General features: G+C 43.9%; 2 protein-coding genes across 2 annotated transcripts in view; one reads left to right on the top strand and one right to left on the bottom strand.

Moving 5' to 3' along the window:
• Positions 1–1159, top strand: part of kcnk13a (potassium channel, subfamily K, member 13a) — a 15028-nt gene extending 13869 nt beyond the window's left edge. The window contains exon 4 of the mRNA XM_064926904.1: positions 333–1159. Coding sequence (XP_064782976.1) covers positions 333–494 — 162 coding nt within the window. The 3' untranslated portion in view covers positions 495–1159. The remainder of the gene's footprint in view (positions 1–332) is intronic.
• A 3777-nt stretch (positions 1160–4936) lies between these two features.
• On the bottom strand, positions 4937–42350 carry LOC135507859 (intersectin-2-like). Its single transcript, XM_064927581.1, has 39 exons — positions 42146–42350; positions 33320–33394; positions 31597–31689; positions 31434–31497; positions 31151–31329; positions 30754–31068; positions 30442–30472; positions 30148–30290; positions 27782–27845; positions 27508–27645; positions 26927–27015; positions 26443–26705; positions 26203–26352; positions 23507–23647; positions 23302–23389; positions 22918–23057; positions 21763–21902; positions 19494–20245; positions 19160–19284; positions 18815–19041; positions 18555–18648; positions 16926–17122; positions 16683–16738; positions 16427–16593; positions 16293–16338; positions 16057–16178; positions 15864–15960; positions 15540–15734; positions 12177–12298; positions 11988–12094; positions 11683–11866; positions 11349–11447; positions 10984–11151; positions 10689–10901; positions 10351–10469; positions 10150–10232; positions 9965–10048; positions 7960–8133; positions 4937–7700 (listed from the first exon to the last, which is right to left on the bottom strand). The coding sequence occupies exons 2-39, from the start codon at positions 33324–33326 to the stop codon at positions 7543–7545; spliced, it is 5634 nt and encodes a 1877-aa protein (XP_064783653.1). The 5' UTR covers positions 33327–33394; positions 42146–42350; the 3' UTR covers positions 4937–7542.
• Positions 42351–66164: the final 23814 nt, after the last annotated feature.

Here is a 66164-nt window from a genome sequence, read left to right on the forward strand (position 1 = left end):
TAACACTTAAAGGTACACTCAGTGAGATGAAGTTGCATGCACGAAGTAAACACAATGACCTTTAAATGGCAACCGGGCTACAACACAGATCTCCTGTGCTACGGATTGAACCGAGCCCTAAGAAGCGTTGAAGCGCGAGGCTAAACTTCTTTTGCCACGATGTAGCAGCATAAAGCGCACATCTGCACGTGCTCTGTGTGACAATGTGTGAAAGCAAAGTCTTGCCTGCAGGCATGCTTTAAATCTTGTTATGAACATGTAGGAGCCTTTATAACGTATTATCTTTTGTCTAGTTATGAAAGTATCATGTGAACCTCTCCTCACCTCTCCAGGTGAACCTGGACCTGATGCAGAAGCAGCTGTCGGAGGCAGCAACCAATGGGATCCCTCGGCCTTCCGTCTCCAACCAAAACAGACAGAATGGTTTCTCTGGGGGAGTAGGGGCACTGGGCATCATGAACAACAGGCTGGCTGAGACCAGTGTGGATAGATGACTGAATATTACAGTCATTATTTAGGCTTTACTGCACACCATACAGAGAATGATCAAAACAGATACTACATCTCTCAAAACCATGTGATTCGAGAGACAAAGTGGACAGCAGGTGCTCACTGAAGGAGGGATTCCCAAGAACTGGTTTGGGTCAGGTCCAAAAGTTTTACATAGGTCACAGTTGGAAAAGGTTTTGGAATGGAACCATTTGCTGTAGCCCATTGAACGTGGTCCATAGAGACACTGTACACTGTAGAGAAAACAACTACAATGAGAATATCAGAAAACATCCTATGGAGCCTCAAAGAGCAGACCTCATCAGAGCTTTTACATAGCATGAGAATGACTCATCGTTTATCAGCAATGTGTGGCACTCTTCGTTATGCATGGCAGCCATTTTGTCCCAGAATGTTCAGTGACCGTGACCCATCAGCCATTGTGGTGGAGATGTTAGGGCTTATGATGCCAAACGGTCTTGTCCACGATCATGTTTGCCTTTCCCTTATTGACACGTGTACAGTATTTGTTATTGACAGCTATGGTGTTGTTTTGTAGGAGACAGATCATGCTTTTATGCTTGAATAGGTGCTCAGAAATTGAAATCAATTGTCAAATTCATAAAGATCTTGATTGAGGAACTCCCCTTCACTCTGCCATAAAAAAATCATCAAGATATCACACTATATTGTAAATACTGTTCCAAAAATGTTATAAACTACAAGGAAAACACTGTACTGATCCATTTGATTGATTCTAAAAGTGCTAGCTGTCATTTATCTGTAACAGAGTAGTACTTCTTCTTCTCTTTGTTTTTTAAGAAAAAGAAAAATTGAAAGACTGAAATCTATTACTTGAAATTGCACATACTAATTTCAAACTTACCCTGCACTCCTTTTAATAGAGTTAAAACGGAGACATTTGCAATGTTTCAGGAAAAACTGAAATCAATTAAAGTATGCAGGAATAAATACAATTTACTTATAAATTCTGTTCATATCTCAGCGCTCCACTTCTCGTCTTTTGAAGGTAGAACTTAATGTACATGTGGCTCTGAATTGCTAATCGGGCAGCTGTTTTTTGTAGCTGGATACCTGATGTATGTGTGGGTGGTCTGGAACATGGAGTCACCACACACCTGAATAATGGATGATGCAGGACATCAAAAGACCTTTTCTTTTTTCTATTTTCCTCTCTCCCATTGATCTTCTTCAAATTTCTGTCGGGGAAGTTTGACACTTTAAATCAGGGGACTCCCGAGTCACGACAACGCAGGGTTGAGTGCAGGGTTTGGAGCCTTGTTTTACATAAAAAGCAACCTCAGAAAGCGTTTATAATATCGTCTTTCCATCTCTCTCGCTGTTACAGTCCCCGTGCGCTACTTGAAACGATGCAAGAAATCCCTGACAGTGTGTTGAAATAATGTGAACAGATCAATGTGTTAGGAGTTTATGAGAATGAAAGGGATTGTATGTGGAGATAGACATTTGAATTGACTGGCTCTTTGCGTGGTTCAACGTCATTTTAGGTTAGGATCATATTGCACATTATGTCAGCAGTGTAGGCCTCTTCTGGAGGGGCTTGCATCCTTCTGGCAATGCATTATCATCTGCCACTGCTATAATTAAAGGTTTCTATTATTATATATTATGTAACAGGACATTGTTTCTTACGATTGGTCAGTTGGCACTTCACTGGAGGCAGAGAAAAACATTGAACAGGCTTATGTTGCCCCTGTCAAACAATTCACTCTACTAATACACAAAGATTAATGCTTTAAAATGTATCATACCCAAATTAACACCAGGGATAAACTGTTTCTCTCAAGCCCTCAAACTTTTCAAAAATGTTTGTCTGGAAAAAGTGTATTTTCTCAACAGGATAGACCTGAGTGAAAGCGGCTGGAACATACAGTACCAGTCAAAAGTTTTAGAAAGACCTACTCATTCAAGGGTTTTTCTTTATTTTGACTATTTTCTACATTGTAGAATAATAGTGAAGACATCAAAACCATGCAATAACACATATGGAATCATGTAGTTACCAAAAAAGTATTATATTTTATATTTGAGGTTCTTCAAAAAGTAGCCACCTTTTGCCTTGATGACAGCTTTGGACCCTCTTGGCATTCTCTCAACCAGCTTCACTTGGAATGCATTTCATTAACAGATGTGCCTTGTTAAAAGTTAATTTGTGGAATTTATTTCCTTCTTAATGTGTTTGAGCCAATCAGTTGTGTACAAGGTAGGGGTGGCACACATTAGATAGCCCTAATTTGGTAAAAGACCCAACTCCATATTATGGAAGGAACAGCTCAAATAAGCAAAGAGAGTTACCAGCCTCAGAAATTACAGCCCAAATAAATGCTTCACGGAGTTCAAGTAACAGACACATCTCAACATTAACTGTACAGAGAAGACTGCGTGAAGCAGGCCTTCATGGTCGAATTGCTGCAAAGAAACCACTACTAAAGGACACCAATAATAAGAAGAGACTTGCTTGGGCCAATAAATACAAGCAATGGACATTAGAGACCAGTGGAAATCTGTCCTTTGGTCTTTTGAGTCCAAATTTGAGATTTTTGGTTCCAATTGCCGTGTCTTTGTGAGACGCAGAGTAGATAAACGGATGATCTCTGCATGTGTATTTCCCACCATGAAGCATAGAAGTGGTGGTGTGATGGTGCTTTGCTGGTGAAACTGTCAGTGATTTATTTAGAATTCAAAGCACACTTAACCAGCATGGCTACCACAGCATTCTGCAGTGATACGCCATCCCATCCAGTTTGCACATAGTGGGACAATCATTCATTTTTCAACAGGACAATGACCCAACACACCTCCAGGCTGTGTAATAGCTATTTGACCAAGAAGGAGAGTGATGGAGGGCTGCATCAGATGACCTGGCCTCCACAATCACTCGACCTCAACCCAGTTGGACCGCAGAGTAAAGGAAAAGCAGCCAACAAGTGCTCAGCATATGTGGGAACTCATTCAAGACTGTTGGAAAAGCATTACAGTTGAGGCTGGTTGAGAGAATGCCAACAGTGTGTAAAGCTGTCATCAAGGAAAAGGGTGGCTACTTTGAAGAATCTATTTTGATTTGTTTAACACATTTTTTAGTTACTACATGATTCCATGTGTGTTATTTCATAGTTGTGATGTCTTCACTATTCTACAATGTAGAAAATAGTAAAAATAAAAACCCTTGAATGAGTAGATGTGTCCAAACATTTGACTGGTACTGTAATACAACATACACATTCAGACGTGAAAAACAATGCTTTATGTTGCCATGGCAACCACACAGAGTAGACAATAGAGATCAATTATAGTACTGGTATCTTTGTGCAGGCACTAACTCCGCCATGTTTTGTTGAACAAAGCCAATGGGGAAAATTTGTTTTGGGATAAAAGCAAAAAAATAAGGCCTGTGGTAAACACAGGCTTCGGAGATCTTATACATTTTGTTCTATGAGGTAATCTTCATCAGCTAACCTCACTTCTTGTGAATTTTTAAGGATTTAAGGCTTTATGATTCATCAAGGTCATGTTAACTGATATTATCTCATAGAACAAAATGTGTAAGATCTCATAAGCCTGTTAACCTTGGCCAAGATTCAATCTGGTCAAGCTTTAACTGCGACCACAGACACCCGCAAGGCTGATGTTTTGGCGGTGTCCGAAACAGAAATGCATTGGAGCCATCAAATCGGTGAGCAGCTGTTCTTGCAATCCTTGTCAGGAAGCCACACCTGCCCCACTAGCATTACAAGTTCAGAACAGGAAAGTGTAGGTGATATAGAGATAATTGCCATCAAAAATCATTAAACAAAATAAGGATCTCTCTCATCCTAATTGAGGTGAAGATTACATCTCACATCCCAGTGTTCAAACTTGTAAACAAGGCTGCATGGGATTTCTGTTAATGCAACTCCGTGCAGCCAATGGCAATGTCCGCTTTAGGTATAATGGCAGGGGCCGCTTTTTATTTTTATTTTATACCTTTATTTAACTAGACAAATTTGTATTTTCAATGATGGCCTAGGAACAGTGGGTTAACTGCCTTGTTCAGGGGCAGAACGACAGATTTGTACCTTGTCAGCTCGGGGACTTGAACTTGCAACCTTTCGGTTACTAGTCCAATGCTCTAACCACTAGGCTACCCTGCCGCCCCACTTGTGGATTTGACAGCGCTAAAGCAGTTCCAACTCAGACACCCATCAAAACAACCGCTATGCGGATGTTGACTAAAGCGGATCTGATTGGACAGAGACCTTTTTTTCTGCATTTATTCCAAAATCCAATTCTTTCCAAATTCACTTTGCCCATAGGAATAACTGAACGAACTGGAGGTAAATCATTTCTGTTTTTAGGACTACAAGCTGGTGAGGTCTATACAAACCAATGACTATAGGGGCAATCTCAGTTTAGATATCTTGGACAGTTTGTTTTCAATACCTTTTATTATCGTTAAAAGAGCCATGATTCAGTGAGTGCCATGCTGTGCCCATTGTGAACACACTGCATGTTAGGTAGCAATGTAGAATCCACACTGTTAGCACTGTAATCATTACATAGAATCATTGACACAAAAAACATGATTTAAAGTTAAACCTCAAATGAATAAAACCCAATAGAAGACTTGTGCAGCTCAAATTATACTGAACAAAAATATAAACACAACATGTAAAGTTTTGGTCCCATGTTTCATGAGCTGAAATAAAAGATCCCAGGAATGTTCCATATGTACAAAAAGCTTATTTCTTTCAAATGTGGTGCACACATTTGTTTACATCCCTGTTTGAGCATTTCTCCTTTGCCAAGATAATCCATCCACCTGACAGGTGTGGCATATCAAGAAGCTAATTAAACAGCATGATCATTACACAGGTGCACCTTGTGCTGGGGACAATAAAAGGCCACTCTAAAATGTGCCGTTTTGTCACACATGCAGACTGCAGGAATGTCCACCAGAGCTGTTGTCAGAGAATTTAAAGTAAATTTCTCTACCATAAACCGCCTCCAACTTAGTTTTAGAGAATTTTACAGTATGTCCAACTGGCCTCACAGTCCACGTGTAACCATGCCAGCCCAGCACCTCCACATCCGGCTTCTTCACATGCGGGATCGTCTGAGACCAGCCACCCAGACAGCTGATGAAACTGAAGAGTATTTCTGTCTGTAATAAAGCCCTTTTGTGGGGGAAACCTCATTCTTATTGGCTGGGCCTGGCTCCCCAATGGGTGGGCCTATTTCCTCCCAGGCCCACCCACGGCTGCGCCCCTGCCCAGTTTTGTGAAATCCATGGATTAGGGCCTAAAGACTTGATTAAATTGATTGATTTCCTTATATGAACTGTAACTCAGTAAAATCACTGAAATTGTTTGTTTACATTTTTGTTCAGTATAAAATTAGGAGAAAAGGCAGCGAGAGTCTGATAGATCGGTACTTTACTTGGCTGTCCAGCTAATCACTTCCTGTCTTACAAACTTAAGACTTACATAATATAGTTCAAATGGGATGTTATCCTTCAAAGACTATTCTTGGAAATCCTTTGTAAAATATGAAAGGCTACTGAAAGATAGACACTGAATACAATGCTTTGATGATCAAAATCTCTGGATAGTTGCATAAATTACAATCAATAAGAGCCGCTCTGGCTCACCAGTCATCTGCAGCCACACCACTTAATGGTTATAGAGCCACTGGAGGCATCTGGGCCCATATTCACTGAGTATCCCAGAGTAGGAGTGCTGATCTAGCCTGGGTGTCAGTCTGTTTCTGATCTCTTGCCTACTCCTAACTGAATTATCATGCAGAACATGTTTGGATTGACAATGGAGTAGGCAAAAGCACAAACAGATCTGGGACCAGGCTAGTGCTAATCTAGGATCAGGTCCCCTCTATCCATATCATCTTATTCATTATGATCTAAAAGGAAAAACTGATCCTATGTCTGCACTCCTACTCTGAACCTCTGTGAATATGGGCCCGGGAGTGTAAGAAACATAAAGAGACTTTTCCCTTTTAGGATTTGAGGCAACTAAACCACAATTAAAGAACAAGACCTCCAACATTTATAAGAGATCAAAGACAAAATAAACTATTCCATTGAAACACCCATATATTGGAGAGGGAGCACATGGCAGAAGTATGTTGTCTAGTATAACAAGCATTAAAGGGAGTCAGACAGACCGATCGTTTTAAAACTCAGTCAGATCTCAGTGTCGCCACAGTATCTTAAAAATCCTCTGCACATGTATCTTTAATGTTACTATACTAATAAGAGAGAAAAATGAACGGATTGAGACAAAATAAAAGAAGCAGGTTTTGATACAGTAATATAGACTGGCAGCAAAAAGAAGAAGACTTCAATCCTGAGATTAGTCTCATGTCCAGTGGTAAACTATCGTGGCAAGAAGGACCACACTTTTCCAACCGCTCTCCATTTGACCTCATATTACTTTCCCAAACAAAATCTTAGCTTTAACAAATATTTACTGTGGAGTTAAAGACTATCTGTAATGAAATAAATACAGTTTCAACAACGACTGGCCTGGGTTGAGTTTACAACAAGCATACTTGGCAGAGTGAGAGTCAGTAGCAGAGGAGTGCATAGGCCATAAGTGTTTGTGCTGGTTCAAGAAGAACCACTACTGCTAGAAGCTGCTCCTAAACACAGATCTAGGATCAGCTTTACACTAACCCAACCCTGCCTACCCCCAGTCAAACCTCAAAGGCTAGAAACTGTCTTCAGATCAGTGCTTAGGACTGAACGTCTGATCTCCGATGAGGGAGGGAGGATTCCCATTAGCTCATCGGGTGGTTAGTGTTACCCATGACAGCTCCAGGTAAAAGTTAGCCCTGGCTTAACCACAGAACTAGGATCCGGCAACCCCAAACTTAACCATTAGGACCAGCAGTTACATACAATTTCTACCGAGGCCCTCCAGCCTGGCGGCAGACCAGGATGTCCTTATTTTGGCGTCCTTCGTTTGGAAGAGTTGCAGGACGTCTTTATTTGGACGTCCAGTGTTGGCCCAGAGGTCCTTATTTGGATGCTCTGTTTTGAAAGAGCTGCAGGTCGAGGCGGACCCACACCTCTCCAGTGGGGACCTCGTGGAGGAGCAGACGGCGCGTCGCTGGACCCTTGTTCTCCAACTCCTTCTTTATGGTTGCCACGGGAACCTCCGTGCGACCCAGGAAGTCTGGGAAACGGCAGAGAGGAGAGACTAGTTAGCAGTCCGACACATTATACATAGAGGTTGCGTTCCAGGCCGACTACATTGCAGACGCTGCGATACATAAACCGTACTACACCAACTGCACAGTCGGGCATGCGATTGCTCTACCATTTGACGTGGTGAGCTGATATGTTCAACAACTATTTGAGAACTGGCACGCGTCTGATTTTAGTCTGCCTGGCCAGCGTGGCCAGAATGTCTGGATTTGTGTGTGCGTGCTGACCGTCAGGGGAGAACTGGTCCCTCTCGAAGATGGTGATGCAAAGGACATCCTGGTACAAATCTCTGATGTTGAACTGACAGTTGAAGTTCCACTTGGGGTTGACCGTGTCACTGAGGGTCCTAGAGGTGTAGATCTGAGCCCCCATGGTTACCTCGCAATAAGGGTTACTCTTACCTGGGAGAGGAAGAGGAGGAGCGGGATGACAAGGAGAGAGGAAGAGGAGGGAAAGGTTTTAATACATACCAGTGCTCAAGACACGAATACAGTCTGTACATGTGCCATGTTTACGTTTATAAACTGGGTGGTTCGAGCCCTGAATGCTGATTGGCTGACAGCCGTGGTATATCAGACCGTATATCATGGGTATGATGAAACATGTATTTTTACTGCTTTAATTACAATGGTAACCAGTTAATAATAGCAATAATGCATTTATGGTATATGCCCCCCCCGGGCTTTACTGCTTAAGTGACCCTTCCTCATTGTAATAAGTGGTAGTAGTTCATGCCTGCTGTGTAGGTAAACTACAGTGGCAAGAAAAAGTATATATGAACCCTTTGGAATTACCTGGATTTCTGCATAAACAGGTCATCAAATTTGATCTGATCTTCATCTAAGTCACAACAATAGGCAGACTCAGTGTGCTTAAACCAATAACACACAAATTATTGTATTCTTCTTGTTGATATCGAATACATAATTTAAACATTCAGAGTGTAGGTTGGAAAAAGTATGTATGTGAACCTCTAGGCTAATGACTTCTCCAAAAGCTAATTGGAGTCAGCTAACCTGTCCAATCAATGAGACGAAATTGGAGATGTTGGTTAGAGCTGCCTTGCCCTATAAAAAACACTCACAAAATGTGAGTTTGCTATTCACAAGAAGCATTGCCTGATGTGAACCATGCCTCAAACAAGAGATCTCAGAAGACCTAAGATTAAGAATTGTTGACTTGTATAAAGCTGGAAAGGGTTACAAAAGTCTATGTTCATCAGTCCACGGTAAGACAAATTGTCTATAAATGGAGACATTTCAGCACTGTTGCTACTCTCCCTAGGAGTGGCTGTCCTGCAAAGATGACTGCAAGAGCACAGCACAGAATGCTCAATGAGGTTAAGAAGAATCCTAGAGTGTCAGCTAAAGACTTACAGAAATCTCTGGAACATACTAACATCTCTGTTCACGAGTGTACGATATGTAAAACACTAAACAAGATTGGTGATCATGGGAAAACACCATGGAAAAAGCCACTGCTGTCCAAAAAAAACATTGCTGTTTGTTTGAAGTTCACAAAAGAGCACCTGGATGTTCCGCAGCAGAACTGGAAAAATATTCTGTGGACAGATTAAACTGAAGTTGAGTTGTTTGCAAGGAACACAACACTATGTGTGGAGAAAAAAGGCACAGCAGACCAGCATCAAAACCCCATCCCCACTGTAAATTATGGTGGAGGGAGTATCATGGTTTGGGGCTGCTTTGCTGCCTCAGGGCCTAGACAGCATGCTACCATCGACAGAAAAATGATTTCCCAAGTTTATCAAGACATTTTGCAGGAGAATGTCAGGCTATCTGTTCGCCAATTGAAGCTCAATAGAAGTCGGGTGATGCAACAGGACCACAACCCAAAACACAGAAGTAAATCAACAACAGAATGGCTTCAACAGAAGAAAATACACCTTCTGGAGCAGCCCAGTCAAGAGTCCTGACCTCAACCTGATTGAGATGCTGAGGTATGACCTCAAGAAAGCAGTTCACACCAGACATCCCAAGAATATTTCTGTACTGAAACAGTTTTGTAAAGAGGAATGGTCCAGCCTGCACTGTGAATGTTTACACAGTGTGTTCAATAAAGATATGAAAACATAATTCTTTGACTGTATGTCTATTGTTGTGACCTAGAAGTCCGACCAAATTTGGTGACCAATTTATGTAGAAATCCAGTTATTTCCAAAGGGTTCACATACTTTTTCTTGCCACTGTATGTATGAATGTTTATAAAACTCACCGTTGGATTTGCAGGACTTGAGTTCAGTGGCCTCCAGGATGGTGACTAACAGCCGGCCGATTCCACTGGCCTTCAGGGAACGAGCTGCGCACACACACACGAGAATAGTCACACCACTACTAGGACTCCTGCTTTAACTATTGGAGAGTGTGTGTGTGAGAGAGAGAGAAAAACAGAAAACTGACCTTGGTATGCCTTCTCTCTCTTTTTCTTATCGGTCTCTAAGAAGTCCTCTGAGGCAGATTTAATCTTCTGCACCCAGGCCGTCCTGCAGAACGAAAAGTACACACCCACACACACGACATGAGCAAGGGTAATGGAATGCGAGTGGAGTCCCTGCATATTAGTGTGTGTGCACCTGCATTTGTGTTTGTGCCTGTGCGTACCTCTCGTTGATGTTCTCGGTTTTGAGGCTGTAGACTCGGTCGATGTGGGAGATGTGGAAGAAGGGCTCTTCACTGGAGGGGTCAGGCAACTTCACCAGAACCTCGTTGAGGAACACCGGCTACAGGAGGAAACATAACACTTCATAAGGCTGTCATAACCGTGCCATAATACATGTCATAACCATTGAGAAACTGGATACGGGGATGTTCTCAATTTGAACGGGCTCCGATGAGTGATGCTTTTCAAATAGGAAGTGCCCTTTCTTTTCCTTGTCAAAATGAGCCATTTGGAATAAATGCCAGCGTGTGCGAGCACGTCCATGCCGTTTGTTTCTCACCGGTTTATACATCTTGAGCTGTGTGTTGTTCTTGGTGCTGAAGAGCTTGTCCGGTCCTGAGGAGCTGAACTGTTTGGCAGCGTGGGTGAGCAGCAGGAAGTCGTTAAAGAGGAAAGCCCATAGCTCCTTATTGCTCTTAATCTTATACACCTTCCCACTGTGGAGCAGCTTACGGGGCCCCAGGCAGTTAGTCAGAGAGTTAAACACCAAGTTCTGCGAGGGATAGAGAGGGAGGGTTACAGATGTTTGAGATGCTGCGTGTGTGTGTATATACGTTGTGCGCGTCTGTGTCTACCTCTGTGACTCCCTCGCACTGTACATGTGACTGTATCCACTCCAGCCTGTCAGAATTCTCTTTCTCCCTGACTCCCTCGTTGACCTGAGAACAGAGCTCCTCAGCCCGCTCCAGAGCCTCTCTCAAAGGCCTGCGGTCTGCATGGTCCTCCTGGGTACTCTCCAGGATCTGAGACAACCAATAGACAGGGGTTACATACACACACACACCAATCTTTTTACATCAGCAGTTGTCACAAAGTGCTTTCCAAAGAGCAAACACAGATGGAAAATACACACAGGTTAAAAGTACACACACACACACACTCACATGACTTATACACACAGGTACTATACACGCAGACAAAGACGCACGCGCACACTTACGTTTTTGATGTGTAGAGGGTAGCGTGTTATCCTCTGCATGGGCTTCAGCAGGAAGCTGGATAAGGGCATGCCTTTACAGCGGTAGTCTGTGGCGATTTTCTGATGGAGAAAAAACAATATTTAATATGAACACACAACCTTCCATGTATAATCAGCTCTCTCCAGTTGGTATGCATCAGAAATGTTCACGTTCTCCTCTTCCACTCACCGCACGTTCTCCTGTTGTATTCTACCTCCCGCCCCTTCTTCTTCCAACTTAAATGGATCGTCTCTTCATTAATTTCCTCTCTCTATGTTCTTTCATGCTCCCTCCCTCCCAGTCTCCCCCTCTCACCTTGAGGAAGTCTTTAAAGTCCTGTTGGTTGTCAGTCCTACTCTGTAGCAGAGAAGCTCCGTTGAGTTGACAGGAGCAGAACCGGATGTAAGGCTGGAGGTGAGCCAGCTCGGACGCCAAGATGTCCCCGATCACCTGGACAGGCATGTTCTCACCCCCCGTCTTCTTACGCACACGCAGAGCCCTACGAGCACACACACACACACACACACATTTAAACACAAACACCACATGTTCTTACCATCTGGCCCGAGACACTCATACTGGTGAACACACACCTAAACCCACTCCACGTCAATACCTACTTTAGCAGTTTGGTGTTGCAGGCGATGAGCTCCTTCCAGTTGACAAAGATCATGGCCATCTCTGCCTCTGTCAGACGGCCCGACTCAGACATGGGCTTATGGAACACCTGAACACACGGAGTAGAGTACATAAGTGTGCTTGCTGTGTGTGTGTGCGCACCGATTCTAGCGTCTGTGTTGGTGTGTTACCTCCATGACTATCTGGAGGTCCTCCACATATCTCTCCTCTGTCTGGAGGAGCTCGTGGATGTAGCCCTGTCTCTTCCTCTCCTGGGGACTCATAGAGTCTAGACTGTTCAGGTCAGCACACCCTGAGAGAGAGCGAGAGAACAAGAGAGCGAGAGAGAGAGCAAGTGAGAGGAGGGAATCATACAGATGCAGGATCTTAATTTGATCACTTTTTTGTTGCTGCAAATTTTGTTGTTGCAGGATTATTTTGCTAAGATAATAATGGTCAAATTAGGATCCTACGTCTGTATATACTCAGAACAGTAACGCACAGTCACATTTGTATACACTCTGAAAACACACACACTCCCCTAAACCCATCAATCGATAGTCTGTCTCAGAACCAACCACACACATTCACCCAAAGCAAGGGCACTCTTACCTTGTGCAGAGTGCCCATTCTGACAGCCGTGGAGTCCCATACAGGTGGTCTCCTTCTCTTTCCCAGTATCCCTCCCCTCTTCTGTCTTATCCCAGAGCCTTAGAAACTGCAGCTTGTCTTCACTGTGTAAACTCATGCTCTCTCTGCTGTCTCTCTCTGCCCAGGTAGACTATGAGACCCTCTCACTTTAGCCAAACCTCTAACTGGTGTTCTCCTCTCTCCCTCACCTTGTCCTCTCTATCCCTCCTGTCCTCTCTATCCCTCCTGCCCTCTCATCCAGAGACACTAAGCCCATAGCAAGACAAGCAGCTAAATCTGTTGTACCAAAATAGGAGAAGGACTGTGTGTACTTCCAGATGACCAAGATAACGGTCACCCTGCCTTGGGAAGACACCAGGTAAATAAAACGGTAACCAGAGATCAGAATATCTAGATACTGTGTTCCAGTTCTGAAACTGTGGGTGTTTATTTCAGATAGCAATGATGTTGTGTTGACTGTAAACACACACTGATCTCTTCCACAGACAAATGGTCATACCGTTAGTGCTGTCCTAACATTCACACCCAGGGATGACGACACACATTTCAAAAGCAGCCTTTAATTTCACCATGGATTCAGATTAGCCCAAACCGGGCGGCAGATGGCGCCATTATTCCTTTGTCATTGGTGTCCAACTGGACTCTATGCAGCCGGCTCCACACTACCGGTTGGGCAAGACTCAGATAGAAGCAAAGACAGAGGTACATTTTCAAAAATCGTCTCACTGTGTTATGTGGAACAAGCCCCTTAGCAGAAGAGAGTAGGAGGAGCTGTAGTAGGATGCAGAGAAAGAGCAATCCAACCCCTGGACAGTGCTTGGTTGTCCAACAACATCCATTAGTTTGCATAGATTAGTTTCCTTTTCAGTGTTACAGCAGCTAGCTACTTCACTCTAGCTTGATCATGCACTAAAACGGAAATAGGCACAGCAGAGAAACAGCATCAGTAATCAGAATAATATAGTCAACGCCAGAGGAATTAAGGTGTGATTCTAACTAGTTGTTTGTTCTGCTCTTGAACACTGCAAAGCTCAAAGAGTTGATTCAAAGAGCTATGAATCATCACAATCAGGTACGGCTTTCGAAAAACACACAGTGGCCCGAGCAAATTAATTGTTAGAATTCAGTCAATGATGAATCGTTCCAGTTAAATCAGAGGGGACTCCTTTTTGATTGTCACAAATCCTCTAACAAATACAGTGTGGCCAACGCAAACGACTCATCATTATTGAATCAGTAAGGAATCAGTGAGTTCTTTGCGAGCTGAACTTCCTTAAATGATAAATAAAATAAAAATGGGGCTAATAAAATTATCTGTCACTCCTTCTAAGAGAAAATGGGAGGAAAGGAGGGGGCAGGTGAAGGGGGACAGCCACAGAGAGAGACCCACTAGATCAACATTAGAGTCAATACACTTCAGGGTCACCAAACACCAAAACATTTTCCTAATATAGAAAACCGTTTAGGAATGTGCATGTTTGTTTCAACTTGCATACGTTTTTCTTTAGATTCAGCCAGGGGTCCTACATCAAGTCAGAAAAGTCATTGGATGCATTAAGGACAGCAGGGATACAGACAGACGGGTCAAATCTCAGCTCTTGGTTCCGTCCCAGGTTAAAAAAAGCCAGTTGGTGGGAGTTGAAAAAAGCAGAAAAGAAAGGGACAAATGCTCCAGGTAGCTTCCCCGAACCACAGATCTAGGATCAGGTTACCTAACGTTAATGCTAACTCTGATCATTAGGGCAGCGTTGCCCAAACTCAGTCCTGGGTACCCCAAGGAGTGGTCATTAGGGGTTTTGCCCTAGCACTGATTCAAATGATCATCAAACATCATCAAACTTGACTGTTTGATTCAGCTGTGTATTACTAGGACAAAAACGAGCACCCCTTGGGTCACCAGGACAGAGTTTTGGGCAACGCTGCACTAAGGGAGGACAACCTATCAGACCCTGTATCAGTGGTAGAATAGGTAGAAGTTAAACCCACTGGCACAGATGTTATTTCATTCCCCTCGTGGTTAAAGTGACAGAGCAAGATTATGGCAATTACAGCATTTTTCTACTTACCAAATGACAGATTAAGTCATGGATGATTGCACCTTCAAACTGCATGCAGACTTAAAAATGGTTTCCACAAGTTCATCTGACTCTGGGTAAGTAAGAAAACGGCTTCATTTCCAGTATTTTGCACTATCCCTTTAACAAGTTAGCATTATGGGCTGGCTAGTCTGACCCTAGATTTGTGTTCAAGGATAACGTCAACCTACTCCAAACAGACACAGGCAGAAGGTCAGAGGTTAGAGGTCAGAGAGGTATGACCAGACAGGGGTCAGAGGTTAGTAAAGGGGCGGGGCCTCCAACAGTCAAGAGCGTGATAGTGGGTCTCAGACGGAGAGGAGGAGAAGGAGACACTACAACCCTACAGAGAGAAAGAGATGAAGAGGGGAGAGAAAAGAGGAAGGGAGGGAAAGAGGGAGAGAAGTGAAAGGAAAACATGAGTGAGAAGAATGGATGGATTGATGAACAGGTGACAATTAGAAGAAATGGTAGAAAGGAATCAACCGGGAAAGATTTCGCCGAAGAGTATAAATAACACTGTTGCTAAACTCTTACCCAGGGTTTCCCAAAGTTGATGCACGTTTTGGTTTTTGCCCTGGCGATACCCAGCTGATTCAAATAACCAACTCATTATCAAGCTTTGATTATTTGAATCAGTTGTGTAGTTGGGGGGGGGGGGGTAAACTTTAGACTAGTCTGACTCACCATGCTAACTGGCTCTACTAACATTTTACATACCATCTTACCTGTCATGTGTACTGGTAGGCATCTATCTGCCCACCATGTCATGTGAACACTTAAATTGAGAAACTTTGGAAAAGCACATCAAAAAAGTGATGTACTCACATTGCTGGCTGGGGTCGGTGTCGGCAGTGGTCACCTTGACGTAATTAGTTGGGAACAGACCAGTGACCCCGTTGACCTCCCCTTTCCACCAATCGGGGTCGTTCTTGTCGAACACACTGATCAGTTGACCCTTGGAGAAGCTCATTTCGTCCTCGTTGGCTGCCTTGTAGTCGTACATGGCAATGACCTGACACACTGGAGGAGAGGGAGAAAGAGGAGAGCAATGTGTGAGAGGGCATAGGAGTTCCAAATAAAGGATAGCCGGTCTTCTTCACCCATTACCTACTAAAGACGTGTGTTTCCTGAGATCGGTGTGTGTTTTACCTGGTAGAGGTGCTGGCGTGGACTTGCCGCTGTTGGATCCCAGCATTTTGACGTGCGAGGCAGGAAACCAACCCTTCTGACGCTTCTTTCCCCGCGCCTTAGAGATGAATCAATCAACAATTTAAAGCAAATTGTATCGATCAAAATCATATTGCCTGATTTCATTCTAGTCTAAACCAGTCAGTCAGCCAACCTGCAGTTCTCCGAGCCACCAGCCGGTGGGGTTCTTGCTGAGGATGAGGATAAGCTGTCCTGGCGCCAGGCTGAGCTGCTCTGTCCCCGTGGCCGTGTATGTTGTGCTCACCTGGGCTATCTCTGCATGCGCACAATTAGGGAGTTCCATCAGATTTAGAGGAACGTTGAGAGGGAAAAAGGAGCAGCCAGGCTGTACTTTCCCAGCATGAGAATAATGTAGTGTGATGTCCTTACCTGGTTTCTTCCCAGGCTGACCTGACTTTCCAGAGTTGCTGGATGTCTGAAAGAACAAGTTACCGTACTTAGGTCTTAAGTGCAAGCCGGGTACAAGTTGCAGTACACTGTGCGTGTGTTTGCATGCGTCTTACGTCTGTCTCTTTGGGTTTGACGTAGTTAGAGGGGAACACCCCGGTGCGGTCTCCGATGCCTCCGCTCCACCACTCTCCCTCTCTCTGGGTCACCAGGATGACATCACCCTCCCTAAATGTCAGGTCGCCAGGCTCTGGGCTCTCATAGGTGTACAGTGCCACGTACTCTGATTGTACGACACAAAACATAACCTCAGAGACATTCTGATTGGATGACACAAAACTTGAGCTCTCAGAGACACAAACGTCAAACTACCTTCCTGTTGAGCAGCATCTGTGGCTTCAGAGCCATCTGGAGGGGAATTTATCGAGCTGGAACAAGACAAATATACATTATTAAAACGATTATAACATAAGTAAACACATGCACACGACTGAATTCTACACAAAAACACACACACGACTGAATTCCTTCACTGATAACAAAAGGGCCTGTTTGCCAAAACTCTGTGTGTGAGGGAAAAAAAACAAAGAAAAAGTGTGTGTGGCGTGTATTTACTTGGTGGTGTCTTCATTCTCTCCCAGGAGTGTGACATATGTTTTGGGGAACCAGCCTTGCGCCCCGTTGAGCTCCCCCAGCCACCAGCTGTCCTGCTGCTCCAGCACCCAGATCACATCGTCCTTACTGAAGTTCAGATGGCTCTCTGTCTTGGCTGTCCACGAACACAGAGCCTGGGCCTGCAGGCTACCCGCCACCTACAGAAGGAAAGAACAAGGGGTGGAGGGAGTTAAAGACAGCGAAGGAAGAGGGTGGACAGAGGGATGGAAGATATTGGGGGGGAGAGAGAGCCGAAGGACAGGGGTCAAAGTCAAATTGGGAGATTGTAGTTCAGGGCTCTCCCAACCCTGCTTCTGGAGAGCTTCCCTCCTGCAGGTTTTCAATCTAACCCCAGTCGTAACTAACCCGATTCAGCTCATCAACCAGCTAATTATTAGAAATAGGTGCACTAGATTAGGGTTTGAGTGAAAAACCTACAGGACCCTAGCTCTCCTTTTTCACTCCTTTAAAAGTTTAAAAGTTCTAGACTGGTTCTAGACTGGTGTAAGCAGGCTGGAGGGAGTTTGTCATATTCCTTACACCAGTCCCTTCCTTTTAACCAGTGCAGTCTGAATCTGTGTGTATATCAGAGTAGGCATAAGGAATAGTCAGAGCAGTGTTTCCCCAACTCTGGTCCTCAAGTACCCGCATCATATATTTACACACACATTCATGGAGCTCTGTATGTCTTTTAGCCCGGGACAAACACACCTCCTTGATGATTAGTTGACAAGTTGAATCAGGTACATTTGTCTGGGGCTATAATAAAAATGTGTACTGTTGGGAGTACTCGAGTTCGTAAACACTGAGTTCGAGGACTCATCACGGATATAACCGTTGTTTTTGCAGGGATATTGCCAGTGAGGGCTTCACCATTTTAAAGTAGTCAACTGGGTGGGGATTCCTATTGGTTGGGATCAATCAGCCAATGATCAGAGCATTGTCTTTAAATTTGGTTGCCTTGCTTGTCTGCAAGGCAACCAAATTTGAAGACAAACACTATATCCCTGCCCTTTATGGCCACAACAAATGAATGACACACAAGATATGGTTCAGGACCATTTCAAAACGGAGATGGCCTCAATGGCTCTGCCTGTGGAACAGATACAAAAATGGGTCCTCTAGCTAACTACGTAGTAACGTGATCTGTGTGGGGTGTTACAGTGTAAATATCACCCAACACTTCCTGCTCCTCCACTCCCAACGTCCTGGTTATATTGTGTACAGGCGACGGTGAGGGCGGCTATGGCAGCACAGTACTGTGGAATACCTGGAGCAATAACAACCCCTTGCCCCTATCCCTTCAGTGTTAAGAGATTTAAGACAGACCGTCTTTAGAGACCAGACCAGGGTTACCCAACCCTTTCCCCGGGCCCCCCCCCGGGGCAGACGCTTTACATTTGAGTTTTAACCCTAAGCTGGCACACCTCATTCAATTAGTCAACTAATCATAAAGCCTTTGTCTAATTGAAACAGGTGTGACAGTGTGCTGTGCTCCTGAGAAGGTGGAGCCATCCATCACCAATCACGATATTGGCCACAAACTCATCCCTTGCTTCCAATTGGCATCGTTCCACCCCTCTTCTATACCTGTATCTGATCCAAGGGGGCGTGGTGAGGGGCGTGTGTAGGAGTGAAGGCTGAGTTCTGTCCCGTTGGCATGGTAGCGTCTCCCCCGGGTTTCCTAGAAGACATCAAGGGTCAAATGTCATGAACTTCTGTGTCAGTAGTACAGTATTTACATGAATCACCATATAAAATGTCTCATCAGGGTTGAGGAAAGGTAACACAGTCCTAGGCAAAGGATCTATGGGTAGTAATTGTGCGTGTGTGTGTGGTAGCCATCCTACCCTGTATGTTTGGGAGTGGAGAGTTGTGGTCTGGGGGCCTGTTTAGCAACAGTAGCATAAACAGCAGTAGTAGCAACAGCAGTGGTAGTGGCAGCTGGAGTTGCATTAATAACAGCAGGTGTCTCTGGTTTGGCCTGTCTCTCCACGTAGCTCTCTGGGAACCAGCCCATCTTCCCCTGCCGACAGCCATACAGCCAACCCTGCTCCCGCTCCGTACTCTCATCCACCTAGACACACATGAATGGGCACACAAAGGTCAAACAACAAAGACGCACAAACCTGTACTCAGAAATTATGACAGAGTGTAGAATTACATTTAGAATTAGTCATCTCTATGGTTCTAACCTCGATGAGCTCATCGGCCTCGAAGCTGAGTTCGTCCTGGTTGCGAGCTGTGAAAGGGTAGAGCGCCCGGAAGGAAGTGAGCGCCGCAGACTTCCTGTGCTCCATGGCCTGAGGCTGCAGACCACCTGGAACAGCCATTCACATAACAGCACCTCAGTTTATATTTGAAAATATATTAATCTTTCATTACACCTATATTGCGAGCCACATTTGACCAGGGCAATCATGTGCCTTTTTGTTATCGATATCGTAATATAGGTTTAATAAAGGTAATGAATGAATGAAAAGAATGCAGGGGAATGAAACAGTTGAATGTCTAGTTGTTCCTCTTTACCTTTCCTCTCCTCTAGTCCTCTGAGAAGGGCTGACAGTTTGTCATGGATGTTTGTCTTCCCTGCACTCGGCCGCAACACCTCCTCCTGTCTTTTCCTCTTCTCCTCCTCCAGCTTCCTCTTCGCTTCTTCCTTCAGCTTCCTCTCCTCCTCCTCCTCTTCCTGCCGCCGCCTCCTCTCTTCCTCCTTCCTCTCCTCCTCCACTCTCTTCCTGTCCTCCTCGCGCCTCTTCCTGTCCACCTCTTCCTGCCTTCTCCTCTCCTCCTCCACTCTCTTCCTCTCCTCTGCGTCTCGGATTGCTGCATCCGCAGCCCGCTGCCGCCTCTTCTCTTCTTCCTCCTTCTCTCTCGCCATCTCCTCCTCTAACCTCTTCCTCTCTTCCTCTCTCCTGCGCCAATCCTCCTCTTCTTGCTTCCTCCTCTCCTCCTGCCGCCTCCTCTCTTCCTCTCTCCTCTCCTCCTCCTCTCTCTTCCTCTCCTCCTCCTGTTTCCTTCTCTCCTCCTCCCTCATATTCCTCTCCTCTTCCTCCAGTCTTCTCCTCTCCTCCTGCATCCTCCTCTCCTGCTCTCTCCTCTCCTCTGCTCTGCGTTCCCATTCTGCCTGTTCTTTAGCAGCTAAGAGGCGGGCCTGCACCTCCTTCTCCTCCTCCTCTCTCAGTTTGGCCTCCCTCTCTTCCTGCAACCTCATCTGTCTCTCCTCCTCCTCTCTCTGCAGCTTCTTCTGCCACTGACGCTCCTTCTCCAGCTTAATGCGCCTGGGTAGACAGGGGAGGGAGGGAGAAAGAGGTCAACGTCAAAACAAATCATGCTTGAGCGTGTATACAGTGCATTTGGAAAGACTTTTTCCACATTTTGTTACATTACAGCCGTATTCATTACAGCCTTAAATGTATCAAATGGTTTACATTCCCTCATCGATCTACAAACAATACCCCATAATGACAAAGCAAAAGATTGCAAATGTATTTCAAATTAAATTGAAATATCACATTTACATAAGTATTCAGACCCTTTACTCAGTACCGCCTCGAGTCTTCTTGGGTATGACGCTACAAGCTTGGCACATCTGTATTTTCGGGAGTTTCTCCCATTCTTGCTGACAGAGCTTAAGAGGATCTGCAGAGTTGGATGGGGAGCATCACTGCACAGCTGTTTTCAGGTCTCTCCAGAGATGGTCAAATCAAGTTCAAGTCCAGGCTCTGGCTGGGCCACTCAAGGACATTCAGAGACTTGTCCTAAAGCCACTCCTGCATTGTCTTGGATGTGTGCTTAGGGTCGTTGTCCTGTTGGAAGCTGAACCTTCGCCTCAGTTTGAGGTCCTGAGCGCTCTGGAGCAGTTTACATCAAGGATCTCTCTGTACTTTGCTCAGTTCACCTGTCCCTCGATCCTGACTAATCTCACAGTCCCAGCCGCTGAGAAACATCCCCAGTAGGGATGGTGCCAGGTTTCCTCCAGACGTGACGCTTGGTATTCAGCCAAAGAGTTCAATCTTGGTTTCTTCAGACCAGAGAATCTTGTTTCTCATGGTCTGAGAGTCTTTAGGTGCCTTTTGACAAACTCCAATTTGGCTGTCATGTGCCTTTTACTGAGGAGTGGCTTCCGTCTGGCCACTCTACCAAAAAGGCATAAATGGTGGAGTGCTGCAGAGACGGGCTAAACATCCAGAAAGAAAACCATTTCCACAGAGGAACTCTGGAGCGCTCTCAGAGTGACCATCGGCCACCTCCCAGACCAGTTTTGCCGGGCGTCCAGCTCTAGGAAGAGTCTTGGTGGTTCCAAACTTCTTCCATTTAAGAACGATGGAGGCCACTGTTTTTGGATGCCTTCAATGCAGCAGACATTTTTTGGTACCCTTCCCCAGATCTGTGCCTCGACACAATCCTGTCTCTGAGCTCTACGGACAATCCCTTCAAACTCATGGCTTGGTTTATGCTCTGACATGCACTGTCAACTGTGGGACATTATATAGACAGGTGTGTGCCTTTCCTAATCATCAAGTTGTAGAAACATCTCATGAATGATCAATGGAAACAGATTGAGTCTCAAAGCAAAGGGTCTGAATACTTTTTATCTGCAAAAGTGTCCAAAAACCTGTTTTCGCTTTGTCATTATGAGGAATTGTCTGTAGATTGATGAGGAAAATGTTTTATTGAATACATTTTAGAATAAGGCTATAACGTAACAAAATGTGGAAAAAGTGAAGGGGTCTGAATACACTGTGTGCGTGTGTGTGTGCGTGTATATGTGTGCGTAGAGGAGAGACCAGGTCACCTTTGGGCCTCCTCCTCCTCCCTCCTCTTCCTCTCCTCCTCCTGCGCCCTCTGTCTCTCCAGTTCTCTCCGTTTATCCTCTTTGATGCTCCGTAGTTTATCCAGAGCCGACTGCTGCTTCCGCTGGCTCTCTCTCAGATCCTGATATTACCATATGCACAACATCAATAAGAGGGCACATTTCACATACTAAACGGGGTGGGACGTATTCAGAATAACAAAGGCACAACATGATCTTTGACCGACAATGACCTGTGACGAGGGAGAGGTAAACGACATAGGATTTGACATGAAGCACAAACTACAAACCCACAAGGTGGCACAGCAAGCACAGGGGTGAGAAGGGTTGGAGAACTCAGGGAATAGTGGTTTAGAGTCTAGACACAAATACAGAGAGAGAGAGAGAGAGAGAAGAAAAGAAAGAGTGAGAGAGCACCTTAAGGAGGTAGAAGAGGTTACTAAGGCAGTTGACCAGAGAGAGGAGACCATGAAGCAGGCAGTCATCAGCATCCCCATACTGCAGCAAGACAGGCCAGGAGAGAGGGAGGGAGAAATATGTAGGGGGCAGAGAGAGAGTTGAGAAGGAGATAGAGGGAAGGGGGACAGGAAAGCATGGAGGGAGGGAAAGAGGAAGAAAAGGTAGAGAAAAAGGCCAGTGTTGTAGTGGTAGTTTAGACACAGAGAGAAGCAGCAGAGCAGACTGGTTATCAATCATATTAGCCACACAAATACTGAATCATTCCAGCCCAGTCTCAAATCAAATCACGTTAATATCATATATCCACTTCAGGTCAAAAGTTATACTTATTGTATATATTGTAATTACTTCGCCACCATGGCCTATTTATTGCCTTTACCTCTCTTATCCTACCTCATTTGCACATGCTGTTTATAGATTTTTCTACTGTATTATTGACTGTATGTTTGTTTATTCCATGTGTAACTCTGTGTTGTTGTATGTGTCAAACTGCTTTGCATTATCTTGGCCAGGTCGCAGTTGTAAATGAGAACTTGTTCTCAACTTGCCTACCTGGTTAAATAAAGCTGAAATAAATACTTCAACATATTACCATAACATTTGAGCGAGTGAGTGTTAATATTCACCGAGACGTGGGTGTTAGACATCCAGCTGACCTAAAATGTTAAATGTCCGTACCTGTATGTCGTTCTGGTACTGGTCCATGTCGGCCAGTTTAGCAGCCGTCTCGTTCTCCAGAGCATCCAGCTGCTGCTTCAGTTTGCGACACACTCCGTCCTTCTCACTGGCGCTGCGCTTCAGCGTGGACATGGTGGAGACTGGAGAAGAAGAGTTGAGAATGACAGGAGGAAAATGTTCAGTAGAATTCACTATGGTTTTCCAACACAGGTTCCTATTCAGTCATGTGAGATTGTTATGTTTGACTGAACGGGAAAATTTGTCTAGTCTAGCCATATAACCCAGTCCTACGGTATAAACAATCCATAAACACTAGTCTAGCACTCCACCACAGCCTAAATTAGCCCCAGTCTCAACCTAACCTAACCTAACCCCAGCCCATACCTGGCAGGTTGTTGAGGGCCATGTTCCTCAGTTTGTCACTGAGCCTCTGCTGTTCTGGAGTCAGCTGGGACAGCTTCCTCTGGTACTCCTTAGGCACAGGAACAAACGCATCATCAGGAGGGGGGAGACAACGACACACCAGAAACACGAAGGAATGAATGAGGCAAACAGGAACTAAGAATACAGTTAATACTGAGACAGACACCTCTAGTTGTCTCTGCAGGGAGTTGATGTCCAGTCTGCTTGTGTCTCGTCTCTGGTTGGTCAGCTCCAGCTCGCTCCGCTGCACCTTCCTCTTGCTCTGAGCATCATGCAGCCGCTCAGAGATCTGCCTGTGTTTGGTACCCTAGGAGAGAGATGTGGTCAGGTACCGTTGGGATTCTGGTAGATTAGGAACTATGACACCAATGAAGAAACAGAGTGATTGAGTATGCCAATGAAGCTCATTTGAATTTAAGCGAGTGAAAATGGGAGAGAGAGTGAGTGTGACTGACTATAGCCGTGCGTATGCGTGTGTGTGTGTGCGCACGTGTAGCCTTGGGCTGTGGAGGTCATGAAATTGTCAGCTGTCGATTGTCAAGGAAATAACTGCCGGTCTCACGGTAATTGACCGTTAATTAACAAAACACATTTAGCATCTCCTGGCTTCCACACATAGAATACAAGCCACTGATGCAGACATTTGGAACATCTCCATTTAATATAGCCTACACCATCAGAATAAATCCATGATTTATTTTAGACAGGACTAAAGAAACATGATATGAAGAAAATGTTGTCTATTTCAGAAGAACAGAATAGCATACTCTGAGATGTCCTTATGTTAGGTCCTGATCCGGCTATGCCATATGGGCTACACTAGTTCATTTAGCAGACAAGATTAGCCTAGAATTCCGTGGTATTATTTTATATTATTTCATAGTATGAAGAATACAATTGAACATAGCTGAATAAAATTGAAAAGATGGTTTCTCCAAATGATTTCTGAGGGAGTGCGCACATGGGGCTATTCTGTGTTGAGCAGTTAACAAAGACACAGGTCCTCCTATATGCTTAATTAAGAGTAATTTATGCAACTTTAGTTACAAAAGTTGGGCAATATGTTTAGATTTTTTTTATAAATTCTAAGGCTGCATGATGGGACTCTAATGATGATTTGAAAAAAGTTGCATGAATGAGCTCTGCTTTGCTTCTTACACAAGCTTCATCAGTCTCTCATTCACAATTTGACAAGCACTTGATAATGCCTTGAATTTCCAGGCGGCATCCCCCTAGTATGGCCGTAATGCCCCTTTAAAAAAATCCATGCCTTTTGAGGCCAATATTGGGCTGAATATAATAATGAAATTCTTCGGATCACAGGCTGCGTGTTCCGAAGCACCTCTCACTCACATGGCTCTCTCAGATATCTAAATACTTATTGGCCAATGCCGGTCACGTGATCGATCGGGTTCTTCTCACAGGCATCCATCTCAGCTCCAAAGTAGGCTACAAGTGAAGACCGACACGTCGGGGACGCAGTTGCACACGTCCTTCTTATTGAATTCTGAGGTTCATATGGAAGATGCTCGAAGAACTATCCACATTTACTTTTCATCAGCCAACAAGATGAGTAGCCCTAACAAACAGCAAAAGCACATGCCTATGTCAATCTACTATCCCCTATAGTACAAAAGTTTACCTATTCTATTGATCAACTTGTCCTTCTGTGCGAGAAATAAATATTCCAAACAGTCTGGGACAGTTGTGGGATGCGATAGATCCCAAATTAACACAACCACTCACTCCGAAAAAAACTTTCGAAAGCAATGAGACTGACGCAACAGATCAAAACGTTTAGCTTAAGATGTTAAACAACTATTAGGCTATTTCGTCACATTATAAGCTCAGCCATGCGCACACGGCAGTAGGCAAAAAGCACAAATGTTCCAAAACGCAATCAACTAGCGGGAAAACATCATTCTCAAAAGTGACCGCAAATGCGATTTCGCATGAAATGCTTTATTATAAAAGGTGCATTTTTATGGTGAAAGTGATCTTTCCTAAACTTGAAACTCACGTGCAGCCTACATATGCCAGTTAGGTTCTACACCGGTTGTAAAGCAGATTAATGTGCTTCATTTCAAGAAGTTATTTGGCCACTTTAGTTGTGATACAAACCTTATCGAAACATATAGGCCTATGGGCTAAGCTACAAGAGGTGTGAGACTATGACTTGAAAGAGTTGCACAAAAAAAGGCATGCGCTGTTTCTTGCATTACTGCACACAAGCTGGGCATCATTCACAAATGATAGGTTAATATTGTCACCCATCAGACTGTTCTTGATTTAATCTTGTCTTCACATATTTGAAATAATATAAAAGTGTGAAATTAGTTTCGATTTAGAATGGACCATTATCTGTCTCGGAACAGGGGGGAAAAATACATGTCATCTAAGCATTTAAATAGTGAATGGAGGACGCTTTTCCTGTGGTTCATTTTCTTGCCAGCCATGTAGGTTATACTCCTGTTGTAAATATAAGCAATGTGCTTAATATTAGGAGAGTTGAGAAATAAATACAATAGGCCCAGCCTATAGAATTCTGAGGGGATCCTCTTTTTAAGAGGCCATCAAAACTCTTTTCTCACGCAAATGCATAGCCTAATGAAATGTTGAGCAACATGAGATCATAGGCTCTCGTGTTTGATTGGATGTTCAATTTCATTTGCATTGACGTCAGCGTTATTAGAGGGACAATAGAGTGCTGAGTAGCAGGCAGTTACCACGTTTGGTAAGTTACTAATGACCATCAGCAGCTTCAGAGCTTGGAGAAGTCTAGTTACCGTGACTGCGGTCATGACTCGTGACTGCCGGTGTGGCAGTAATACGGTCACCTTAACAGCCCTAGTGTAGCCTCACCACAGCCTCCAGCTCCATCTCCAGGTTCCTTTTCCTGGTTTTTAGTCTGCCGATGTCCTCCTGCTCCTGACTCTTCTGGCTCAGCAGCTCTCCTCTCCTCCTCCTCTCCCACTCCTCTTTCCTCTGGCGCTCCAACTCACGCTGCGCCGCCTGGGGAACACACACGCAGTCAAACACACACACGTGGACACACACACACACATACAGGGCCCTGGCCCATTATAGAACATGCCTCTTCACCTCTTTTCTCTCAATCTCCTTCAGCCTCTCCTCCTCTTTCTGTCTCTCCAGCTCCCTCTGTCGCTCTAGCCTCCTCTCCTCCTCCTTCCTTCTCCTCTCCTCCTGCTCTCTGGCCTCACGCTCTCTCCTCTCTCGCTCCTCTCTCTCCTTCTGCTGGCGTCTCTCCTCCTCTCTCCTCTGTGTGTCCTGCAGAGCCTGTCGTCTTTTCTCCAGCTCCGCGTTCCCTCGCTCCAGGTTGGCCTTGAATTTATCCTCAAACGATACTGAAGGAGGGAGGGAGGGAGGGAGGGAGGGAGGGAGGGAGGGAGGGAGGGAGGGAGGGAGGGAGGGAGGGAGGGAGGGAGGGAGGGAGGGAGGGGTGGGGAGAGAGAGGATAGGGAGACGAGTGTCATAAGTCAATGGTCATTAGATGTGTACAGATGCATAATGTATGTGTTGTAGTCATACAGGAGAAGAGTGAGTGGGCGTGCGTGTGTGTACATACAGTTGCTTTTGGGTTTCTGTGGTGGCTCAGCCTCCAGTTCTTCAGTGATGCCAGCATAGAGAGATAAACTGGTCCCATTCACAGCACCCCTTCCAGAAAGAGAGAGGGGAAGGGTTAGGTAGGGTTTGTTTGTGTGTATGTACCTCTGTGATGGTGGTATTAGTTCTATGGGTAGTGTGAGAGGTAAGGGTCAGGTAGGGGTGTGTGTGTGTGTGTGTGTGTGTGTGTGTGTGTGTACCTCTGTGATGGCGTGTGTGTACCTCTGTGATGGCGTGTGTGTGTTTAGCTCTGATGGTGGTATTAGTTCTATGGGTAGTGTGAGAGGTAAGGGTCATGTAGGGGGGTGTGTGTGTGTGTGTACCTCTGTGATAGTGTGTGTGTGTGTGTGTGTGTGTGTACCTCTGATGGTGGTATTAGTTCTATGGGCAGTGTGAGAGGTAAGGGTTAGGTAGGGGGGTGTGTGTGTGTGTGTGTGTGTGTGTGTGTGTGTGTGTGTGTGTGTGTGTCTCTCTGATGGTGGTATTAGTTCTATGGGTAGTGTGAGAGGTAAGGGTTAGGTGGGGGGTTGTGTGTGTGCTTACCTCTGTGATGGTGGTATTAGTTCTATGGGTAGTGTGAGAGGTAAGGGTTGGGCGGTCTTGGCCATGTCCACTAGATGCATGGCCAGAATAAACTCCTCTCCTCTTAGCTTCCCATCCTTATCCACATCGGCCAGGGTCCTGACAGAGAGAGAGAGATACGAGAGATTAGCGCACGCACACACATTCTTAGGTTCCTCCTTTGAAGCACGTTACTGCAAAGGTCAAACGTTCTTATACAGGTACAACTGTAAGTTGATGATGAAGGTGTACTCACCAGATGGTGGCCAGCTGTGTCTGAGTGAGCAGAGTGGTTGCCATGGCATTCCTCACCTGCTGACCTGAAATACACAGAATAAAGCAATCTCAGTCGATTACGTCAAGTTTTATAACTTGCAGCCTTTGTGGACAACCTCCAAATTATAAGAATGATTTAAAAGGATTCAGAAACAGTTGCCAAGTGATCCTACACTGGTTTCCGACAGTGAGTCTTAAGATACAATGGCAGTTTCCCCAGAACAGGTCTGTCAAGAGGTAGCTGAGAGGAAAGGAGAAGGTGTAGAACAATCTCACACACACACACACACGAACGGCCAGTAGAGCAGCAGTCTTCCACAACAAGGCAACAAGGGCATAAGTTAGGAATGTTAAAGGCAAAGTCGTCAACCCAGTGGACACAAATTCCGACAACCACACCCCGCATTCCACAAATGCTTCGGTTCAAGTATGACACACACACACACACACAGGTATGCTAGGCTTTCCACCCATCACGAGGTGCATCTTAATCGACTCGTGTGTCTTCCCTTCCTAACTACCACATGAACATTACCCTAATCTCTCATATACAGTGCCTTGCGAAAGTATTCGGCCCCCTTGAACTTTGCGACCTTTTGCCACATTTCAGGCTTCAAACATAAAGATATAAAACTGTATTTTCTTGTGAAGAATCAACAACAAGTGGGACACAATCATGAAGTGGAACGACATTTATTGGATATTTCAAACTTTTTTAACAAATCAAAAACTGAAAAATTGGGCGTGCAAAATTATTCAGCCCCCTTAAGTTAATACTTTGTAGCGCCACCTTTTGCTGCGATTACAGCTGTAAGTCGCTTGGGGTATGTCTCTATCAGTTTTGCACATCGAGAGACTGAATTTTTTTCCCATTCCTCCTTGCAAAACAGCTCGAGCTCAGTGAGGTTGGATGGAGAGCATTTGTGAACAGCAGTTTTCAGTTCTTTCCACAGTTTCTCGATTGGATTCAGGTCTGGACTTTGACTTGGCCATTCAAACACCTGGATATGTTTATTTTTGAACCATTCCATTGTAGATTTTGCTTTATATTTTGGATCATTGTCTTGTTGGAAGACAAATCTCCGTCCCAGTCTCAGGTCTTTTGCAGACTCCATCAGGTTTTCTTCCAGAATGGTCCTGTATTTGGCTCCATCCATCTTCCCATCAATTTTAACCATCTTCCCTGTCCCTGCTGAAGAAAAGCAGGCCAAAACCATGATGCTGCCCCCACCATGTTTGACAGTGGGGATGGTGTGTTCAGGGTGATGAGCTGTGTTGCTTTTACGCCAAACATAATGTTTTGCATCGTTGCCAAAAAGTTCAATTTTGGTTTCATCTGACCAGAGCACCTTCTTCCACATGTTTGGTGTGTCTCCCAGGTGGCTTGTAGCAAACTTTAAACGACACTTTTTATGGATATTTTTAAGAAATGGCTTTCTTCTTGCCACTCTCCCATAAAGGCCAGATTTGTGCAATATACGACTGATTGTTGTCCTATGGACAGAGTCTCCCACCTCAGCTGTAGATCTCTGCAGTTCATCCAGAGTGATCATGGGCCTCTTGGCTGCATCTCTGATCAGTCTTCTCCTTGTATGAGCTGAAAGTTTAGAGGGACGGCCAGGTCTTGGTAGATTTGCAGTGGTCTGATACTCCTTCCATTTCAATATTATCGCTTGCACAGTGCTCCTTGGGATGTTTAAAGCTTGGGAAATCTTTTTGTATCCAAATCCGGCTTTAAACATCTTCACAACAGTATCTCGGACCTGCCTGGTGTGTTCCTTGTTCTTCATGATGCTCTCTGCGCTTTTAACGGACCTCTGAGACTATCACAGTGCAGGTGCATTTATACGGAGACTTGATTACACACAGGTGGATTGTATTTATCATCATTAGTCATTTAGGTCAACATTGGATCAATCAGAGATCCTCACTGAACTTCTGGGTCGAGTTTGCTGCACTGAAAGTAAAGGGGCTGAATAATTTTGCACGCCCAATTTTTCAGTTTTTGATTTGTTAAAAACGTTTGAAATATCCAATAAATGTCGTTCCACTTCATGATTGTGTCCCACTTGTTGTTGATTCTTCACAAAAAATACAGTTTTATATCTTTATGTTTGAAGCCTGAAATGTGGCAAAAGGTCGCAAAGTTCAAGGGGGCCGAATACTTTCGCAAGGCACTGTAGATGCATTATCTACAGTACATGCATTTTGAAAACTGACAAGGATAACACAGTAAAGTCAAATACTTAATTCCATTGAGGTTCCTTAGGGAAACTACATCCCCATAACCACCCTGCTGTCGGACGGCTGCCCATCTGTTTGCCTATATTTCCCAGCAGCACCCACCTGTGAGGTATCCCGTCATGTGTTTGTCGAGGCTGTTGAACTGCTGTCTGTATTTCAGGCGCGAGGCCTGAGGCACGGCCCAGTCAGAGGGCGCCGTCTTAGGAGAACTACCTGCCAGGGAGGTGGTGGATGAAGAGTTGGAGCTGGAGTGGAGAGAGACGCAGTTGGATAGAGAGCGCGAGAAAGATGGATGGCGAGAGAGAGCATATTATAGAGTTAGCCCATGTAGAAACAGTCCATTGGCATCTAAATTGGTAGAGATGTAGGTCAGATCCTATAAAGTGTGTGTGTTACCTGCTTGAGCCTAGGTCCAGCAGTGACGTAGCTTTGTTCATCCCAGGAGAGAAACCCAGAGGAGAGGAGGTGTAAGACACAGAGAGAGGCAGGCCTTGACACACACACGCATTATAAAAGTCCTTATCAATTTCAACTGAGATTTACCATTTGGTTACATTGCAAATACACAATGATATCCACTCAGTTATTGAGAATGGTGACACAGCAGTTTCTACTCTCTATTCACTTCCATACAGATTGAGAGAGAGGTTGGGGGTTGAAGGAAAGAGAGAGAAAGATGGAGAAAGAGAGAGCCTGTCCTCCTCTTACCTGTCCCCATGTGTCCTGGTGGAAGTTGCTGTAGGATACCCATAGTGCCATTGGGGAGAGCTGGGCTGCCCAGGGACGGCAGCAGGGGCATTGTTGATGTGGCAACCAGGGGGACCATGCCTGTTGCCATTGGGACCATAGGAGTGAGGCCAGTCACAGGGGCCATGGGTGAGAGGTTAGGGATCATGGTTGAGAGGTTAGGGGTCATGGTTGAGAGGTTAGGGGTCATGGTTGTGAAGTTGGATGTCATGGGGATGGGGGTGAGCATGGCGATGGCTCCAGGCATCATCGACAGGTTTGGCATGGAGCCCATTCCTGGAGAGACAGAGGAAACACACATTATTAGAACGATAAGATAAAACATCGAAATAAAAATAGAATAGAAGTGTTAACGTACCATAGCGTGAGGAGGACATGGCGCCTGTTAAGGAAGGGGCGGGCACTGGCGGCTGCTTCATGATGATTGGTAGAGATGAGGGAAGGGGTGTGCCCTGAAGTTTGAGCTTAATGAGCTTCATAGCGATGGAGAACTCCAACCTGTCCATCTTCCCATCCTTATTCATGTCAGCCAGGGCCCTGGGGGTAGAGAGAGGGTCATAACTTCCTCAGGACAATCAAGTGTGGGTGACTGGAGAGCAGCTGCCTACAAGATTTCTCCCAACACAGAGGAGGAAGCTCACCATATCTCTGCCAGCACTGAGGAGGGAAGACCCGACTGCAGGAAGAACTTCCTGGCCTGCTCCCCTGGAATGCAAACAAGAGAAAGAGTGAGAGAGCGAGTGAGCGACATTACAGTAGGGAGAGATTAAAATATTGGTGTGCATGCAAGCATCGTCTTGGTACCTGAGACTAAGCCCGTCGCGGGAGAGAGGGTGTCAAACTGTTTATCATGTTTGTCCCTCTCCTCCGGAGAGATAGCCCACACATTGCGGCCGCCTGGAGAAAGAGAGGAGAGATAAATAATTTTCAGATACCAATCTCAGCCCTGTGGATCTGTGGATCTGTCTCCGTCCGTTAGGCACACGCGATATATCTGACAGCTCTTGCCCAATTTTGGACGAAACTTGGGTGAATGATGTGTCTTGCAATAGAGATCCTTCATTTACAAAATTACACTTATTGGCCCAAGGGGGGCGCTGCATCATTTGTGGGGTACTATATTTACTGTTGCCTTTTTTTTATTCATGGTTAGTGAAACTCAGCAGTCATACAAGACAGAACCACTCAGTCCCCTTTATCTTTCGCTTGTTTCTTCTTTTAAAAAGGTGGAGGACAAACATTGTTACAGTCCCCCACAATGAAAACGGAGGGGGACTATGAATCGGTCTCCTTCCGTTCGTTCGTACGTTACATCTCAAACACTACAAGCCTGACTTTGATGAAAGTTAGGTGAGGGCTGAGTCTTGCCATAGAGATGCGGCATTTGTAAAATACACACTGATAGGCCTAAGGGGGAGCCGTAGTAATCAACAGAAATTCCAAACATTAAAACAAGCACATCTCGTATCCCGTTTGAGTTATCGCTTCTTTATTGTTTTATTGTCCACATCAATACTACTAACATCACTTCTAGTGTCTGTGTTTAAAACCACATACGGTAATAAATAAATAAAGATGAACCAGTTCACTCTTATCTCGGTCTACATTGGCAGGCTCGGGGACTGTCCCTGACACAATCAATTCCAGCCCTGCACCACAGTAGGCTCACTGTAATTGGGCCATGGTCTTACAGTACAGTTCAGGCCAATTTTGTTTCAGTCTATTGATTTTGACCAAGTAGGTAGAATATGTTTGTGCAGCGTTTCCCCTATATGCATTTATTAGCGGCGCACTGCTGCTGCTATATCGTGGCTGCCACCTCAAAATGTATAACTCTGCCATCGCTGCTGGAAACAAAATGTGAAGGGAAACACTGCTGTGATGCGACTGACTTTAAACTAGATCCGTCATCTCAGTGTCGTTTTTCCCTGTTTCAATCAGAGCACAGAACAGAACAAAATGTGAATAAAATGTTCAGTTGAAATGAATTTAAGTTACACTGAACAGGATTGAACAGGGCGTCGAGTCAGACAGGATCTATGAACAGGGGCTTAGACAGGATACATTTTTATTTATTTAACTAGACAAATCAGTTAAGAACAAATTCTTATTTACAATGACGGCCTACACCGGACAAACCCGGACGACGCTGGGACAATTATGCGCCGGTTGTGATACAGCCTGGATTCGGGTATCTGTAGTGATGCCTCTAGCACTGAGATGCAGTGTCTTAGACTGCTGCGCCACTCGGGCGTAGTGTTTGATAGGATCTATGAACAGGGGTGTAGAGTTAGATACAACACTGCTACAGCATCAGGTACAGCAGATATAGGAGCTGGACAGAGACAGACAAGAGTCGTGCTGCAGTGAACAGCCCAGTGAGCGATACACTTCACACTGCTGCTGCACTGGAGGACAAGAAAAGAGGCTCAGCAGAAAAAGACAGGAAAAAACCCCAGCTAAATGTGCCCTTGAGAGAGCAGGAGAACGTCACAGCACACACAGAGTAATAAAGACGTGGTCTTACCATTCATGGCTGCAGGTGGCAGAGGGGGCGGGGGGGACTCCCGTTCGTCTACTCAGCCGGCTAGCTCGCAGTCATCTGCAAAACACACACATTAGTGTCTGCACACACACAAAACAAGCGAAACTTCCGCTCATTAATAATGGAGGGAGGGCAGAGCGCTGCTCACACCAACTCCGAGAGAGAGAGAGAGTGTAGCAGCTGCCCCGTTTCTCATTGGTCAGCAGGTTTCAACAGGGTTTCTCCTGTTCCTCAGTCAGGGAGTCAAACACAGAGACACCAGGGCCACGTCCCAACTCTGCTACATAGCTTCCTCTCGTTGTTCCCTAAACTTCCATCAATTCCCTTTTTATCCTGCTTGCAAGTGGACACACACATCCCACCGAGGCTACATCACAAGCATGACACCCGTAAAAAGAGAAAAACAGCGGCCAACACATAAATACAACATAAACAACAAAAGAGCCATAATATAGTGATTACACTGGTCAGAAGGAGATCATGGTAGACTGTATATATACTGATCAACCATGATATGGGTGTTCTATTTCTATTTCTTAGAAGAAACCCTTATTGTCCCCCTGAATGAAAACACCCGTCACTTGCATGCATGTCTGCCTGTCTGTCTGTCCCCACAGGTAAAGGGCAGGTAGAGGTGTATGAAGAAAGGTGTGTACAAACAACACAAGCACCTTCACAACCCGCTGACAGTGGTCAATACCGCAACACCGAGGAGAGCTCACAAGGAAAAGTAGCAGAAAAGTATGGAGAAAGGGAAGGGCATGTCAATGAGGCCATACAAGGAAAAAGGGAGAATTCCAATGACTATACCCTTCCTGTTCCTTTCCAGTCACACACGGATACCAGCATTTCCTGTCCAGCCAGTCAGCTGACAGGAAGTCCCTGGCAGCTCTGAGGTTCTTCCTGTGGCAGCCCTCTGTGGCGGTTACATGACTCAGCGATAAAACAGTAAAAAAATAAATGTACTCTACAGAAGCCCTTCAGGATGCTGGCGGTCCAGGCCTTAGAGTTGACCTGTCCAGTCCCCATATCAACCCTTAGCCCTAGAACCTTCTACAGTGCTTTCAGAAAGTATTCACACCCACTGACTTCTTACAAAAATATTTGTGTTACAGCCTGAATTTAAAATGGATTAAATTGAGATTGCCACTGGCCTACATACAATATCTCATAATGTCAAAGTGGAATTAAGTTTTTGGAAAGGTTAAAGTTATTTTTAAATTGGAAGCTAAAATGTCTTGAGTCAATAAGTACTCAACCGCTTTGTTATGTCAAGCCTAAATAAGTTCAGGAATAAAAAATATTAAAGTTGCATGGACTGCATGGCAATAGTGTTTAACATGATTTTTGAATGACTTCCTCATCTCTGTACCCCACACATACAATTATCTGTAAGGTCCCTCTGTCGAGCAGTGAATTTCAAACACAGATGTGAAGAGGTTGGATGGGTGTACTGGTGTACTGGTGGCACACAAGTGTGGTATTAGTGTAGGGCAAAGAGACAGAGGGAGGGATGGAGGAAGACGATAGGAGGGAGGTAGTACAGGAGAATGTGGTCAAGCAAGATGGCCTCACAATGGGGAGCGTGCTAACCATCTGTTCCATCTATTCCCTTCTTCCTGTGGGTATTTATCCCTCTTCTGTCCCCCTCATCCCTCCTCATATCACTTTCCCTCTGAACCCATGTGTCCCTCTCCTTCGCCCTCCCAAATAACTTAGGATTTAAGGTGGAAGCGGTTAGAGGTTGTTTCTGCCTATGTCTGTATCAGTGAGAGAGGTGTCCGTGCACAGAAATACAGGATGCAAATTGGTTTCTGTGAACAAACACCCAGGGATCCCTGTGGAGCCTGCTGACACATACAGCAGTCTGCTCTGTCTGTACAAACACACACAAGCCCCCTGCCTTGCTGTTATTTGCATGTGTTTTGCATCGTGTGGTAAAATCAGGAGCGGGTCAAGCTGAAAAAGGTGAACACTGAGCAGCACAACAGTAGAGACTGGAGTCTCGACAGATCCGACAACACCATGTTAAAAATAAAGAAAGCATCAGATCAGATGATTCTACACTGACTACATCCTCGTTGAGAATGAAAGATAAAATACAGGTACAGTGGGTGAACAGTGTGGGAACTCTGGGCCAGTAGAGATGGCATCATCACCACACGAGTTAACCCCGTCATTATTCTCCCCTCTCTGTCAGACACAAGTGTTTATTTTTTTACCTGACACCCAATCATGGCTGAGATCCAGAGAGTTAACAGGAAGGAGAAAGAGTAGGAACAATGCAGAGTCACTGCATATACCTATCACTGGTCGATTTCCCATCTGAGCATTAACAGTCTCTCCCTGAAACAGAGCTCACACAGACAGACACCTCCACTAGGGATGGGCATTTGACTGATGAGTACAGACATTATTTTATTTAGAGAATTCTAATAAATAAATAAACTGAACAAGGCCCACGCTGGAAAATAATTTCAGCATTTATCAACATTGAGTGTACAATACATTAACACCTTCCTAATATTGAGTTGCACCCCTCTCCCCCCTTTTGCCCTCAGAACAGCCTCAATGCATTGGGGCAGGGATTCTACAATGTGTCAAAAGCGTTCGAAAGGGATGCTGGCCCATGTTGACTCCAATGTTTACCACAGTTGTATCAAGTTGGCTGGGTGTCTATTGCAGTTATTGACACAAACCAGTGCACCTACTACCATACCCTGTTCCCAAAAGGAACTTCAATATTTCGTCTTGCCCATTCACCCTCTGAATGGCACAAATACACAATCCATGTCTCAATTGTCAAGGCTTAGAAATCCTTCTTTAACCTGTCTCTTCCCCTTCATCTACACTGATTGAAGTGGATTTAACAAGTGACATCAATAAGCGGTGATTTAATAACTTTTTTCAAGGTGACAAACCAAAATCAGTCTTTCGATATACAGACATTTTATTTAGTTTATTCTGTCTGTCCTTGGACACGACATGTTTGGTGAGTACGTATATGCTTTTCTGATGAAAATATCACACAAATGTTTTTGTTTATTTTCAGTGTGGAACCAGTCTATATTTAGAGGGGGGTTAATAGCCTAGGCCAGTGGTTCCCACATTTTTTATAGTCCCATAGTACCCCTTCAAATATTCAACCTCCAGCTGCGTACCCCCTCCAGCACCAGGGTCAGTGTACTCTCAAATGTTGTTTTTCGTCATCATTTTAAGCCTGCCACACACACACACACACTATACGATGCAGTTATTCTTATGTTTAATAAATGTGAGTTGTCCAGCTCTTATAGGACCGGAGCACAAATAATGTAATAATCAATAACTTTGCTCTTTATTTAACCATCTTACATATAAAACATTAATCGTTCATCAAAAAATGGGAATAACTCACATATGTTAATGAAAAGGGTGTGCTTGAAAGGATGCACATAACTCTGCAATGTTGGTTTGTATTGGAGAGTCTCAGTCTTAAATCATTTTCCACAGAGTCTGTGCCTGTATTTAGTTTTCATGCTAGTGAGGGCCGAGAATCCACTCTCACGTTGGTACGTGGTTGCAAAGGGCATCAGTGTCTTAACAGAGCGATATGCCAATGCAGGATACACTGAGCGCAGCCAAATCCAGAAATCTGGCAGTGGCTTTTGATTAAATTCAATTTCATAGAACCGCTTGTTACAATTTCGATGAGGCTCTCTTGTTCAGATATCGGTAAGTGGACTGGAGGCAGGGCATGAAAGGGATAACAAATCCAATTGTTTGTGACATCTGTTTCGGGAAAGTAATTGCGCACCAAACTCACTAAGGTGCTTCGCTATATCACATTTGACATTGTCCGTAAGCTTGAGTTTATTTGCACACAAAAAATAAATCATACAACGATGGAAAGACCTGTGTGTTGTCCTTGATAATGCAGAGAGAGAAGAGCTCCAACTTCTTAATCATAGCCTCAATTTTGTACCCCACATTGAATATAGTTGCGGAGAGTCCCTGTGATCCTAGATTCAGATCATTCAGGCGAGAAAAAACATCACCCAGATAGGCCAGTCGCGTGAGAAACTCGTCATAATGCAAGTGGTCAGACAAGTGAAAATTATGGTCAGTAAAGAAAACAGCTTGTCTCTCAATTTAAAAAAAATGTGTCAATACTTTGCCCCTTGATAACCAGCACACTTCTTTCTGTATGTTGTAAAAGCGTTACATGGTCGCTGCCCATATCATTGCATAGTGCAGAAAATACACGAGAGTTCAAGGGCCTTGCTTTAACAATGTTAACCATTTTCACTGTAGTGACCAAAACATCTTTCAAGCTATCAGGCACTCCCTTCGCAACAAGAGCCTCTGTGGATGCTGCAGTATACCCAAGTGGAATCACGTTACCACTCCACTATGTCTCCGTCATGGCTTTTGCGCCATCAGTACAGATAACAACACATCTTGCCTACCAAAGTCCATTTGATGTCACAAAGCTGTCCAGTACTTAAAAAATATCCTTTCCTGTTGTCCTGGTTTCCAGCAGAGGATGTCTTCCTTAATTGACCCCCCATAAACGTCACTTACATATACCAGGAGCTGTGCCAGGCCCTCCACGTCTGACTCATCCAGCTGTAACACATAGAATTCACTGGCTTGTATACGAAGCAGTAATTGTTTCAAAACATCTCCTGCCATTATTTTTCAAATGGGCATGTTTTGTTTCTAGAAGTCTGCGCAACTCTCTCTCAAGAGTTGTGAGAGAGTACTTTTCCACATATAACATACTGTGGCTGAAGAAAGGCACTACTCCCAATATAAGAGAACCCCCAAATCAATGTAGTTCTCATCATATTTGCGCCTCTTCGATGGTCCAACTTCCCTATCTGTTGTTCGGTGCTTTCCCGGGTAAGGGGGCAGTAGCTCTTCTGCTGCATCAGCATTGGATGTGCTCGTGGAAACAGAACAACTTGTCGTCGGCAGGTGTAGTACTTCTTGTAGTAGCAGTACTTCCAGTAGAGCTGGTATGTGTGTCTATGGACGCAGAGCTTCATTTTTTTTTAGCTATTTTCGAGCAAATGAAATGAGCAGCAGCTACGTTTGGCCACATACGGACCGTTAGTGGAATTGCTGCGAGAGAATAACAGTTAATGTGATTGGATGTTAATTATTTGACTAGGCTACTAGGCTGTATTTGACATTGTGTTGTTATTTCACTGAACACTAGATGGTTTAATTTTAGCAGTGAAATGAGGCTACTCAGGCAAGAAAGAATAAAAAAAACTCACCCTAATGTATAGCCCCACTGGAAAATATAAATGGACTGCTTGAAAATCTGTATTATTTGGCGTACACCCCTGGGTGGGAATACCTGGCTTAGGCTAACCAACTTTAGATGGCACGAGCAGCTCAAAGTAGCTTAGGTGAAAAATAGACAGGACGAAAATATTCTAAAATGGCTGCTCGTTTTTTTGGAACACATATTTTCCTACTTCAATCAAACAGTCCATTTTGAATTTGTGATAAAACTTTCATCATTTGGCAAGGAATGTAGCTTGTGTATCCCATCAGTTATATACATTTTTAGGCATTTACTTCTGTAGGCCTAACGGGAGGATGTGTGCGCACTCGTGTGTGGAGGGAGCGGTCAAAATGCAATTGAGTGAATGAGACACAGAAAGGAAAGGGAATTTAGGGAGAAGAGTGTGATTCTTGGCTTGTTTTTGTTTTTTTTGTGCCCGGGAAATGCACTTGTACAAATGGAACACTAGAGTCAAAGCAAAATAACATTGTTGTCAAGACAAAATTTCACTTGCTCGTTCCGGCAGTCACAAAGCACATTCCACCAACAACAAAAAAATCGAGCTTTGGCATCAGTTCGAGTACTCATGCCCATCCCCAACAGACACACACACAAGCTATCACGTCACAGCTCAGGAATTCAGACTGACAGTTCTGAGAGGGAGATGGAGAGAAAGGATGAAGGCTATTGTAAAGTGGCTGTTCCACTGGATGTCAGAAGGTGAATTCACCAATTTGTAAGTCGCTCTGGATAAGAGCGTCTGCTAAATTACTTAAATGTAAATGTAAGGCTGAGAGAAGGAAAGAGAAGAACAGAGTTGATGTAAGGTAAATATAGAGGGACAGGTCTAGCAGTGACGTGGCCTAAAGCTGATCTCACCATGGTGATATGAGTTTAAATGACAATAGGGGCTTTGGAAAGAATCACTGCAACATGGCCTGTATTTGAAATTAATGGTTCACCACTTCAACCACTGCGCTCTTTCACCTAACAGACACCGTGGTGATGGAAGTTAATTATATCACTAGCTCTAATGAACACAGATGGACAAATCCACTTTCAACTCTCTAAGCCCTGCAGTGTCCATATTGCGACATCGCCGACTGGCTTAGATTAATGTTTACTTTTTTCTTTCGAAGCACGTCTCGCCCTAGCTCTACCTACATTGCTTCATCCTGGAGCCTTTGGGTGGGTTCCATCAACACACTCCAATTCTACACAAGCCAGCTCAGATTCTCGTTATAGCGTGAAACATGTTGAACACCTCTCCAGACATTGTAAAGATTTCATTATCTGTGTGGATCCACATAGAATTGATCTATTTGGACCCGCGCCCCCGCCTCCCCAGCGAGCCACAGAGAGAGGATGGAGATCAAGTCCTCTGCTCAGAGAGAGAAGATCTAGAAAAGACTAGCTCAATTGAACTCTTCTAAACTGAATTGACTGTCTGGATTAAGGCTAATCTGGATTAGCGGATGTGGAACTACTAACAAAAAAAAATATTCCTGATCACAGCTGGAAATCTGATTGCTAGTAGGGACGGGCCTGAGTTATAGAGTACTCGAATGGACATCAAAGCTCGATCTTTAACAAGAGACACAATTTTTCTTTTAAATACTATAAAACTATTTGGTGGAATGTGCATTGTTGCTGCATGAACGGGAAAGTGACATTTTTGGCAGAACAGTTGTTTCTGTGAACTGCTGTGCTGTGTGTTAAAAGGCAGATGGATTTGTTTGCTATATCTGTGCACAAAGGTAGGCTAGCGGCCATGACAGCGAGGGTCACGTCCATCACCAATGATGACCGAAACAGTGCTTTTCACCAGGAAACCAACCAATACACCACCAATGTGTAGGCTAGCCCATTTCCTTGACCAAAGTAGAACTCTGGTCTAGCTGTATAACATTCACCCACCTTGTGAGTTATTTGCTGGCCCGTGACTGTTTGGCGACACTTTTCCAGCGACAAAAGGTAAACACGTAATCGGTAGACGGTTCTGACTGAAAACTTGTTGTTTGCGTCGCCAAGCAGTGTCCAAGAAATAATGATATTCAGTTGTTAGAGGCTACCACCCCCTTCCAAATTAAAACATGTACTCCATGCGGTGTCTCGCTTAGCGTGCACACACCTATCAGGGTTTCACTCCGGTTTGTCAAGCTTATCAGCCTTGCAATCCTGGTATCATGCTGCCGCACAGGAAGTAGAACGAAGCTCGTGCGCGCAAGCGCAACATTGACATCAATGTTTGGTTTTGATTTGGAGGAGGGTGGTAGCATCTAACAAGTGAATTTAATTGTTTCCTGGGCACTGGTCGACGATGTAAAAAACGCATTCCTTCCATGAACTATGGATATAGTCAGGATTGGGAAAAGCATTACCAAACAGGCACAAGTACAGCAAATATCTTGCACGCCTCTCCAATGTTATACCCTAAGACAGAATGTTACTGTTAAAATAACTGTACTTTCTGTTATTAACTATATACATGATGGCAAGCACTGTGGGGTTATGTGTAGGCATAGTACCCATCAGGTTTGATGCATGCCATGGCAGCCATTTTGTGCCGGAGCACACATCAATTGTGACAGTGGAGAGAGAGATGACAATAGGGCGACCACCACTGTCCCCCCGGCCGGGATGCAATCGGCACTTTACACAAGGATCCTTGGACCACAGCCAACCAGCCCGTGCCCTGACACAGCTCTGTTTACCCTGTCCCTCACGAGTTCTGTTGTTGATCCCTGTTCGATGGCCCTAAAGTTATGGAAAGTAGTTTGGCTGCAGTCTGTTTGAGTGTTAAATAATCAACCTTCATCATCTGTATACTGACATCAGGTGAGTCCGGACCATTCAGCACTACCCAAATGAATACAGGCAGGACAGTACAGGCTAACAATTCTAATACCACGTCCACTATTAATGAAAGCTTTAACAGGAGCCTGCCTCGGACACGGGATTTTAGGTAAGTGTAGAATCACATCACCAAGCTTTGCTGCCAGAAAACAAAAATGATTATTTTTGGAATGACCTGGTATAATAATGATTGACATTGATGCGGAGTCCCTGAGTTCAAGTGGAGGATAGTTTAATTCGTGAATAGGAGTAGCAATAGAATCTGACCCACTTCGCAGGGTGCCACATTGTACAGTAAGTACTATTGCAATCTCATCTACTTGTCTAAAGCAAGAGAGACACGTTTGTAATCTGTTCAACAAGTTCTGTTTGAGAACTCTGAGGGAGCTAACGTAGCTAGCTACGTTAACTAACATTACTTTAGGTTAGGTCGTTTTCCTTCTACTAACTTCAAACAAGTTCGTGTGACCGTATACTTCTAATGGTTGATATACGTTACATATTTCAGTGTATCAAAATCGCTAAGCGTAATAACGTGGTTAGTTAAGTAGTTAACTACATGCAATCAATATTGTAGTGTACGCCTAGCAGTAGCTCAATGTTCAAGCAATAACATGGACTCGCTAGGAAAGCAGCTTGGCAGTTTCGGGTGACTAACGCGTTACGTCGCTTACCTCACAATCATCCGGCAAAAAACAACAACTACTTTCTCCACTTTTCTGTCCGCAATGAACGTCTCCCTGGCGTTATGCAGTCGTCGCGTATTGGCAAAATGAGGTAATTTCGAGAAGAACGTCTAGTTTAGTCAACTGGACCTGTTGCTGACAGCTGGGTCACACGAACAACATGGCTGACAGGCGGGTGTGGGTGGACGGTGCGCGAGAACGGCTCTGTTTGACCTGGACTGGGAGGTGGAGAGACAGCGTCGAGGGCGCGCGCATGGATTTGCCCTAAACGCTGATCTAAGATCAGTTTCAGCGGTCAGCTATTGTGCGGTTAAGACTGGTACTGCGAGAGGGTAAACTGATCCAGAATATATATACGCCTACAGGCATACCAACCTCCCATGCCAGCCACACACACACCCACAGGGCTCACTCCTCGAAGTTGCTGTTATTTGATCCATTATGAATTTCAGTGCATGGGTAACAGAGGATCGGAGCCCCATATGAGGACAGAACATTTCCAATGACGGATTTAGAGCACCACAGAGGAGCTGTCACAATTACCCGTCAAACCTAGCGGTCAAACAGGGAAATGGTTCCAATCCTTTTCCCACCATTCATTTTTCCCATAGGGGATTTTAGAAACACTTAAAATAAGGGCTGTGTTTCGTGTAGGCTTACCCTGGCGTGACGTTTTGATAAACATGTAAATTTCTCTAGGACAAGGTGACTTTTATCAATATATTCGCCTGTAGTTACCCCCCAGAAATGAAATGCTAATTAGATGCTAATGTGGCTATCATAAAGAACTGCACATGCCATGATGATCTGAAAGAGACTGCTGAATCGAGGCAAAGGTAAGAATCGCTGGATTAACTATCTAATGTTACTCCTATTCGAAAATGCTAATAAGCATCAACGTAGACATTGCAAAACTGCAAATCCCTGTAAGCTCCTCCATGTCATCTTTAACTGACACCTTTTCTAACAGGTAGTGTCAATTTAAAACTTCCCCATGATAGTCACAGAATTGTACATTTAATGAATTGTAGCCAATTTATTAACATTAGATAGTTAATCCAGAGGTTCTTACCTTTGCTTTGATTCAGCAGTCTCTTTCAGATCATCATGGCATGTGCAGTTCTTTAATCTAATTAGAATTTAATTTCTGGGGGGTAAATACAGGGGAATATATTGATAAGTCACCTTGACCAAGCGAGATTTACACAGTTATCAAAACGTCACGCCAGGGTAAGCCTACATGAAACACAGCCCTTATGTTAAGTGTTTCTAAAATCCCCTATGGGAAAAATGAATGGTGGGAAAACTATTGGAACCATTTCCCTGTTGGATCACTAGGCATATGGGTAGTATGACTCATACTGTGGTACTCTATTCCTCTTGTCAGATCAGCTAAAAAGAAGGAATAGGAAAACATATTTAATATCAGTGTTTTTCCAGACTCCCATTGTGTTTTTTCATTAAGCTATCATGTCAAATATTGGTAAACTTGGGATTGTGAATGCACCCCAAGCACGACCGAGTCCTCGACACTGACAAACTACAAGACCCGGAATGCATTGCGAGAAGATTGCGACATATGTACATCTGAAATTTATTTGCGACTTACCGTATTGTGATTTATTTACATGGCGATACCCCGATACAGAAAATATGTTCAACAAAAAAACACGAAGACATTTAGGCAAAGGAAAGGAGAATCGAGCGATGAAGCTGAACAGAAGAACACAATTTACCGCTGATAGCATAAAGCCCTTCAAGTCGGACTCGAGTGGTGCTGAAGACGTAGTGGAAGAATTGATCGATCGCGGTTACTAGATCGCCTCACAGCAAAGAGAACAAGGATGGACGAAATAAAATTAACGTGCTCAAATTCTCTAACGACAAAGGTAGGCTTTTACTTTATTTTTTTATGTTAGCACCATAGACTGTCACCCAAACACTAAAAAGGTTAAGTACAGGCCCAAGACATTTAACGTCACTAACTTAAGAAGCCCACTGTACTGTTATGTGGCTTCCCTCCTTGTGCCTTACTTTGTATTTATCTGAAAACAAAGGACAGATCGCGAAGACTAGGGAGGATATGAGGAATCAAGAATACATTTTGAGATTCACTCCTCTCCTTAGCCACATAGTGCACCCGGAAAGTATTCAGACCCCTTGACTTTTTCCACGTTTTGTTACGTTACAGCCTTATTCTAAAATGGATTAAATTGTCCCTCCCCTCTCAATCTACAGACAATACCCCATAAAGACAAAGCAAAAAAAGGTTTAGACATTTTTGCAAGTAATTTTTATGTATTTTTAAATATCACATTTACATACATATTCAGACCCTTTACTCAGTACTTTGTTGAAGCACCTTTGGCAGCAATTACAGCCTTGAGTCGTCTTGAGTATGATGCTACACGCTCAGTACACCTGTATTTGGGTAGTTTCTCCCATTGTTCTCTGCAGATTTCCTCAAACTTCATCAGGTTGGATGGGAAGCGTCGGTGCACAGCTATTTTCAAGTCTCTCCAGAGATGTTGGATCAGGTTCACTCACGGGCCTCTCTGTACTTTGCTCTGTTCATCTTTCCCTTGAACCTGACTAGTCTCCCAGTCCCTGCCGCTGAAAAACAGCCCCACTGTATGATGCTGCCACCACCATGCTTTACCGTAGGGATGGTGCCACGTTTCCTCCAGATGTGATGCTTGGCATTCAGGCCAAAGAGTTCAATCTTGGTTTCAAGCGGGCTGTCATGTGCCTTTTACTGAGGAGTGGTTTCTGTCTGGCAGCTCTACCATAAAGGCCTGATTGGTGGAGTGCTGCAGAGATGGTTGTCCTTCAATCTCCACTGAGGAACTCTGGAGCTCTGTCAGTTCCCGTCGGGTTCTTGGTCACCTCCCTGACCAAGGCCCTTCTCCCCTGAATACTCAGTTTGGCTGGGCGGCCAGCTCTAGAAAGGGCCTTGGTGGTTCCAAACTTCTTCCATTTAAGAATGGCCACTGTGTTCTTGGGAACCTTATATGCTGCAGAAATGTTTTGGTACCCTTCCCCAGATCTGTGCCTTGACACAATCCTGTCTTGGAGGTCTACGGACAATTCCTTTGACCTCATGGGTTGGTTTTTGATGTGACACGCACTGTTCACTGTGGGACCTTATATAGACCGACGTGTACCTTTTTAAAAAACAATCATTTCCAATCAATTGAATTTATCACAGGTGGACTCCAATCAAGTTGTAGAAACATCTCAAGGATGATCAATGGAAACAGGATGCACCTGAGCTCAATTTCGAGTCTCGTAGCAAAGAGTCTAAATTCTTACGTAAGTAAGGTTTTTCTGTTTTTTTTAATCTTTTATAAATGTGCAAAAAATGTTAAACCTGTTTTTGCTTTGTCATTATGGGGTATTGTGTGTAGATTGATGAGGGGAAACAATTATTTAATCCCTTTTAGAATAAGGCTAATGTAACAACATTTGTGAAATTGTAAGGGGTCTGAATACTTTCCAAATGCACTGTACATAGCCAGGAAGGTCTTACATGTGTCAAGATTGGAAAACAAACCCACATTATATCTCTATATGCGGATACTATTTTGCTATTGATTTCTAATCCAGAAACATCTATTCCCATTCTTACTGACTTAATTAAGAGATTTGGCTATTTCTCTGGCCACATAGTACATTTGAATAAATCAGAAGCTATGCCTCTACGGAGCTTGAGTGATAACAACAATTTGGATGACTTCCTGTTCAATTGGACAAAAAATGATTTTGTTTATCCTGGGTTAAACATTTCAAATAAACTTCACAACCTGTCTAACGGCAACTTTGCACCTGTACTTCGGGCCGTTAACAAAAGGCTAAGCTTGAGAGCTAGCATATTTATTTAATTTCATTTGCGATTTTCATGAATAGTTAACGTTGCGTTATGGTAATGGACTTGAGGCTGTAGTCATGATCCCGGATCCGGGATGGCTCGACGCAAGAAGTTAAGGAAGACCTTGGTAGGTAGAGGGACATGCCATTATAATGGTTGGGTAGAATGAATTTGATTTCAAATGAATATTTTCCCCAGACTGTATCCATCCCAGGCGGTCCCATTTATATATATATAACAAAAAATACTTTTAATTAACTCAATAAATACCTTTTCAGTCTTTATGGTACAGAAAATTGACCAAGGTTGACAATTAGTAAACTGAAGCTACCATATAATTTAAGAGGCCTGGCACTACCTAATTTGCTATTTTATAACTTTGCATGTCATGCTTGCATAATTTCAGAATGGCTCAGAGATTAACATTGCTCTAATTGGGTCAGTAATGACTCCTGCTTCAAATCTCCATACTCATTAATCAGTGTTATAACTGGTGAAGAAAAATGTCCCCGGGAGGGGGGCTGCCGTCTTATCGGCTCTTAACCAACCATGCTATTTTGTTTGTTTTTTCGCGTTGTTTGTAACTTGTTTTGTACATAATGTTGCTGCTAGCGTCTCTTCTGATTGAAAATAGCTTCTGGATATCAGAACTGGGATTAATCACCTCATCAATGAGTCGGACGGGAGAGGTATACTACAACAGACACCGACCAGGCCCAAATCCCCATGATTTGCTAGAAAAGGAAACAGAAGTTTTGCGGAAAGAGATCAGGGTGCCTTGTGAGGATCAGGCGACGAGTGGCTAATCTGTCCTTGCCTTCCATCCTGCTAGCTAACGTTCAATCACTGGAAAATAAATGGGACCAACTGAAAGCACGTATATCCTACAAACAGGACATTAATTAATAACTGTAATATCTTATGTTTCACCGAGTCGTGGCTGAACGACGACATTAAGAACATAAACTGGCTGGTTATACACTCTATAGGCAGGACAGAACAGCAGCTTCTGGTAAGACATGGGGCGGGAGCCTATGCATATTTGTAAACAATAGCTGGTGCACGATATCTAAGGAAGTCTCCAGGTTTTGCCCGCCTGAGGTAGAGTATCTCATGATAAGCTGTAGACCACACTACCCACCTACAGAGTTTTCATCTGTATTTTTCGTAAATGTCTACATACCACCACAGACCGATGCTGGCACTAAAACCGCACTCAATGAGCTGTATTCCACCATAAGCAAACAGGAAAATGCTCATCCAGAGACAGTGCTCCTAGTGGCCGGGGACTTTAATGCAGGGAAACTTAAATCAGTTTTACCTCATTTCTATCAGCATGTTAAATGTGCTACCAGAGGGGGAAAAACATCTAGACCACCTTTACTCCACACACAGAGACATATACAAAGCTCTCCCTCGCCCTCCATTTGGAAAATCTGACCATAACTCTATACTCCTGATTTGATTCCTGCTTACAAGCTCAAATTAAAGCAGGATGCACCCGTGACTCTGTCTATAAAAAGTGGTCAGATGAAGCAGATGCTAAACTACAGCACTGTTTTGTTAGCACAGACTGGAATATGTTCCGGGATTCTTCCAATGACATTGAGGAGTACACAACATCAGTCACTGGCTTTATCAATAAGTACATTGAGGACGTAGTCCCCACAGTGACTGTATGTACATACTAGAAACCATGGATTACAGACAACATTCGCACAGAGCTAAAGGATAGAGCTGACGCTTTCATGGAGCGGGACTCTAACCCGGAAGCTTATAAGTATTCCCGCTATGTACTCCGACAAACCATCAAACAGGCAACGCGTCAATACAGGACTAAGATTGAATCGTACTACCCCGGCTCCGATGCTCGTCGTATGTGGCAGGGCTTGCAAACTATTAGACTACAAAGGGAAGCACAGCCGAAACGTGGCAAAAGGTCGCAAAGTTCAAGGGGGCCGAATACTTTCGCAAGGCACTGTAGGTGTTCCTTTTGTCCAGGTGGGAAAGGGAAGTGTGGAGAGCAATAGAGATTGCATCATCTGTGGATATTTTTGGACGGTATGCAAATTGGAGTGGGTCTCAGGTTTCTGGGATAATGGTGTTGATGTGAGCCATTACCAGCCTTTCAAAGCACTTCATGGCTTCGGTACATGAGTGCTATGGGTCTGTAGTCATTTAGGCAGGTTGCCTGTGTGTTCTTGGGCACAGGGACTATGGTGGTCTGCTTGAAACATGTTGGTATTACAGACTCAATCAGGGACATTTTGAAAATGTCAGTGAAGACACCTGCCAGTTGGTCAGCACATGCCCGAAGCACAGGTCCTGGTAATCAGTCTGGCCCCGCAGCCTTGTGTATGTTGACCTGTTTAAAGGTCTTACTCACGTCGGCTACGGAGAGCGTGATCAAACAGTCGTCCGGAACATCTGATGCTCTCGTGCATGCCTCAGTGTTGCTTGCCTTGACGCGAGCATAGAAGTGATTTAGCTCGTCTGGTAGGCTTGTGTCACTGGGCAGCTCGCGGCTGTGCTTCCCTTTGTAGTCTGTAAATGTTTGCAAGCCCTTCCACATAAGACGAGCGTTGGAGCCGGTGTAGTATGATTCAATCTTAGCCCTGTATTGACGCTTTGACTGTTTGATTGATCGTCGGAGGGCATAGCAGGATTTCTTGTAATCTCAGGTCCAGGTCCACCCCTGGTCAACACAGATAAGCAGTGTTCTGAATAATATGCCTTGTGTTGTTGTGTGTAGTGGTGATCCCGGATGCGATGAGGATCCAGGCAGCCAGGAGGCAGCGTCAGAAGGCCAGAGCCCAGAAGGGCTACATCTCCCTGGGCAGAGACTGGGAGAGCCCCCCCCCCCCCGGACCCCAGACCACTAGGACCTGGAGGAACGCAGTGATGAAGAAGATGATGATGATGATAATAAGCCAGATGACCATGAGCAAAAGATCAAGTTTGACCCACGGTCCAAAACCATCAGGGAGAGGATAGCAGAGAAGATGGGTAAAAGGGGACGATTGAACAGGAGGAGAGAATGCTCTATTGATTTGTTGTCTTGGATGACCGTTTAAGCTTTTTAAAAATGTTGCACTAAACATTAGGCTAATGCATGGATAATAAACAGACAATCTATAATCAAACCCCAGGATGTTATATGCGTCGGTTATAGAAAGTGGCGTGAGAGTTGTAGCTGAACTAATACTGAGAATATCAAACATTAGGAATAGAGGTCGACCGATTAATCGAAATGGCCGATTAATTAGGGCCGATTTCAAGTTTTCATAACAATCGGAAATCGGTATTTTTGGCCGCCGATTTAAAAAATAAATAATAATAATACTTTTTTATACCTTTTATTTAACTAGGCAAGTCAATTAAGAACACATACTTATTTTCAATGACGGCCTTGGAACGGTGGGTTAACTGCCTTGTTCAGGGCAGAACGACAGATTTTCACATTGTCAGCTCGGGGGATCCAATCTTGCAACCTTACAGTTAACTAGTCCAACGCAATAATGACCTGCCTCTCTCTCGTTGCACTCCACAAGGAGACTGCCTGTTACGCAAATGCCAAGGTAAGTTGCTAGCTAGCATTAAACTTATCTCTTAAAAAACAATCAATCATAATCACTAGTTAACTACACATGGTTGATGATATTACTAGATATTATCTAGCGTGTACTGCGTTGCATATAATCTGACTGAGCATAAAAGTATCTGAGCGGTGGTAGGCAGAAGCAGGCGCGTAACCATTCATTCAAACAGCACTTTCGTGTGTTTTGCCAGCAGCTCTTCGTTGTGCGTCAAGCATTGCTCTGTTTTATGACTTCAAGCCTATCAACTCCCAAGATGAGGCTGGTGTAACCTCCTAAATAGGAACACCTTCCTAATATTCATCAGGGCATGGACTCTACAAGATGTCAAGCATTCCACTGGGATGCTGGCCCATGTTGACTCTAATGCTTCCCACAGTTGTGTCAAGTTGGCTGGATGTCCTTTGGGTGGTGGACCATTCTTGATACTCACTGGAAACTGTTGAGTGTGAAAGACCCAGCAGCATTGCAGTTCTTGATGCAAACTGGTGAGCCTGGCACCTACTACCCAAACCCCGTTCAAAGACAGTTAAATATTTTTTCTTGTCCATTCACCATCTGAATGGCACACATACACAATCCACGTCTCAATTATGTCAAAGCTTAAAATCCTTCTTTAACCTGTCTCCTCCCCTTCATCTGCACTGATTTTGAAGTGGGTTTAACAAATGGAATCCATAAGGGATCCTAGCTTTCACCTGGTCAGTCTGTCATGGAAAGAGCAGGTGTTCATAATGTTTTGTATACTCAGTGTTTATCACACCTCCTTTTGACTGGGTGCTGAAACCAGTTGTCATTATGCACTTTGTTTTTAGTCCTTGTTATGGTGGTACAAGAGGAAGTGAATGTCTTTCTCTCTGTATTTCGGTATATGGCTCTGTTGCTCACTCCGTGCTTGTTAATACTGGAGGGAGTGATGGTGATGACAGTGGCTCTGATGACCAGGAGAGAGAGGAGAATAACTTGTGGGTGGAGCAACAGATTGGGAAGCGAGTCAAGCGACACCCTGGGGAACAGGTAAGATACTCACCCCTCTACTTTCTAAGTCACACACAAACACACTTACTTTCACTCTCTCACTCCGTCACTTCACCGTCTGTCTGTCCGTCTGTGATGAAATCTTCATTCCTCACGACACTAAGAAGTGAGTGACTCCACCAGTTATCTCAACACTTAGAGGATCTGTGATTTATTTAAGTAGTTACTGGAATTCATGTGTCATACCAAGCTTGTCATGCCGTAGCTTACAGTACTTTACCATGCTGCTCTGGTGTTCTGGCGGGTTTTTAGATGACAAATCCTCTCCACAGAGGCGGTTCAGAGACCAGCAGTTCTGGACAGCCGTGAAGGTACGTAAAACAACACTCAGTTTAAAGATCTTTTTCCACGATGCGTTTTCTAAGAGAGGGTTTATAGTGCACTGTGGTGACTGACCATGTGGCTAGTTAGCCCGTAACAACATCTACCAGTAAAGTCCAGTCGAGAGTTTGAGGGCTTTCGTCACAGCTCCTTGCGTGTTGCCTTATGCAGCTAATTCCCCAGCCTTTACTGCGTGGTCTCTCTTGCCATTTCTGTGACATCCGATGCTTTAGTGGTGTTTCCATCTTGCGTGTCAGCTCTTAGGTAACGTGGGCCGGTGGGGTGGTTTGATACCTGAACACGCTCTAAAGGAGCTTGATGTTGGACAAACTCCTGAACTGCTACCTGAATGATGACACTACTCAACGAGACCCCATCTCAGGACTCTGTCCATAAATGCAAAAAGGTGTGTAGGTGAATTGCGTGTGTCTAATGTTAATGTGTTGTCTACGGAGGTTTCAAGGTGTTTCCTTAGGGGAGTAATTGCTCTGCCGTCTTCAAGATGGCTGAAGTTTAGTGGTGTCATTTTCAGGTTTTTCTCAAATTGAACTGAGATTTATTGCTCTCTCTCGTCTCTCTCCATCTCTTTCGCTGAGCAGGTCGCGGCGTGTTTTCCTCAGTCCTGGTTTAAAGACGTGAGCTCCTGTCCCTCTCACCTGAAGTCCTTCAGTGACCATCTCCTCCAGACAGCCCATTCAGTATACAAACAACAGCCTGACCACCCCAACACACGGTAACATTGCCTACCTACCTCAAATATATACTTTTATGATATAGGCAGAATCATGTGATATGGTCAGGGTAGTGTTTTGATAATGTATGTAAGGTGGTTTCTATTTCCTGTAGGCCAGTGGTGAGCGACGTGCTAACTTTTCTGGGAAGCATCAAGGCCTGGGACAAGGTATTGACGATATCAGACAAATACCATTACAAAGACCTGGTGTCCTACTGTGTCAACCATACATCATGTAATATTTGTTGTCATTTTGTACATTATACAACTGTATTTGTACTTATTTTTATATATATATAAATGTAGATGTTTGGTCCACTTCCCCTCCAAACTGTTTTTTTCTGTCTTACCTCTTTCAGAAAAAGTCTGTGCTTGTAACTTCATCCACAGGGCTGAGTATGCATCCATCCTTCAAAAAATGTTGTTGAATAAGTCTTAGTGTGTACATGAGGAGAAAACAACTTATTTTATAGTATGTAGTGGTAGTGGAGTTTTTTTATTGACGTGTGCACATTGTATCATGGGTGGCCGGCAGATGGCGCTAATTTTCCTTTTAGGTCATTTGTCTGCGTCCAACTGGAATCTATGCAGCCGGCTATACACTCGTATCCCCCCCAGCGCCCGGCTCGTACATAAAACATCCTACATTCAGGGTTCAAGGGCATCCATTTCCTCAATTTCAATCAAATTTCAATTAAATGTATTTCTAAAGCCCTTCTTACATAAGCTGATGTCACAAAGTGCTGTACAGAAACCCAGCCTAAAACCCCAAACAGCAAGCAATGCAAGTATAGAAGCACGTTGGCTAGGAAAAACTCCCTAGAGAGGAAGGAAGAAACCTAGTGAGGAACCAGGCTATGAGGGGTGGCCAGTCCTCTTCAGGCTGGGCCGGGTGTAGATTATAACAGAACATGGCCAAGATGACAAGCGGGGTCAAATAATAATAATCACAGTGGTTGTCGAGGGTGCAATAGGTCAGCACCTCCGGAGTAAATGTCAATTGGCTTTACATAGCCAATCATTCAGAGTATCTCTACCGCTCCTGCTGTCTCTAGAGTGTTGAAAACAGCAGGTCTGGGACAAGATGGCATGTCCGGTGAACAGGTCAGGGTTCCATAGTCGCAGGCAGAACAGTTGAAACTGGAGTAGCAGCACGGCCAGGTGGACTGGGGCCAGCAAGGAGTCATCATGCCAGGCAGTCATGAGGCATGGTCCTAGGGCTCAGGTCCTCCGAGAGAGAGAGAGGGGAAAAAATAGAATTAGAGAGAGCATACTTAAATTCACACAGGACACCGGATAAGGCAGGAGAAATACTCCAGATATAACAGACTGACCCTAGCCCCCCGACACAAACTATTGCAGCATAAATACTGGAGGCTGAGACAGGAGGGGTCGGGAGACACTGGCCCGGTCCGATGATACTGGCAGGCTAAAACTCCAGCGATTTACCACTTAATAAAACATAATTTTCCATCACAATGCTAGAGTGGCATCACTCCTTGATGTTGCATACTGCTTTCAGACTGCTGCAACCTGATTGGCTGAATATCAGGAAGTACCATTAGCCATACATTTTTCTAAACTAATTCAATATTTTAGTTGGACTTGCACCTGTTACTGAGATGGCTGTTCCAGTTGATATTATTTAGGTAGTCTCAATAATCAATTCTTACCTGGGCAGTCATTCTCGTCTGAAAACAATTTAAAAGTTCAAGACATCCCCACTCTGGCTGGATTCCAATAGGAATTACACAACACTTTGCAAGCCAGCATAACGTGGCTTGCAGGCTTGATGTTCAGTAGTTTCAGAACAATGTGTTTGAGAGTTATACCCTAAGAAAGGCTTTATGATATACAGGTAACTGCAAAAATAAAGGCAACACCAACATAAAGTGTCTTAATAATAAGGCCGGGACAATACCAGTATCGCGAAATTCATTTGTTTTGTGGCAAAGAAACAAAACATGAGAAGTGAACTTCTTTACGAAAACAGCCCGTATGTTGGAAACAAACATGTTGTCTTCTAGTCATGTTTATTTTCCAAGCTATATCACACAATATTTTACATAGGGAAGATTTTTAGAAGGACAAGAATCTCCCATACGTGTTCAGTTGGGTTGAGATCTGGTGACTGAGACACAAACACGTAACCTTTAAACCGCATAAGTTCCTTTTGAGATGCCTCTTTCAAAGTCCCAGATCTCTTCTAGCCATGGAAGCCAAAATAATGGGCAACTGGGCATTTATGTTAAATTCAGGAACCACACCTGTGTGGAAGCACCTGCTTTCAATATACTTTGTATTCCTCATTTAATCAAGTGTTTCCTTTATTTTGGCTGTTATCTGCGTGTAGTATTGTCATAAAGAGTACATTTTTTAAACATAACATTCACTTAGACCAGTGTTTTCCACAAGTACATAGAGCAGCCAGCCAAATAATACAAGTTACCAGCTAGGCATCCCCCAGGGTTCTCTTTTGGTGGTACATTCTAATGCCTAAATTCCATCTGAAATACAGTGAAATTATTGAATTTATATTTGGTGTATTGTTAGTTGTTTTGGATATTGCCTAGGCCTAAATGAGCTGGACTATTTTCTAAGTTAGAGAACATTCAACCTTTTTCTCTTCTCTTGAGATTAAAGTCGTATTTACAGTTTTACTGCAAGATATGAATTGACACAATGTTTGTTCTTCAAGTTATGCATTTTATTAAAACCGAAAAATGAGGCCTCACGAGTGGCGCAGCGGTCAAGGTCCAGCTTGAGGTGTCACTACAGACCCGGATTTGATCCCAGGCGGTGTCCCAACCGGTTGTGACCGGGAGTCCCATAGGGGGTTCCAGCATCGTCTGGGTTAGGGGAGGGTTTGGCTCCGGGGCTTTACTTGGCTCATCGTGCCTGCAGGCTGGCTTTGGGTCGTCAGTTGGATGATGTTTCCCCCGACACATTGGTGGAGCTGGCTTACGGGTTAAGCGGGCGAGTGTTAAGAAGCGTGGTTTGGCGTGTCATGTTTCGGAGGATGCATGCCTCTGCCGAGCCCGTTGGGGAGTTGTAGCGATGAGACAAGATCGCAATTAGATATCATGAAAAACGGGGTAAACTATTTTTTTTTTAACAAAAACAAAACTGTACAAAAAAATTAAAACACACAAAAAAAATGTTTTTGCTCTCAATATCACACTTTTATTAATAGAAAAACAACAACATGGGATGTTCTAAGTGTACCTCAATGCTTAAACCACATCAGGAAACCACTTTTGAGGTCTGTAAATAAAAAGAAAAGAGAATACATTTTTATTTTGGGGTACCCTTTCATTTAAGTGTGCAGTTATCAAGAGGCTATTGTTAAGTGGTGTTTTTGTAGTGAACATGTGATAGTAGGGTTTGCAGAACAAATGCCCACTGGATTGATGAAAATAGCCATTCTGCCAGGTAAGCATAGGCTACTTTCTTGTTAACAACTAATTGCAAACGTTTTTGGGAAAGCCTGTCAATATACACTACATACAAATGTATGTGGACACCCCTTCAAATTAGTGGATTCGGCTATTTCAGCTACACCAGTTGCTGACAGGTGTATAAAATTGAGCACACCGCCATGCAATCTCCATAGACAAACATTGGCAGTTGAATGGCCTTACTGAAGAGCTCAGTGACTTTCAACATGGCATTGTCATAGGATGCCACCTTTCCACCAAGTCAGTTAGTCAAATTTCTGCCATGCTAGAGCTGCTCCGGTCAACGGTAAGTACTATTATTGTGAAGTGGAAACATCTAGGCGCAACAAAGGCTCAGCCGCAAAGTGGTATGCCACACAAGCTCACAGAACATCACTGCTGAGTGCTGAAGCGTGTAGCATGTAAAAAATAATTTGTCCTTGGCTGCAACACTCACTACAGGTTGTAAACGTGTTCTCTGGAGTGATGAATCATGCTTCACCATCTAGCCGTCCAACGGATGAATCTGGGTTTGGCGGATGCCAGGAGAACGCTAACTACCCCAATGCATAGTGCCAACTGTAAAATTTGGTGGTGGAGGAGGAATAATGGTCTGAGGCTGTTTTCATGGTTCGGGCCCATTAGCGTTAAGATTTCCCTTCACTAGAACTATCTCATATAATGACATTCTAGACGATTCTGAGCTTCCAACTTTGTTTGGGGAAGGCCCTTTCCTGTTTCACCATGACCCCCATGCACAAAGCGAGGTCCATACAGAAATTGTTTGTCGAGATCATATAACATTCTTGTTGAATACCCAGTTCTGTTTTTGAGTTCGCATTAAATATGGACATATCTGAATGTCTAACTTCTGTTTGATCTTACAGAACCCTGTACAGCTTACAGTATAAAGAAAGAGAAGCTTAGGCCTAACCCCAGAGGGATAGCGATATGCCGGAGGCATGCATTTATTTTTGTGAGATGACTACTGCGTCTGCTATAACAAATATAGACGTACAGAAGGGGGGTAATTCGTTAATTTTCGATCCAAATATTTTGTATGAAGATAGCATTATATTGTTAGATTAAAGGAGTAACTCTGGTAGACCGGAAACAGTCTTCCTCACCTCAAGTGAGGTCGGCAGGTAGCCTAGTTGTTAGAGCGTTGGACTAGTAAGCGAAAGGTTGCAGACCGAATCCCCTCGTTGACAAGGTGAAAATCTGTCATTCTGCCCCTGAACAAAGCAGTTCCTAGGCTGTCATTGAAAATAAGATTGTGTTCTTAACTCATTTGCCTAGTTTAAATAAAGGTTTTTAAAAATTCAGCTGTCGGAATCAGTTGGAGCGATCCCAAGAGGTCTCCGTGTTCAGAAAGTACCTACTCTGGGTCGCAAAGAATAGAAATTCTGCACCAAGTGGTGTGAGGTCCTCAATAAAGCCAGGACCAGGATTGTCAACGGGAGGAAGGACAACACAGCCTCGGAGCATGATCAAGACCCCAACAGTAGCGCTACAATACCAGACAAAGTGGGCGCGGAGGGGGTCGACGTGGAATGGGGAGAAAAACGTCGGCACCACCGGATCAGCAGGACAATAACCTAATCATCTATCTGTCTGTCTGACAACAACCTGACACCGTCCCGAGCAATGCCTTCTTAATAAAGGTTTGTCATGCCTTCTACTACTACTAATCCATTTAGTAGTATATAGTGGTGCAATTGCCCTCATAGTTGTGAGACACGGGCGATTTCCTTAAAACAACTATCTGAACTTGAAATTGGGGATGACTATTTAGCTATCTCTCATCACCCTAGATGACAAAGGACTGGAGGCTTGAAAGTTATTGTTGGAACAGAGAGGGGACACAACGTCCTCTACAGGTTTTTTGTTGGATCAGAGTATACCCTTGTTCAATAACTATTTTTTGTTTGAAGACTGTTACTATGTACAAAAACAGGTAGCGACTATGGGCTCCATTTTCTCTCCTAACAATTCATGTCTATTTGTGAGTTATCTTGAGGACCAGTTCGGCACAATAACCCTTCTCCCATCATATATGTATGTGTAAAATATATGTTGATTATGTGTTTCTCATTTGGAAGGGTCCCTTCAATGTGTTTGATTTTCTCGCCGACCTTAATGATATGGTTCAATCTATCAAGTTTACATTAGAGATTGGTAATGGCGATATGTCTTTCCTTGATACACTGGCGCACCTTCACTCAGGGTCTACGGTGTCCACTAATTTGTACACAAAGCCCACGGACAAGAAAAGTATCCTATCCGCAGCTAGTGCTCATCCCACATTTCTGAAAAAGGGATCTCCCTACGCACAATCTCTGAGACTGAAACGCATGTGTACTGGTAAAATAGACTTAGAAAACGAGGCTATGAAAATGTAAAAATGTATCTGACCCCCCTCTCCTTTCACGCTGCAGGGCAGGTATATCAGGGACTTCATTGCTCGGGCTGACACTCATGTCTCCCCTATAAGAAATGACGGAAGACTGGATAAGGTGACTTCTACCCCTGTCGCAGTTGTGCGGCATGTAGGGATTCCTGTAAAAAAAGTGAACGTATTCAGCAGCTCAGCCATTGGCTAACAATACATTATCAAACAGTTCCTCACTCGCAGCTCTTTTAATGCCATATACCTTATCTATTGTCCATGCAATAAGCAATATGTGGGCAAAACCAGTAAGAACCAGACCGACAAGAACACGTATAGAACACAAGAGTGCTGTAAGGAGAAATGACAAAATCTATCGCTCGTCATTTCTGAGGCCGGTCACCCCGTCTCTTCCATATCCTTCTGTGTTAAACAGCAGATAAAACGTTCAGAAGGGGGTGTGCATCTTCAATGAGGTCTTCTCCAGATAGAATGCAGGTGGATGTTCTATTTAAAAATTCTACACCCTTCATAACTGGTATATTTCCTCTTTGTGTTTTATACCCCCATCTAGTGGTGTCTCTAGTTTCCTGCTCTTTAAATCCTGTGTTATTTGTTATGAGGAAATGTTCACATGGTACAGTATATGTATAGGCAGTAATTTATGATGTTTCGCTTTCCGCTTTTGTATATAATGTAGATCATGCATTCTATTGTACTTGGTACTGTCATTTACAAAATAGCCCCCAACACTCTACTCAATTAAATTGTATGCAGTCTATCACAGTGCCATCCATTTTTGTCACCAAAGCCCCATATACTAACTGGCTGGCCCTCGCTTCATACTCTTCGCCAAACCCACTGGCTTCAGGTCATCTACAAGTCTTTGCTAGGTAAAGCCCCACCTTATCTCAGCTCACTGGTCATCATAGCAGCACAAACCCATAGCACGCACTCCAGCAGGTATATCTCTCTAGTCACCCCCAAAGCCAATTCCTCCTTTGGCCGCCTTTTCTTGCAGTTCTCTGCTGCTGGTGACTGGAATGAATTGCAAAAATCACTGAAGCTGGAGACTTACCTCCCTCACTAGCTTTAAGCACCAGCTGTCAGAGCAGCTCACATATCACTGCACCTGTACATAGCCCATCTGTAAATAGCCCATCCAACTACCTCATCCCCATACTGTATTTATTTATTTATCTTGCTTCTTTGCACCCCTGTATCTCTACTTGCCCATTCATCTTCTGCACATCAATCACTCTAGTGTCTAATCAGTATATTGCAATTACTTCGCCACCATGGCCTATTTATTGCCTGACCTCCCTTTTCTTACCCCATTTGCACACACTGTATATAGATTTTCTTCAACTGTATTATTGGCTGTACATTTTATTTATTCCATGTGTAACTCTGTTGTTGTATGTGTCAAACTGCTTTGCTTTATTCTTGGCCAGGTCTCAGATGTAAATGAGTACTTGTTCTCAACTTGCCTACCTGGCTAAATAAAGGTGAAATAAAATAAATAAATACAATTTCTAGATTTTCTGATCTATTTTCTTGCCCGATCATGTGACATATGCAATTAACATTGCAATAGAAACTGGGTGTGTGTGATGATAATTTACACTGATGATGGCCTGAGGCTGAAACATTTGTTTTTACCTTTAATTTATGCACTTTCTTGCACTATGATATATTCTCTGGGCACCATGATTGTTGCAATAAACATCTTTATTTTGAAATCAAGCCTCAGTTTTGGATCCCATATTTTTCACTACCCCTCCCCCCAGTAAATTTCGATCTGTCCCCTACTTGTAATGTTTAAAATTGAAGGTGTAACATGGAAAACAAAATGTATGTTATTTCATTACCAGATCATAGTGTGAATAGCCCACTAGGCTATGTCATTTGTTGTCATTATATCCAGAATAATTCAAAGGAATAGCGTTGGGTGTTGTGCAGTATTCTATCCTACACAATTTTGCACATTAAAGTCGGTGTCCAAGCCGACACAAAAAAACATGGACTCTTTACCTTGAAGCTTTCTCTGTTAAATCAAACTTAACCCTGCTGTATATCAAGCAGACAACAGATGATCAAGATCAATTCGCTAGGGATATTAGATCTAAAGTGGATCCAGGCAATATTAGGGTACTAGGGGTAACTAGCCCCTCCCTAAGAACAATGTCTAATTGCTGACACAAAAAAAAACTGTTTGGAAAAGAATGTGTACGTGTACGAAGGTCATACTAAGGCAAATAAATTATAAAGGGAAATAAATCAAATCAAATTCTATTTGTCACATGGGTTGAATGCAACCTTACAGTGAAATTCTTACAAGCCCTTAACCAACAATGCAGTTAAGATAAATACGTGTTCAGTAAAAAATAGATAAGTGGGGGGGAAATGCAAATAGTCTGGGTAGCCCCTTGATGAGCTGTTCCAGAGTCTTATGGCTTGGAAGCCTTTTGGACCTAGACTTGGCACACCGGTACCGCTTGCCGTGCGGTAGCAGAGAGAACAGTCTATGACTAGGGAGGCTGGGGTCTTTAGCAATTTTTAGGGCCTTCCTCTGACACCGCCTGGTCTAGAGGTCCTGGATGGCAGGAAGCGTTGGCCTCAGTGATGTACTGGGCCATACACACCACCCTCTGCAGTGCCTTGTGGTTGGAGGCCGAGCAGGCAGTGATGCAACCAGTCAGGATGCTCTCAATGGTGCAACTGTAGAATATTTTGAGGACCCATCCCAAATATTTTCAGTCTCCTGAGTGGGAATAGGCTTTGTCGTGCCCTCTTCACGACTCTCTTAGTGTGTTTTGACCATGATAGTTCGTTGGTGACGTGGACACCAAGGAACTTGAAGCTCTCAACCTGCTCCACCACAGCCCCGTCGATGGGAATGGGGGTGTGTACGGTCCTCCTTTTCCTGTAATCCACAATCATCTCCTTTGTCTTGATCACGTTGAGGGAGAGGTTGCTATCTTGGCACCACACGGTCAGGTCTCTGACATCCTTCCTATAGGCTGTCCCATCGTTGTCTGTGATCAGGCCTATATGTACCACTGTTGTGTCATTGGCAAACTTGATGAGGGTGTTGGAGTCGTGCATGGCCATACCGTCATGAGTCAACAGGGAGTACAGGAGGAGACAGCATGCACCTCTGAGGGGCCCCCGTGTTGAGGATCAGCTTGGCGGATGTGTTGTTATCTACACCTGTTCCTTTTGTCCAGGTGGGAAAGGGCAGTGTTGAGTGCAATAGAGGTTGCATCATCTGTGGATTTGTTGGACCGGTATGCAAACTGGAATGGGTCTAGGGTTTCTGGGATAATGGTGTTGATGTGAGCCATGACCAGCCTTTCAAAGCACTTCATGGCTACAGATGTGAGTGCTACGGGTCAGAAGTCATTTAGGCAGGTTATCTTAGTGTTCTTGGGCACAGGGACAATGGTAGTCTGCTTGAAACATGTAGGTATTACAGACTCGGTCAGGGACATGTTGAAAATGTCAGTAAAGACACTTGACAGTTGGTCCACGCATGCTTTGAGTACACGTCCTGGTAATCCGTCTGGCCCAGCAGCTTTGTGAATGTTGACCTGTTTCAAGGTTTTCTTCACATCGGCTACCGAAAGCGTTATTACACAGTCATCCAGAACAGCTGGTGCTCTCGTGCATGCTTCAGTGTTGCTTGCCTCGAAGCGAGCATACAAGGCATTTAGTTCGTCTGGTAAGCTCACGTCACTGGGCAGCTTGTGTCTGTGTTTCCCTTTGTAGACCATAATAGTTTTGAAGCCATGCCACATCGGACGAGCGTCAGAGCCGGTGTTGTAGAATTCAGTCTTAATCCTGTATTGACGCTTGTTTGATGGATCGTCTGAGGGCATAGCGGGATTTCTTATAAGCGTCTGGATTAGACTCCCGCTCCTTGAAAGTGTCAGCTCTACCCTTTAGCTCGATGCGGATGTTGCCTGTAATCCATGGCTTCTGGTTTGGATATGTACAGTTGAAGTCGGAGTCATTAACTCGTTTTTCAACCACTCCACGAATGTATTGTTTACAAACTATAGTTTTGTCAAGTCGGTTAGGACATCTACTTTGTGCATGACACAAGTAATTTTTCCAACAATTGTTTAAAGACAGAATATTTCACTTATAATTCACTGTATCCCAATTACAGTGGGTCAGAAGTTTACATACACTAAGTTGACTGTGCCTTTAAACAGCTTGGAAAATTCCAGAAAATTATGTCATGGCTTTAGAAGCTTCTGATAGACTAATTTACATAATTTGAGTCACCTGTGTACCTGTGGATGTATTTCAAGGCCTACCTTCAAACTCAGTGCCTCTTTGCTTGACATCATGGGAAAATCAAAATAAATCAGTCAATGCCTGAAGGTACCACGTTCATCTGTACAAACAACAGTACACAAGTATAAACAGCATGGGACCACTCAGCTGTCATACTGCTCAGAAAGCAGACGCGTTCTGTCTCCTAGAGGTGAACGTGCTTTGGTGCGAAAAGTGCAAATCAATCCCAGAACAACAGAAAAGGACCTTGTGAAGATGCTGGAGGCAACAGGTACAAAAGTATCTATATCAACAGTAAAACTAGTCCTATATCGACATGGCTGCTAAGTAAGGAAGAAGCCACTGCTCCAAAACCACCATAAAAAAGCCAGACTACGGTTTGCAACTGCACATGGGGACAATATCGTACTTATTGGAGGAATGTCCCCTCGTCTGATGAAACAAAAATAAAACTGTTTGGCCATAATAACCATAGTTATGTTTGTTTGAAAAAGGGGGAGGCTTGCAAGCCGAAGAACACCATCCTAACCATGAAGTACAGGGGTTCCAGCATCATGTTGTGGGGGTGCTTTGCTGCAGGAGGGACTGGTGCACTTCACAAAATAGATGGTATCACAAGGGAGGAAAATATACATATTGTAAGGATTTTCCTCCTCCTCTTCGTCTGAGGAGGAGAAGCGAGAAGGATCAGAAGACCAATGCGCAGCGTGGTAAGTGTCCATGGTTGTTTATTTAAAAAACATAAACTGAACGCTATGAATACAAAAACAATAAACGTGAAACGAACGAAAACCGAAACAGTACCGTGTGGTGAAAAGCACAGACATGGAATCAAACACCCACCCACAAACAGTGAAACCCAGGCTACCTAAGTATGATTCTCAATCAGAGACAACTAACGACACCTGCATCTGATTGAGAACCATATTAGGCCGAAACATAGAAATCCCAAAATCATAGAAAAACAAACATAGACTGCCCACCCCAACTCACGCCCTGACCATACTAAATAATGACAAAACAAAGGAAATAAAGGTCAGAACGTGACACATATTCACCCAATTTATTGTGGGAAGCTTGTGGAAGGTACCTGAAATGTTTGACCCAAGTTAAACAATTTAAAGGCAATGCTACCAAATACTAATTGAGTGTATAGAAACTTCTGACCCACTGGGAATGTGATGAAAGAAATGAAAGCTGAAATAAATAATTATCTTTACTATTTTTATGACATTTCACATTCTTAAAATAAAGTGGTGATCCTAACTGACCTAAGACAGGGAATTTTTACTAGGATTAAATGTCAGGAATTGTGAAAAACCGAGTTTAAATGTAACTGGCTAAGGTGTATGTAAACTTCCGACTTCAACTGTATATGTGTATTAATGTAGTTAAAAGTTTAGTATTTTGTCCCATATTCCAAGCATGCAATGATTACATCAGGCTTGTGACTCTACACACTTGTTGGAAGCATTTGAAGTTTGTTTTGGTTGTGTTTCAGATGATTTTGTACCCAATAGAAATTAATGGTAAATAATGTATTGTGTCATTTTAGATTAACCTTTATTGTAAATTAGAATATAATATGTTTCTAAACACTTCTACATTAATGTGGATGCTACCATGATTGCGGATAATCCTGAATGAATCGTGAATATCGATGAGTGACGTTACAGATGCACAAATATCATACCCCCAAGCCACGCTAACCTCCCCTGTTATTGGTAATGGTAATGGTATCTGTATCTTTTTCAGTCATCAGTATTCACGATTCATTCGGGATTATCCGTAACCATGGTAGCATCCACATGAATGTAGAAGTGTTCAGAAACATCTACATTATTTACCATTATTTTCTGTTGGACACAAAATAATCTGAAACACAATTGAAACAAACTGCAAATGCATCCAACAAGCTTGTAGAATCACAAGCTTGATGTAGTCATTGTGTGCTAAGAATATGGGACCAAATACTAAATATTTGACTACTTTAAAGGAGAATTAAGTGCCCTTTCCCCAACCAGCGATTCACTTCCTGTTGTGCAGTACCGGGGCTCAGAATATTTTTTTAACAAATGCTCCAAAAACATTTAAAGACCTGCATCACTGTACTGAGAGCTTTTCAGTTTCTAAAAATACATATTTGAGTGTTTGTGGAGCATTCGTTCATGATCCCCCGTACTGCACAACGAGGATGAGGATGTGAATCGCTGGTTGGGATTTCTCAAAAACAAGTGAAATTGCAAAAAAAAGTATCTGGACCCTTCTCAGCTCTAAAACACTCAGGATGTGTGTGTGTGTGTGCGTGCGTGCGTGCCATGTGTGTCTGCAGTCGCATACAGTGAGGTCCATTGGGACAAATGTTTTGTTGTTTTGGCTCTGCACTTGATATTATTACAACGACGATGAGGTTAAAGCGCAGACTGTCAGATTTCATTTGATGGTATTTTCATCCATATTGGGTGAACCGTTTAGAAATTACAGCACCTTTTGTACAGAGTCGCCCCATTTTAGGGAACCAAAAGCATTTGGACAAATGAACTTAGAATGTGTATTAAAGGATCATTTTTTACAACCAAATCTCTATTTTTGATGTAAATGGCATGTTGAAGCTGTGTAAATGAATTTACTCATGAAGGAAATCTGTATCTGAGTGCACTGTCAGTTCAGCTGAACTCTGATGTAGCCTGAATGAATCGTGTCTGGCACTGAGGTTAAATCCACACTAAAGTCAATATTACACACACACACCCACACAAACACATAGCTTTTATCATCCCTAACCTGGCCCTGAGGTCAAACCCTCAGTAAAGCCTATATGACAGTGTAACATTAGAGAGGAGCCAGTGGATGACAAGCTGTGTGATACAGTGTGTTTGTTAACCAATCTCTGTCTGTTCACTGGCCAACACACACACACACACACACACACACACACACACACACACACACACACACACACACACACACACACACACACACACACACACACACACACAAGGCAGAGAGACTAACAGGAATGCACGGCAGTACACAAACATACACACTCTGTGCTGCAGCTCTCTCGTCACATGTGGTTAGGACCCGAAGTGCTCTTAAAGATGTGTTACGTTTGTTGCTCAGTTCTGGTTGAAACCTCTAACAAAATGGAACACGGGCAGTTTGAGAGAATCTCTCCACACGTCCATGTTGTTTCACACACAAACACATACACAGAGACAAACAGGCATAGACACGGACACGCATACTCGCACGCACTCATGGTTGGAGAACAACATGGAGACCAACATCACGTCTATAGAGAGCAAGCATTGTCAACACAACTCACAGAAACAACGATCTTTGTAACCTGAAGGCAGATGATTTCTTAGGGTTAGTGGAGGAAATTCATTCAGCACAGAGAGACAGTGGCTGAAAGGTTGCATAATGATCCTCCAATGAGATAGAGGCACAGAGGGTTGTGGGTAAGTGAGGGGCAGCAGTGCGCACTAACGACTCTGAAGTGTCCTGTACGCCGCTACTTCTGCATAGTGACAACTCTCAAGTGCACTCCATGACCCACTTATCAGAGAAGAATTTACTTTTGAGAGCACTCCATCTCCATTGTGCAGTATACTGTATCTATATAAATCTAACGTGACTAATTAAAGTGAAGCTTCTCACTGGAACGCTAAGGCAGGGGTTTTCTCCACCCCTGCACTAACACATCTGTCAATTCCCTAAGGAGCAGAGCTACGCTTGCCTGTATCTTGAGCTCAGTGGGCTCACACTTTTAGCTCAGTGGGCTCACACAGTCTTGAGTCGTGCAACCAACTGCCATTGCATGTTAATGTCATTTTTTGTATTAACACTGCTAAGAGTGTTTTTATACAGTATACTGTATGTGCTGGAGAAAAAGGGAGGTGTATTTTTCCTGACGCACGTGTGTGTGTGTGTGTGTGTGTGTGTGTGTGTGTGTGTGTGTGTGTGTGTGTGTGTGTGTGTGTGTGTGTGTGTGTGTGTGTGTGTGTGTGTGTGTGTGCGATTGTCTGTGTGGGTGTGTGCATGTATCTTCCCTAACGTGACCTCTATCTGAATGCCAGTCTTGGTTGGTTTGTGTTTTTGGCTCAGAGACAGTCCCTTCATTATTTTTTGAGATGTTTGTGTGTATGTTACATAAGTCGTGCTCATGCACAGTGCTAATCGAATCATTCCCATGACCGAGTCAGCTGGAGCAGAGGCCCAATTTGCCTTTTCCTCTCCTCTCCTCTCGACCCAGATTTCTCTCTCCGGCTTTCTCTCTCTCTTTCTGTGAGTCCCTCTCCTAATCTAGTCATTAAT

This window comes from Oncorhynchus masou, chromosome 21 (genome assembly GCF_036934945.1).
Source record: "Oncorhynchus masou masou isolate Uvic2021 chromosome 21, UVic_Omas_1.1, whole genome shotgun sequence".
Taxonomy (NCBI): domain Eukaryota; kingdom Metazoa; phylum Chordata; class Actinopteri; order Salmoniformes; family Salmonidae; genus Oncorhynchus; species Oncorhynchus masou.

What these genes read in the sequence shown, in the direction of transcription:
- LOC135507859 (XM_064927581.1), bottom strand. An exon ending in TCAGTGCTGGCAGAGATATG is followed by an intron (nt 31,330 to 31,433) that starts GTGAGCTTCCTC and finishes CTCTACCCCCAG; the next exon opens with GGCCCTGGCTGACATGAATA. An exon ending in CACCGACCCCAGCCAGCAAT is followed by an intron (nt 12,299 to 15,539) that starts GTGAGTACATCA and finishes GCTCTCTCTCAG; the next exon opens with GGTGTGCTGACCTGAACAGT.